We start from the raw sequence: 72,089 nt of genomic DNA on the forward strand, positions 1-72,089 counted from the left end.
AATGTCAACTTGGATGCAAGGTACAACCTCAAGAATGCCACAAGTTCTTGAACTGTTGGAAAAGCATGGGTTCAGTGGTCCAGATAAGTACAAGACTTCTAAAACAATTTGTTAGGATCCTTTGAATGTTGACTTGTTATTTAGTTTAGATTCCACTGAAGTGAGAGCATATGTGCTCACTTTAATATAACTAAAGTATGTTAAAATCCTGATTTTGGCATTGTTATCTCAACTATTGAGGTTAATATTTTATGGGTAGATTTATATTTTGCTTAAGTCTCATAGTTGATTTTGCATTGAGACATTTCATTTTGTATTAAACAAGTAGATGATGTTTAAAATGGTTATGAACAGTGTTATTATTGATGTTGTTTTGGGGTGATATTTTGAATATGTTACGTGTTGTGTTGAATTTTATTTCTCTATGAAAAAATAGGTCCAATCTTGTGCATCTATAACACGTGCTTGTGCATCCAATGTTGGATCTTATAGGATGTGCTGAAGTTTCATTTGTGCTTCTTGCAGTGATGTTCTTCTCATTTTCATGTTTCTTTGAGCTTGTGCAAATGGTCTCGACATTGCAATTGTAACTTTTTGAAGCATCCATAGCAAGACAAATACAGCAGTTGCCGTTGAATTTGCGTCAGGTATGCACTTGTGCTGATCGCCATGTATAATGTTTGGGATCTCATCGGAGGAATACCTTTTATATATATATTTTAATATAGAAATACGATAATAAAAATATGGCGCACGACAAATCAAAGATTAAAAATATGATAATTAAGTGGTTCTTACATGTTTCCATTTCAAATTAAAATGAACCAAATTAAAATATATAAATAATTAAAATGAAAAAATTAAAATATCTTTTGCAATAATTTTAACATATATGTTATTTAAAAAAATAGATATATCATTTTTTAATAATTTTTAATACATTAACTACTAAGGGTAAAGCTGGAAATTTATTTGATTCCCATTACTAATGCTGGTTGAAACAAACATTATCAATTATAATCATATCTAATTATCCATTCCGGAATTTAAACCAAACACTAATAATATAATTCTGATTCCCATTCCTATTGACCCTATAATCAATTTCATTATCATTCAGATTGATAAATTTGAATTAAACACCCTCTTAGTTAACTTGTCCTTTTAGACAAGACCGTATTTTCGCTTTTCCAATTCTATTATTCGAAATGAAATTTGCCAATGGTTAAACATGGAGGCATGCAGCCATGGAGGAATCACGCATGAGCTTGAAGGGTACGGTAGAGAAGACAAACTGAGCAAGTCACAAGCACAATTGATGGGGAACATAAGGGAGCAAGTTGGGAGGTCATTCTCCAAGAAGAGGACTCCATCTGCATTCGACGCTAACCTCACGTGCTCAATTTAACCAGCACATAGAATTTCTCTTTTCTTGTTTTTAAGAAAAGAGGAGAAGAGAAAAACTCTTTTTACCTGCAAATTTGTTTGATTCCTCAGTGATTTGACTTGCTTCTGATGACAGCAATGTGTCGGCTGCCATGCCTGCTTTGTCTCGTGTTAAAGGTATCGTCCAATTTCTGAATCACCTTCGCAATTTGATTTCCTTCCGGTGTGAAGTTTATCGACTATTTTACCTCTGGCATCAGTTTTGTTGCACGAAGGAACTGGGGTCTGAGAGAGACCATCAAAATAATGCTGATCTATACGATTTTACTCCTTTTCCTTCCTTTCTAATTCCCTCTGTTTTTTTTTCTTTTTTCTTTTTTCTTTTTCCCTTGTTAGTTATCTTTTTTTTTTTTATTTCTCGATCCTTTCAAAAATCATATCACTTGCGAGTCTCATTAGGCATTCACCATTCATTAATTACCTTCTTGGAGATAGAGCCGTGCAATAGAGTGAGCGGACCCTCCGGCTGCTACAATTAGAGTGGCCGATTTTTCCCCAGGCTGCGATATTATGATAGGATATTTAAATAATAATTTAAATATCTGAGTATAATATATTGGTAGGATTTTTTCTTTTAAATAGAATCAAATCGGTTATTTTAAAAATAATCGGTGACACCAGGATTTATCAATTTTTTTTTACCAATTAAAGTGGCCGAGCCGAGGTGATAGCAAACAAGTCCCGAGCCATATAACGATTTAAAACATAAACAATGAGGTAAAAAATATTAATAAAAACCGGAGAGTCTGCAATCTTCCTAGTCCTAGAGCATGGCGAAGAAGCAAACCATTGGGGTCCCTTTGCCTAAACTTTAGCCATTCAAGACGCAGATCTTGACTCCATTCAGTCTTCTGTTCTAGTGGTGGGTGCATGCCGGTGAGCTTCTGCATCTCTTTATTGTGATCTTCGACTTCCGTTTTGACTGTTGCTCTTGGATTCTTGGAAGACTTTAACGTTTAGATCCTTGAATATTGTAGGCTCAGCTAGGAACGCTTGGGAAGAGGTCGATCTTTGAGTCGTGTGCAGTTAGTGTGCATCAATTGAGTGAGGATTTTAGGGTTCTTAAAGTGGTTGTTTTAAGGCGGTAGATGAGATGTCTGGAGCAGCGCCGGCGCCGAAGCAGGATGAGCTAGTGCCGCATCCAGTGAAGGACCAGTTGAGTGTTGCCTACTGCATCAATAGCCCTCCTCCTTGGCGTAAGTTCTTCGTTTTTTTTCTTCCATGTTTCTTTGTTTCTAGCCACGCATTGCTTCGTTTCTTTCTTCTTCCCATCGAATAATTTCTGAGCATTCGTCGCCATCTTTTTTAGCATTTAGGACACTTGTTTTTACAGCTGATTTTTCTAATTGTATTATACTTAATTGTGATAGCTGTTCCCAGTTCCTCTTTTTAAGATTTGACTTCTCTGAATCCCCTGATTCACGGCAGCTATCATTAATTGATGTTGCATATTTTCTTGCAAGCATCGTGTATAATAATTTCTTCCCTCATTTATCTTTGCTTAAATTTTTTTACCAGTTTATCAAAATAATAATAATAATAATAATAATAATAATAATAATAATAATAATAATAATAATAATAAAGCAGATTTAATTCTGTGTATGCTTTTATCGTGTGTGTGTTTTTTTTGCAGTTCACAATTTTCCAAGTTTTTATTACTGTAAAAGTGCTTTATTGTTTCCTCGTGTGGATTTTGGACGGATGATCTCTTCTCTCCCTTTTCATCTTTTTTGTTGTGTTGAATTGATTTTTATAACTAATTGATTGAATAAAGATATGAATGATTTCTAAAGTGAATAAAAAATTAATGTATAAGATTATTCAAATTATAAGGGTTGATCTAGAATTTCTGGAACCAGCAAGCTCCACAGACGCAATACCTAAACACTAACTCGATTAAGTGTAAGTGTTAATTCTTGTGAGACAATTAGAGGATGTGAAATTGGTTGAGAATTTGGGTAAATTTCTGAAATTAGGCTGCAATTGGAGGGATGGGAATTAATTAAATAACAAAATTATTAAGAATTGATTAATTAAGCCTTTCTTAGTGCTACACAATCCAAGGCAACATAAACAATGCTATAAAAATGCTAGAAATCAATGTCAACCAATGTTGTAGTAATAGTCTAGATCTCAAATCTCATATGCATGTGGATTTGGAGGCATGCAAAATGGTGCGGTCACTTGCATTTTTTTGTCACCAAGTTGCATTTTTTTTCATTGACACAAAAAGCACATTGGTTTGTCTTGCGAGGAAACAACAATAGCAAAGAACCATATAAATGTGGCATTCCTAATGCACCTTGAATATCGCAACATTCAAATTGTGTTGAATCATCTAGAGAGGCTAGGGGGGTTGAATAAGCTTTGTTTGTAGCTCATTCTTATTCCTACAAGGCTTGAACAAAAACATTCCCGATTTCTTCAGTTGGATCAACGACTTAGGATTTGTCCCTTCCTGGGATACGACCTTCCTCTCACTCCACTCCAGTTGTTTAACTCAACTCGCTTGTCAAACATCGGGTCCTCCAGACTTGTTTGAACTTAACTGCTTAGCATCGGATCAGATGCCAGGACTTCCACTTGACTCGATATCGGGTTCTCTAGATCAATCGAGTCTACTTGCTAGATGTTAGGCCCACTTGACCCATTTGAACTTCCTGTCTGGTTTCATGATCTGCTAAGACTTCCCTTGCCTAGTATCGAGTCCAGCTGACCTACTAGGGCTTTTCGAATTGAGCAGCCTGCACACTGGATTAACTCATCAGATAATAATAAGACTTAACTTTGAACCTTTGACAACATCAAGACACAGGTTCGATTATGGTGCTCGCTGCCTCAATAATCTTCTCCTTTTTGATGTTTGATAACCCGGTTCAAAGTTAAGTTAAAAACATGATACTAAAAACATGATAGTCCACTTTCTCCCCTTGAAATAAACTTCCTTTGAAATTAACTTCTCTCCCCCTTTGATACACGTCAAAAAATGGGGTTAAGCACGAACATCAAATATTTAAGAAGTTTTTCAAAATTGGAGTTAAGTTTAAAAGTTTCTAAGGAAAAGTTTTGAAAAATAGGTTTGAAAACACTGATGTTGCTACTAAGTTTTGAAAAATATCTAACATATAGGTATTTGAAAGACAATATTAAAATTTTGAAATAAATAGATGTTGAAAGTTTTCTAAGAGATGAGATTTACTAAAAGCATTTTCCAAAAAAACATTTGAAAATAAGTATTGAAAATTTTTGCTAAAAAATTTCATAACTAAGGTTTGAATTGAAAAAATTTTCAAGTTTATCGAAATAGATTTGAATTAGAATTTGAAATTTCTAATTTTTGAAATTTCTAAATAGATTTTGAAATTTCTAAAGATAAGTAGTTTTCAAAATAGTTTTTTTTTTTAAAAAAAAATTTGAAAATCTGCAAATAAGTTTTGAGATAATAGATTTTGAAATTCCTAAGAAGTTTTGAAATTACTAATAAATTTTGAAATTTCTAAGAGGTTTTGAAATCTCCAAGGAAAAAAAATAAATTTTGAAAATTTTAGATTTTGAAATAATTTTGAAATAGGTTTTGCAAATTATCTATAAAATTCTTCCAAAACTTGAAGTTAATGCTCCTCCTTAATTTAAAATATTGTAAAGTCTAAGCATGCATAAAGGAAACATCTAGAAAAAATTCTTATTTTGAAATGTCAAACTTTAGTTTTTAGCTGTTTATCACAAGATATTAGCTTATTGGACTAAAGTTAGTCAAGTTGAGTGTTTGGATTCCAATTAGGTTTGACTAAAGCACGATCAACCAACTTGATCAATGTATGTTTTAAAGCTCGGATTTATATCGATGATAAAAACATCTGAAATCTAGGCTAAGACTTAAGCATCTCACCCCATTCTATGATTCACAATACACAAACAAGGGATTCTAGTGTGCTTGTGAGATGCTGGTTTCATAAAGCTATCGGATCATGCATTCTACGGTAGGAATTAGACTAGTTCCATTTTGTTCTTTTTGAAATCCTAAATTTAGTAAAATATGGGTATAAAAGACAAGGAAGATTTTGAAAACTATTAGTTAAAAATAACAAAAATAAATTCCTATTCTATAAAGCAAATGAGCATATACAGGGATAAAACATTAGTACCGAATACATAATGATAACTAAAGTATCTCAACATAACAACAGATATAATATCAGATATAACAATCCAAAAGTATGCTAACTAAATCATGCATTAAATGGAGGAGGCGAAGGATAGTACATAGCGCGAAAATAATCAAACATCCTATTCTGCTACGCCTCTAAAGCATCAACTCGATCAGTCATGTCCTGACGGAAATATGCAAGCCGCCCTGGATGGAAGTATACCGATCTTGAATCATGGTCTGAAGAGAGTTGAAACGACCAAAGATATCGTCTTGAAACTGGATGAAAGGATCACTAGTATGTGTTGGAGTTGCAAATGATGTCCCTTGAGCTGCATCAAAGTATGGGGTCAGGGTGAAATCCTAGGCCATTGGTGGAAATAGGGCTCCTCAACATCTATAGGTACATCCTTAATATCATTCTCTTCTCTAACGAGCCAAATGTAACATGGATGAGTGCGCTTGCATACAGACTCTGTGAACTAGCCTTGATCCCAGCCAGGGACAATTGTCGGATACCTACTAGGTCAAAGTCAGATAACTCTATCAACTCTCCTCGACCAACACCTATCCCTAAGGATACTATGAAAGGAGTCAGAATATGACAATGAATCATGTGAACCTTATTCGAGGTACTATACCCCGAATAGTAAATGATAGACTTGAAGACCCAATAACCAAAGTCCAAATCTAATTTATACTTCTATGCATACATTAGAAAAAGGTGAATTGGACGTAAGACTGCTTGATCTCTAGAGGAAAGGGGATGAATGCATGAGACGACTATTTTGTAAAGAGCATTATCTTCTGGGCTAAGAGGAACTGATGACATCTTCTTTGGGCATACACCCTGGAAGAAGTCAACATACATAATATCGAGGGTCAGATGTGAGAATAGATTTGGTAAAATATCAGGATAAGATGGATAGGGAAAGATCCGGTTACCTGAAGGTCATATACATAAGAACCGAAGGAATATGTCAAGATCAAATAACACGTCTCTTGATGCAACTTTAGTTTTAAAATGATGAACAACAATTTCACACTGATTATGATAGAATTCAACGCAAAGTGCGGAATTGTATGCATGTTTACAGTAGACTAGACTATCCAGGGAGTAGTGTTTTATGATTTCTATTGCCTTTGGACAATATGTCTGATAAAATGGAAGATCAAGACATCCAGCTCCCACAACTAGAATTTTTTTGTTGCTAAAGGATTGGTGTAAGTTTTCTATAGAGAACCTAGGATCCTAGCTGGGGTTTAAGGAGCTAGAATTCTTTGAGCCAACTTACATAACTTTTCATTACAATATAGATAAAATACTATAATTAAACTAATTTAAATGAAAGAGGGGGGTTTTGAGATTGTTACCGAGGCATGATTGCAATTTGAAAATACTTCAAAGGCTCGAAATTGAGTTTGATGATGGATTAGAGAGAGGAGGAGGTTGAGCTTGGATGACTGAAGCCTCTGCCGCCACGACAACATTTTTATAAAGTTTTATCGGTCGACTGATAAAACAGTTCGGTTGACCAATCCCTTTAATTCGTAGATTTTCGACTAATGAGAGAGAAGTGTTAGGTGTTCAGTTGACTGATAAATTAATATTTTGGTCATTTGTTCCTTAACTACTGGGCCTAATTTGAATTTTTCGATCAATCAAATAATGTGTTCGGTCGACTGATCACCTAAAACACGATAAATGTTCCGTGTGCTTTGGTTTTGGTGTTTGGTTGACTGAACGGGTAATACGGTCACCGATAAAAATCAAAACTTTTAAATTTTAACTCTTAATTTTTCTTACCATTTCTAAATTATCAAACAAGGTAACCTTATGTATTTTTAGAAATGCTTAAGGTTTTAGATTAGAGTTAACATCATTTAACTTTGAATTAATTATGTCGATCAGCTAATGAATTAGTTTATGTTTAAGTTTTAGTTTAATTTTAAGTTTAATTTATTTTGAGATTAATTAAGTTTTGTTTTACATTTAATGTTCTATTTAATTTAATTTTTAATTGAGTTTAAGTTTAATTTTTAGATTTTAGTTTAATTTTTAATTTTTATTTATTAAGTTTAATTTTAATTTAAGATTTTTTTAATTAATTAATTAATTTTAATTTTTAATTTATGTTTAATTTAAATTTAGTTTTAAGTTAATTTTAATTTAATTGAATATTTTTAATTTTAGCTTTAAATTAATTTTTATTTTGATTTAAATAGTTTAATTTTAGCTTTAAGTTAATTTTAATTTTAATTTTAGTTTTAATTTTAATTAGTTTTGATTTTAGTTTAATTTTAATTTTTAATTTTATTTTAGTTAGTTTTAAATTAATTTGAATTTTAGTTAGTTTTAAGTTAATTTTATTTTAGTTAGTTTTAAGTTAATTTTAATTTTAATTTTCATTTATTAAGTTTAATTTTAATTTTCATTTATTAAGTTTAATTTTAATTTAATTTTAGTTTAAGATTTTTTAATTTTAATTTGTAATTTTATTTTAATTTAGGTTTAATTTATTTTAATTTTAATTTTAATTTTAATTTGTTTTTAATTTTTGTAAGTTTTCAGTTAATTTTTAGTTTTAATTTTAATTTTAATTAGTTTTATGTTGATTTTCATTTTATTTGATTTTAGTTAATTTTAAAAGATAATTTTAACTGATGTTGGTTTCAGACTCAGTTTTGGGTTAATTAAGCAAGCGACGCATATGACCTTTTTGAATATCAACGGTGGAGCACTTTTTGAATATTTTCTAAAATAGTCTTGTCCAAAGAACTTAATACTAAGTCTTGGTCCAACTAATTTAGACTAGATAGGGATAGTTTCAGTTAAGTTTTACTAAGCCGATTATACCAGGTTGAACACATATGATTCTCCTAGATCTGCTTTCGACTTTGCTTCCCAGTCTCTTCTAGAACCAAGTTAAAATTTTCTCTCATATTATTAGTTCTAAATACCCAGACGGGTATGTTAAGTTATTGAGGTGACAACTAGTTTACTGCCTCCCCCTGAAATATTGATTTTATATTTTAAGTAATAAATATTATTTTTTGATACATAGTATTAGTTTGGTCCTACTTGCTTTGTTAGAAAAGCTTTTGGAATCCATGCTTGGACTAGGTTTCTAATATTTTGACTTAATAAAGACATATAAGGTTTGTTGTCTGAGTTAGCTTCATATCCAAGTCTAGATTTTTTTTACACTGCTCGTTGAGATCCAAGTATCATATTCAAATACTTGGAGCCCAAGTTGAACTTTTCCAATGTTTTCTTGAGTCCTACTTGATCAAGTTAGAGTTTTCTTCCTCAAGTTTTGCAACTTGAGTTAAAGTTCTCTTGAGAGGGATTCCAGTTAACTTGCTTCTTAAAGCGGTTGACTTCCTTAAGTAACAAATCATTCTGAACCTTAGATTTAGTTAATTTCTTAAATAAACATTTAATAATTTTGCTCATTTTAAATTTTGAAAATAAGGTTAACTCTTTTGGCCCTTCGGAAACGGATACAGATCCGTAGCTTCTTTCAAACTTGGTGTCGAATTCGTACTCGGATTCTGATTCAGACTCGGATTCAGATTCTTCGCTCTTTGCCATAAGTGCAAGATGACTTGATTGCTTCGGTTCTTCTATATCCAACTCCTCTGATAAAGATTCATCTCACATTGCCTTAAGTGCTTTCCTTTTTGTAGACTTGGTCTTCTCCTCCTTTAGGTTGGGGCACTCGTGCTTGTAGGGACCTTTTTTGTTGCATCCGAAATAGATTATCTCCGATTTTGATGTAGTTGGGATGCTTTGTACTTTCTTCGGATTCTTTCTGTTGAACTTCCTTTTAGTAAACATTCTTCTTACCATGTTTACTATTTCTTCTTCGTTGTTTGAATTCGAATCTGACTCGCTCTCAGGTTCTTGTTTTGACTTTGAATTAAACTTAGCCTCCTTGATCTTGTTTTGACTTGCATATAAAGCTATATCTTTCTCGGCTTGACTAGTGTTAGTTTGCTCATGTAATTCTAATTCGTAAAAAAGTTCATCTAATTTTATAATTGAAAGATCCTTTGAAACTTTATAGGTATCTACCATTGATGCCATGCGTTTTGAGGGAAAGAGTTTAGCGTATACCTTATTATGTCACAGTTTTCTAGATGGTGGCCGATGAGGTGGAGTCTGTTGATTATGTCTTTAGTTCGTGCGTGTAGTTGAGTTACGGTTTCACCTTGTATCATTTTAATATTAAATAATTGATTCAGAAGAAGATCCCTTTTTGTTATCTTGAAGTCGTCGATTCCTTCGTGTAGTTTGACTAGTCGATCCCATAATTTGCATTTTCAAAGGGCTCGGCGCGGTTTAGTTCTTCCTTTGTCATGCCGCACGAGGGTGTTCATGGCTTTGAAGTCGATCTAAGCCTTCTTCATGTCATGATCCCATTCTTCTAGTTCTAATAGTTCTCCATTTTTGCTAGGTGATTCATATCCCCTTTAAATGCTGAACCATATGTCAATATTGGACTTTAGAAAGCATTCCATCCTCCTCTTCTAGTAGCTAAAATCTTCTCCATTGAAGAGAGGTGGACGAATTGTGATGTAGCTTTCTTGGTGGGGGTTTGCCATTCTGGTATATGAAAAGAATAACCAAGATTTCCAAGACTTTGTCTTGAGTTTAGTAGTGCGGGATAAAGAATAATAAAGAAAAAAATTATTCTAAAGAAAAGAAAAATTGCTAGAAAGACTCTTAAGTCTTTTCAGAGTAACCTGTTCTGATACCAATTGTTGGATCATGATAGACGAGAGAAAGGGGGCGAATCTCGTTCGTTAGAAATCTTTTCTTTTTATAAAAGCATATCAAAGTAAATAGTAGCGGAAAATAAAAAACACCTTTGTTTTTTACTTGGTTCGTAGTCCCGTGACTACTACTTCAAGACATGCGATTCTTGACTGCACTCGTTGGACAATCCACTAATAATAGTTCTTTCAGAGGAAGCAAATTCGTATAAGTATGAATACAATGAATATGCAAGTATGAAAAGAATTTACCAACAATATAAGCATGAAGATTTAGCAAAGTTGTTGGAGAGCTTTTCGGAGCAGATGTATCGTCACTTGCACGAACAGTAGCAGCACACCAGAGACAGAATGAATCAGAGTGAAAAAGTTATTTTGGCTCGGAGCTCAAGATGTATATTTATAAGCAGCATTTGGTCAACTGAAAAAGCGTTTAGTCAACTGATCCTTTCGGTCGACAGATCTCCCTATCGGTCGGTTGACTGGTCATGTAGTTTTCCTTCTTTGTCGAGATCCGATCTTTGTGCCATTAATGCATTTATTGTTTGACCAATTGAAAGATTTGCTCGATCGACCGATCACTGAAAATTCCTTCTTTGCGGGGATCAAATTTTCTGTGTCATTAATGTCATTTAATGTTCTTTATCGGTCGACCGATAAGCTTGAATACCAAAAGTGTTTTGTGCGATCTGAACTCTGTGCCATGTCAGCTTGGTTTGGTCGACTGAACCTTCTGTTCGGTCGACCAATCCCTTCAGTTTTTGCAAAACAGAGTTAGTTTGATATAACAATAATATTCGTACAAAACAGAGTTAACACAGTATGAAATAATACATCAGTAAGACAAGAAGACCTGTCTTGATCTCAAGTTGGAAATCTCCTGGTTTTCTTCAGTTGGATCAGCAACTTAGGATTTGTCCCTTCCTGGGATACGACCTCCTTGTCACTCCACTCCAATTGTTTTACTCAACTCACTTGTCAAACATTGGGTCCTCCAGACTTGTTTGGATTTAACTGCTCAGCATCGGATCGACTGCAAGGACTTCCACTTGACTCGATATCAGGTTCTCCAGAGCTATCGAATCTACCTGCCAGATGTCAGGTCCACTTGATCCATCTGAACTTCTTACCTGGTTCCAGGATCTACTAAGACTTCCCTTGCCTAGTATCTTCCGAGTTGAGCATCCTACATATTGGATTAACTTATTAGATACTAATAAGACTTAACTTTGAACGTTTGACAATATTAAAACATAGATTCGATTATGGTGTTCGCTACACCAACAAGGTTACCATCAAAAGATGCATTCAATGCATTTAAAGATTAACCTCAAGCAAAGGTAAAGTTGATCGCGTAGAAAAAGATATTTTCTATGCAAGAACTGGATGCTCAAAAGGTTGGACAACGAACTATACTACGTATATACTAAAACCATTATGACAAAGGCTCTGTGGGGGTCGTTAAACAAAAACACAAAGCGCAGGAGGATGGTGACTTAAGTTGAACTATTTCAAGCAAAAAGAAAAGAGATAGGTTTCGAGGATCATCCAAATAAAGGAGATTACAATGTATCTATAAAGAAGACCAACAAAAGACTTCCAATGGAAGTGCGGACCCATTTGGACGAACTAATAACCAACAAGAAGAAAAGGAACACTTACAATGGCCTAAAACAAAAGGCCAAGGGAACTTCTATTGTGGAAAACCTAACTATACAATCAACTCAAAGAAATAGAAAGTCTCAAAAAGAAAAAGCTTAAGGTTAGGTGCACCTTACCAAGACAAACTCCCTTACAACTAAGTGTTAGATCACATGCTCATTGCAGTGGTACTCGAAATCAATTTGATTGATACCCTGAGACTAGTGGATCAGCATTAGAAATGACATATATATGCCAATAAAGTGATGTTCTCTTCCTCTACACTCTATGCTCTACACTCTACATTCTGTTCTCTAAACAAGTTGTACATGGACAACCCATCTAAATCTAAGATCGTAGGATTAGGAAGGATCATATTGAATATGTCCTTGGGAAGAGAGCTAATGCTGGTTGATGTCTTGCACGTTCCTAATATTTGAAAGAATGTGACATTGGGATTGCTGCTAATTAAGAGAGATATCACGCTAGTGTTTAAGGCCGACAAGGTTGTCTTACAAAGAATAAAGAATTTGTAGTGAAAGAATACATAAAGAGATGGATATTCAATTGAATACAACCCTTGTAAAATAAGTTCATGTAAACAAGAGGTGGAAATAAGCCTTCATCACCTTTGTCAATGATTGTATGAGATATTATTATGTGTACTTGCTAAAAAGTAAGGATTAAGTCCTTGAAATGTTTAAACATTACAAGAGTGAAGTTGAAAATTAACTTAGCAAAATCATCAAAATTATCCATAGTGATCGAGGAGAATATAGGGCATTGTTTGAGGAATTTTGCTCTGAGATGCATATCATTCACCAAATGACTGCATTCTATTCATCTCAATTTGGGGCAAGTATGGACTTTAAAGTATAAACCTTTAGCTTAATAATAAAAATAAAACTATAAATTAAAGCAAAGAGAGTTTCAAAATGATGAGTTTGAGTATTTTTAGTAATCTTTATGAGCTCTTCTTGGTACCATATTTATAGCCTTTAACTTAGCTTCACTTGAGTATGAAAATAGCTACTTTGCACGAAAGCAATTAACTCTTACTTTAATAAGTAAAGCTAGCAGCCTTTTGCACAACAAAGAATACATTAGTTGACTAAACTATTATTATATCAGGTAAGCCTTCTGACGATCACAATCTTCCTTCTTTTTTCAGATCAACTATTTTCTAGTTGACTAACTTCATTTCTATCCACTCAACATTTAACAAAAATATTCTATTCGCAAGTTGAATTAGTTTGAGTTGACTCCCTTCTTGACTCACATACTAATTGATTGAATTCATCATTTAGTTAAATTGTTGATTAGAACCAATTCAAAGGATGAGTTTTTGCTAAAGTTAAGTTCCACCTAGACCTCAAATCACAATTTCACTCGACTCTTACAACTCACCAACAGTTACCTACCGGGCGGCCTCACCTCCATAAATTCATTCTTTATAAGAAGTTTTGCCTCGGAGTACCTAATCAACCTAGCTTGACCTATCGAGACTCTTATATTATTTAATTTTTTTTAAGGATGTAGTTTTAATTTCTAAAACTCTTTAGACTTTTTTTTTTGCAAAACTACAAATTAAAAACCTACAACCTTATTTCTTCTCCTCCTTCCCCACTGTGTTTTTCCATAACCCTAATCCTTTTCCTAAAAACCACAAACAATAATCACCATTGTCCTTCCCTTCTTCTCCCATTTTCTTTTGTCCTAAACTCCTCCCCTCCTCACCTTGCCAACACCAACCATGTCATTGCTACTGCTGTTGTTGCCACGATGTGTTGCTGCCATCACCTTTTGTTGGAAATTTCCTTTAGTGAAGGGAGCAACAAGTAAAGCTCCTTAATCCGATTGTGTCATTGCCTACAATCTACCATCAAAAGATGTGTCGTATATGTAAAGGTGAACAACCCACAATATATAAGAGTGAACGACCCATATACATACATATATAGGGTGAATGATCCGAAATGCATCTTGCATAAAAATAAGGTAAACAACTCGCAATCCACCCAATGAGTAAAGCATCTTCTATAATATGGCTAACACTTAGGAATGCATGAAAAGACTCAAGAGTCCTTTTTGAATGCGAAGCAAATGCTCTATAATCACATAAGTTTATTATATTTTTAATTTAACATAAATAATCTCACAACTCTTTACACCCTTAATGGGAGATACATGGAGGAACATGTGATCCTCCACTATGAATTCTAGTTCTCTATGATTCTTGTCTGCATATCTTTTTTTGTCAGCTTTAAGCCATCAGCAATCTTTGTCAAATTATCTTCACCATCTTTGCATCTTTCCGAATGCATTATGGACCTGTTGGATCGAATGAGTGCGATAGAGGGGGGGGGGGGTGAATATCGCGCTTTTAAAACTTTTTCTTTTACTCTTTAAAAACAAAGTCGTGCATCGGAAAAATAAAGAACAGTTCGGTTATTTGGTTCGAAACCTAGGTCGACTCCTAATTCAAGGCCCGCGATCTTTGACCACACCGATGGGCAATCCACTAATACTCTTCTTTCCGAAAACCTCGGAAAGAAGCAGTGCGTACAATATGCAAGATAGTAACACCCTACTATCTTGTAAGAATTTAAGTACAATGCAAGCTTTTCTAAAATAAAATATACCGACAATAATTGACGACTAAGCTTGGTCGACACTTCTGGATGGAGCAGCTTGCGAGTCGTAGAGCAGTAGAAGCTTGCACAGAGATGATTTTCGAAGCAGAACAGAGTTATCTTCAACCTTGGACCTCGAGCCCTCTTTTATAAGAATCGTCGATGTTCGATCGACCGATCCCAGGTTTGGTCGACCGAACCAGCTCCATTCCTTCCTGGCTGAGATCTGATGCTGATTCGATCTTCAGCAATTAATGACCATTAAGGGTTCGGTCGACCGATCCCTTTGTTCGGTCGACCGAACGGGCTTCTTTCCTGTTCGTCGAGATTTGCTAGATTCGCATTTACTTTGTCTTTAATGATTGATCGTTCGGTCGACCGATCAATGTAGTTTCCTTCTTCTGATCGTTGCTGATTGAATTGGTCTGTGCTGAGTCAATCTGGTTCAGTTAACCGATCAGGACATAACTTGCAAAACAGTGTTAGATAATATAATCCTGCAAAACAGATATTAGCAAAGTTATATAAAATACATGAGTAGTAATAATAGACAGTTTAACTGTCTTGATCTCAACTTGGAAACCTTCCTGGTTTCTTCAGTTGTATTAGCGATGTTAGGTTGTTCCTTTCAGGAACACAACCTCACTGTCGCTCCTCCAGTTGCTTACCTCAACTTACCTGCCAAATATTGGTCCTCTAGACTTGTTTGAACTTTCTCTGCTCAATGTCTGATTGCCTGATCCACTAAGGCCTTTCCTGCAATACTACATTAGTCAGCAACAATAATAGTAATACAGAATGTTATGGTAAAACTAAACTTAGAATTACCAAGATCCGCTGGTCCGGTCGATAGCGCGCGGTCGACCGGAAACCTTCCGATCAACTTTGCTTGGAGTTCACTCCTCCAAGACTTCTCGCTACCTAAGGTTATCTCCCCTTAGGATTTTCTCCACCTGGCTTCATTCACTAAGATTCAGTATTCGGCTACCCAGGGATCAGGTCCTTCAGACCTATCCACCTGGCTTCCACGATCTACTGAGATTTTCGTTCCCTAGCCTATAACTAGGACTCAGTATTCGGCTACCTAGAGATCAGATCCTCCAGATCTATCGATCCACCTGGCTTCCACGATCTACCGAGATTTCCCTTGTAGTATTCGACTACCCAAGGATCAGGTCCTCCAGACTTATTGAATCCACCTGGCTTCCACGATATACTGAGATTTCCCTTGCCTAGCCATGATTAGGACTTCCCATGATCAAGCTCTATTAAACATACTTAAACATATTTGTCGGACATTAAAACCTTGGAGGTCGATTGCACCAACAGGACCAAGTAAATGACATTCGCCTACTTTATCACACAATAGGTGATCTATAATTTTGACTATATAATGCCTCAAAAGGAGTCATTTGAATAGAAAAATGAAAATTATTGTCATATGCAAACTCTACCAAATGTAAGTGGTTCTCCAACCTTGCAAGAGATCCTCTAATATCTGATTAACCATTCATTTGGGGGTGGAAACCTGAAATATAACTGCATGCCCAAAATCTTTTGTAAGTTTTGCTAAAATTTAAACGTGAAGCGAGGGTCCTAATTGGAATGATACTAAATGGAATTCCATGTACTCTCACAATCTCTGGGTTATAAAGCTTAGCTAAGCGGCTCAGTAAAATGTGTGCTGATTTAGTTAATTGGTTTACAACTATCCGAATCGCATTATGATGCTTCTTGGATCTCAGTAGTCCAATAACAAAATCCATGGTGATGTGTTCTCATTTCCACTCAGGGATACAAATCTTTTGTATGAGTCTTGTAGGCCTATGGTGTTTTTTCTTAATTTGTGGATAGACTAAACGAGGCACAAACTATACCATATTTCTTTTCATATTTTGCCACCAGTAGTCTTTCTTAAGGTCACTATACATTCTTGTCGTGCTGAGATGTACTACAAATCAGGATCAATGAGCTTCTTGTAGGAGTTGTTCCTTAAGCACATGTGATTCCGGCGAACCATGTCTCAACTCTGCAACAATGGACTGGAGATACCCATCCTATAGATGACACTCCTTAATCTGATCAACAAGTGGGGATTTTGCCATGAGAATGATTAAGATGTCTTTTTGTGTATGGCTTACCTCAACTAAATCTAACTGCGGAATTTCATGGATCAAGTCTGTGACTTGTACTCTGTAATGGGCTAATACTCCTCTAGAATTTTAGCTTAATGCATCTACTACAATATGTCTTGCCAAGATGGTAATTTATAGTGTGGTCATAATCTTTAAGAATTCCATCCATCTTCTATGATGTAGATTTAACTCCTTACTTCAGATTCTTATGATCAATGAAATTTTAAATGTAACAACATACAGATAATGACTTCATATTTTAAGAGAAAAAAACAATAGTTGCTAGCTCCAAGTCATGTACTGGATAGTTCCGCTCGTGGTCTTTCAACTATCTGGAGGCATCCACTTGATCACATTGCATTGAAACTGCCCTTAACCCTTGGTTTGACACATTTGTGTAGAGAACAAATCTGTCTTCGCTTGCAGGAGTTATTAGGATGGGAATAGTAACTAGTCTATGCTTGAGCTCTTAAAAACTATCTTCACATGCTTTATTAGTATCATGGGATGGTCTTGCACATATTTGAGACGATTTCTATTAGAATGCATTCAGTTTATTTTTCTTTTATGTTTATTGCATCGGCTGTTACTTTATGTGTTTTGGTATTTTATTACCTGACATATTTATTTGTCGTCGGACTAAGTCTAGGTTTTGTCAGTCATGTTATGTTATGAGTATAACAGAGTCATTATTTTGAATTGAACATTGTGTTAACAATTTTCTATATTATTAAATAAATTATTAAGTATTCATGTTTGTTTTAGCCTAGTGCATCCTTAGGAGTAATACTTGTGGTTTTTGATGCCGTGATGGATTAGCTATCCCTTATATAAGGATAGAAGCCTTTCCGATGTGGTAGGGGCTTTCATCTGCCAAGCATTTAGTCACTGTTGATCATTACAAGATGTGAATTTGGTTAAAAATCTAGGACACATTCCCGAAATTAGCCTGAGAATAAATTAATTAAGCCTTTCTCATTGGCACACAATCAAAGGCAACGTGAAAAGATGCTAGAATTTTGCCTCAACCAGTGTTGAGATACTAATCCAAATCTCGAATCCTATAAACATGCAGATTGGAGGCATGCAAAGCACAGTTGTCGCTTGCATTTTCTAGCACACCACGATGCATTTTTGTGCAAAAAATGTGTCAAATTGTCTTGCAAGGAAAAATAATAGTACAAAGCCGCTTGAATGTCCTAGCACACCTTAAAGAGCATGTAGTATTTCAGTGCCTGCTCTTGTTCGTGTTGTCCCAAATACTATACAAGAAAATTAACTAATTAGAGATTGCTATGCATTAAAAAGAACGTACAGTCCATTTGTTTAGCCAATCTAAATGCCTATGGAGCCAGAATAGTACTCTCAAGTATTGTGTATTTCCTTTAACTTTATTAATAATTGAATATTTATAAAAAATCTTGACTTTGACATAACTTTTGTGTCTTTTCTCTTTTATAAAAGAAAATTTTCCATTCTAAAAAGTTCTGAGGCAAGTTTGTTAGGACTTAAAATTTGAAGTGCTCTTATTTCGAAACAAAGGTCCTTATATCTTTGGAGTTGATTATTGATCAACTATAAACACTTAGGTAGGACAATATCATCTTAAAAGAAGCAAAAAGTTTTCATATCCTCACCTTGACCTTTCTCTCTCTTACTTGAAAGGGTGTGGCCAAATCCAAATGGGTGATTTGACAACTCTCTTAAGTCGGTGATCGATAGTGACAAATCCACCAAAAGTGGTATGCCTAACACCTAAAGGGGTATGTTGAAATCAAAGGGTGCGTTGAGAATTTAAAAGACAAGGTCCTTGTGGCTATACGGATTCCAACTAGCTCAAGGAGTCAACTTATTGACAAATTGGCCAATCAAAACTGAACCATGAACTAATCTTATTAATTGAGATAGAGATAGATTCCAGCACCATATCATGGTTGAGTTTTTTCTTTCTGAAGATTACAATTTACCATAAATAGTTTTTGTATTCCTTTAAAAAAATGCTTTATCGTTTCCTCATATGGAATTCTAGCAGATGATCTGTTCTCCTTTTCTTTAACACCAATCTACTGCAGAATGCTAACCAGTTCTTAGTTATGTATTTGATGCAGCTGAGGCTGTTCTTCTTGGATTCCAGCACTACCTGGTTATGCTTGGAACCACTGTTATCATCCCCACTGCGCTTGTTCCTCAAATGGGAGGAGGAAATGTGAGGACTTTGGCTCAAAAGAGTCTTTATTCAAATTAAAGAAATCTGGGTTCAAATTATAGAAATCTGGGTTCAAATTATAGTATTTGTTGAAGGTTCTGCATCTCTAATTCTGTACCTTCTTGAATTCAATTAAAAAACTGAGAATTAATGATGAATGAGTTCATATTTATATCTTGTTATATTATTACATGATTACTGAATATCCAAAGTAAATTGTTAAGATCTTGAATATACAATGTATTTAAAGTCTTGTTTATTCATATTGGTGAGTTGTAAAAGAGATAGAGATGGTTGAATCCAAATAATGAGTTTTATGTAGTACCAGTTATATTTTATTGGCCAGAAAATGATAAAATACACATTGAAAAGTTGGTGTAGCAAAGAGGAAAGTGCTAAGATGAGCATGTAGGATTACTAGAAAATATATATAAAAAAAATACTACAATCAGGTAAACTGTATTAGATGATACAGTGAGAGCAAAATAAGCTAACATGGTATGAACCTACAATAAGACAATCTGTAAATTTTATAACTAGACAAGTCGAATCTATTGGAGATGAAGCTACAAAATTTAGAGAGAGCATGAACAAACTTTATTTGATGTAACTAAAGTAACTTAAAAGATAATGATATTACTTGTGATATAATCTTGCATAAAGTTAAATGGCCAGATTAGCTTTATATGGTCAACTTAAATAGTTATGGCTCATGATTTGTATTCAAATCGAAACAATTCTCAGGGATCAATTTGCATTTAATCCTCTGTGATTTTGTACTGTAAGAGGTTTTTGCTCTCATTTTACTGTTTTAGGATGAGAAAGCAAGGGTAATCCAGACATTGTTGTTTGTGGCTGGTATTAACACACTTCTTCAAAGCTGCTTTGGAACTTGCTTGCCGGCTGTAATTGGAGGGTCATATTCATTTGTGCTTCCAACCATATCTATCATTTTGGCAAGGCGTTACAACAATATAGTGGATCCTCACGAGGTTGTTCATTAAACTATATTTAGATTGCCCTTATTATAATCATTCTTCTAGCAGTTAACACTTGAATGTTTTTCCCATGAAGAAATTCTTGCATATCATGCGTGGAACCCAAGGTGCATTAATTGTGGCATCAACGCTACAAATTGTTGTTGGTTTTAGTGGACTTTGGCGTAATATAACAAGGTTATCTTCTTATTATATTCCTCTGTTTGTTTTGGATTTTATTTGAACTTCTGAACTCTGTTCTTATTTATCATATGCAGATTTCTAAGTCCACTATCAGCAGCCCCTGTGGTAGCACTTACTGGGTTTGGACTCTATGAGCTTGGTTTTCCTGGGGTAAGGATTTTCTGTTTCTTGTTTTTGGTTGGAAATAGCAAATATTTTGTTGAAGATATTGAATATAGTCTACCAATCTGCTTTTTTATGAAGTAACTGATGCCTAGAATTCTAGTAGTCCAATACCAACCTTGATTCAGTTGAAATAGTATTTACATTGTTAGCGGTTCTGGCCATCATCCATTATTAACAGATAAAAGCAAGATAACATACATCCCTACAATAGTACATGTACAATGCTTGTACTTGTTCAGTTATTCTTTGTTGGACCATTTTATATGCATAACCAATGATGAACCGTTCCATTAAATTTCTTATCACTAAACAACTGAGAATTTTTATGGCTATGTAGGTTGCAAAGTGTGTTGAAGTAGGGCTCCCAGTCATCATTGTTTTAGTGATATTTTCACAGGTAAGTAATCTAGTCATAAAGAGTAAACGATTAATGCACATGATACCCAGATATCCATTTCAATTATTTTCACAAATTTGTTCATTTATAATGTTTTTTTACTAGTTACAGAGACATTATTGCTTATTATTTTCTATATCCTCAGTATGTCCCTCAAGCATTGCATCATAGGAAGCTGCCTGTATTTGAGAGATTCGCTGTGATATTTTCAATTTTAATTGTGTGGTTCTATGCCTACCTTCTCACAATTGGTGGGGCATATAGGCATGACCCACCAAAGACACAAGTGCATTGCCGCACTGATCGTTCTGGTCTTGTTGGTGGTGCTCCCTGGTGAGCTTCATTACTTTTGTCTATTGGTTGTCATACCAAATTCTTGTACCAATTGAATGATGGCATACCATACTGCCAATGAGGAAGAACAGTGTCCTTGTTTGTATAATTATTTTTTTTCCAACTCTTAGGATAAGAGTTCCATATCCTTTCCAATGGGGAGCTCCAAGTTTTAATGCCGGTGAAGCTTTTGCAATGATGGCAGCATCTTTGGTTGTCCTTGTAGAGGTTGGAACGTGGTTCTTTTGGCTTGGAATATTTCTTAACATGGACTTTCTTGTTGTTTTATTCTAACACATCCATCAATACACAGTCTACTGGTACTTTCATGGCTGTAGCAAGGTATGCAAGTGCAACCCCTGTGCCTCCTTCAGTTCTCAGTCGAGGTATTGGTTGGCAGGTGAGATTTAATCTGTTTCCTTGAACAAATTCTTGAACCTTTTCTTCCCAAATTGTTTAAGTTTCTGAAAATCTCAATTGCAAAATTAATGTTTTAGGGTATTGGTATCTTGTTGGATGGATTGTTTGGAACAGCAAATGGTTCAACAGTGTCAGTGTAAGAACTATTTCTCATAAGTCATGCTTTCATAAGGATTGAAAAAGTTGATGTTTTTTTGGTCTTGAGAGAAACATCATGTTTGAAAGTTCTTAACTACAACGATTCCACAGTGAAAATGCTGGTTTGCTGGCCTTGACAAATATTGGCAGTCGCAGAGTTGTGCAAATATCTGCTGGATTTATGATCTTCTTTTCCATCCTTGGTAAGCTGAATATTAAGAAGTTTTTGGTTTGAATAATATGCATACTTGGAAATCATACTAACTTTTGTTGCTTGTATACATTTTCACATTATAATATATTAGTTACCATATTATATATATATATATATATATATATATATATTAGTTAACATATTATCGGTATATATTAGTTAATATATCTGCCAATTAGGCTAATTATCAATTAGTTTAATTATAATTTCCTAGTTTGTATATAAATATGCCTCACTTTTTAATAAAGATTATCAATTTTTTTTATCTCAAATAACATGGTATCAGAGCAACTTCGAAATTAGGGATTTGAAATTAGGGTGTCTCTTCTGTCTCTTACGTACTTTCATATCTGCGATGTGTCACTACCTCACCGTGGTCCACGAGCACGCGCCTCCATCGGCCGACCACCACATCCTCGCCGACACTCTTTCCTCCTCTTTGTCCGCACACGAAGTCGGCTGCTGCTCGTTGCCGCACTGGTCACTGTTGCGCATTCCCTTCCTCAGTGCACAACGCACAGGGCTGTTCTTGTGTTGACCCATTGCTGCATGAGCGTCGACTCTCCTTCCACGATGCCATTGTCTCAGATTTCATCTACCGAGTAGCTACCGCATTGGACCTATCCCTGGCGGCCGCCCTTGCTACTCTCCAGATATGCGTTATCAGAAGCATCATTGGCGTCGCCCAATCTCGGCCTCCAACGATCCTTGCCGCTAGCCTGAACCTGTTGCCCTACTTTCCTCAATGCGAGCAACACTTAAGCACGCGTGAGTTTGTTTGTACTTGTTGGTTTGGATCTTCTTTCGGATTCTTCTCTTATTTGACTTCCTTTGGGATAAAGTCTTATGGTTGAAAATAAGTCTTTTATTGTGACGGATGTGGTGCATATGATGTCTAAACTCACGGACCATAAGCTAAATGATTCGAACTATTTGGATTGGAATAAGATTGCTCATTTTTATCTATGTAGTTTTGACAAAAATAGTCAATGACTCTCCTCAAGATGATTCGAAGTAGACATGACTTAGAGAGGATGTTTGCTTGTTCCTTCAGATTCAGAATTGTATTGATAGTGAGGTAATTGGTTTGATCAATCACTATGAATTTGTTAAAGAACTAATGGATTACATGGATTTTTTTTGTACACTAGAAAAGAAAATCTCTCCCGCATGTAAGAGGTTTTCAAAGTATTTTATCGTGTGAAAAAACAAGATCAGCCTATGATAAATCGGTCCTTATCTCTGCAGATGAATTCGCCAAGTTCTCAAAATATCAGGATCACTCAAGTCTTCATCTCCATCTGTCACTGCTATTGCTGATTTAGGTAAACAAATGCATATCTTTTTTCCTCATCCTCCAAATGGGTTATTGATTCTGGTGCCACAGATCATATGATAGGTAATTCTAGTCTCTTTTCTACTTTTCAGTCCAAAGCTAATACTCATACCATTACTTTAGCTGATTGGTCTCCATCTTGAGTTCGTGGGTCTGACACTATCAATCCTACCCCTTTGCTTTTGCTGTCCTTTGTTTTATATTTACTTAATTTATCCTTTAATTTGCTCTCTGTTTGTGGGTATTAAATCTTTCATTTATACTCAGTTTCACACGAAAAATTTGGGTGCTAAAGTATTTCTTGGGTGTTGAGTTACAAGAAGTAAAAAAGGTATATTTCTATCTCAGAAAATATGTCCTCGATCTATTAATTGAGACATAAAAATTGGGGGCAAAATCTTGTAGTGCTCTAATAACTCAGAACATGTACCTCACGGGAGATGGGGAACTATTTGAACATTCAGAGAGATATCGAAGGTTGGTTAGAAAGTTGAATTACCTTACTGACTCATTCAGATATGGCATATTCTGTTAGTGTTATCAGTCAGTTTATGCCATCTCCAACCATTCATCATTGGAAAATATTAGAGCAAATTTTATATTACTTGAAGGGAGCACCTGGACAGGGTATCCTATATGCAAACCATAGTCACACTCATATTGAGTATTTTTTAGATGAAGATTGGGCAGGTTTCAAAATGGATAGAAGATCTATTTCAGTTATTATTTGTCAAAGGAAATTTAGTCTCATAAAAGAGTAAGAAGTAAAATGTTGTGTCACGATCCAATGCAAAGTCAGAATATTGAACTATGACACAGTGTGTATGAGATAATATGGATATATCAACTCTTGAGTGAAGTAGGACTTAAAATTTCAGTACCAGTAAAATGGTTGTGTGATAATCAAGCTGCTCTTCATATTGCATTGAATCCTGTGTTTCATGAGCTAACTAAGCACATTGAAATTGATTGTTATTTTGTTCGTGAGAAATTTCAACAAAACTTGATGTCTACTGTGAAGGCCGGAAAACAAATAAGGAACATCTTCATAAAAGCTTTAAATGAGGTTCGGCTTGATTATCTTCGTAACAAGTAGGTATGATTAATATCTATGCTCCAACTTGAGGAAGAGTATTATACGTATATATTAGTTATCATATTATGTATATATATATTAGTTAATATATCTGTCAATTAGGCTAATTGTTAATTAGCCTAATTATAGTTTCTTAAGATAGATTCCTAGTTTGTATATAAATATCTCACTCTTCAATAAAGATTACCAATTCTTTTTATCTCAAATAACAAATAATATGCATACTTAGAAATTATACTATCTTTTGTTGCTTGTATATATTTTCACATTATAACATATTGAATGACCTAGTAGGTACCAACATCGGAAGTACCAATATATTATATATATTTGTATTAACTAGTACATTCTTTGTCCTTTCAAAATTATATAAGCTAAAAACTATAAGGTCAAATAAAGTAGAAAATTGATCTGTCATCAAAAAACTTATTTGAGTTGATATGAAAAGTGCGAATGGGGTTCATTTGTGCATTAACAATATTGCAGTAACAACAAAAGAAATGTGTGACATTCTCAACATAAAATTTTTCTTAGCCTGTAAGTTTACTGCTTTATAGCTCATTAAATGAGTTAGGGTGGCTTGCATAGCAGTATGCCAACCATAAACTCAACCAAGTATGACAACTCCAATATACCAATTCATGCTAGTCAACAACATGGTATATATGTTGACCAATTGCTGATGAATCAATTCACTTTCTGACTTTGGCATTCATGATATATACTGGTTGGCCCTGTGGGAACAAAAACCATGTGGAAGAACTGGGTACTGATGGAGATTAACAAAAGGGCTTTATATGTGTAAACACAATACTTGATCTGAAAGTACAATTGAATCATGGCAATCCTGCTTTTTATTTCCTATCCATTCACATTCTTTGTTTGTGGGTTTATCATCACAAGAATCAGATATTCACTTCTGAATTTAAAGGATGATATATTGAACAGTGAACATTGAGATGGTAAGTAGACAGACATCATATTAATGACATAATTTTCTGTCTTAAGCTTTTGTGAATGTTAATGTCTGATGTTGACATATTATTAGAGCTTCTAAAATGGGGTTGGAGCAGATTTTTTCTAAGTCTTCTGAGCTTGGAGGTCTTGAAGAGATGGAGGTCTGACCTAAATTAATGACCCAGAAGGAGATTGATACATTGCAGAAATACTCGCTTGGTCATGGTGGCATTCCACCAGAAAAACTCTCCTTATTCTTTTTCATAAGGTCCTAGTTATAGCCTTGGGATTTGTTTTGTGGTTGGAGGTTGACATGTCCTGAATTGTTGATATTAATTGCTTTGCCTTTTGTCTTAGTGTTGGCGGGACACTAGGATAGAGAACAACAATAGGAGTAGGTGTGTGGGAAGGAAGAATTTTTAGTTAAAGGTTAAGGTGGTGCCTCAAAATGGTGGTGGGATATGTAGGGGCACCTTATTACTCAAACTGAAGTGGTGCGGTTCACCTTCCTATGGACTCTTGAGTGATGTCCCTTTTCCCCTACTTTTCTCATCTTTGCAAGCCATTGGTGGTTGTAAAGGGCCTTTGCTATGGTGGGTAAAGACTTCTATCTCCCTTGTGATTATTGTTTGTTTGTGTTTTCTTCCCTGCTTGCATTGATTCGCAACCATATCCAAGATTGGTAAATTCTCTAGTTGTTGATTTTCTTTCTTATGTTGTAAGGTGTTTAGATTGCTTTTGTCATGGAATTAAATTTTGTACTATGCTAGTCGGCACAGGTTGAATTTTTTGTTGTGTCGACCGACATCGCAAGGCTACCACGACGTGACCACGCGGCGACCTATGTGGGGTCGCGGTAGCAATGCAATTTTTTATTTTTAAAAAATTTTAGGTTAAATGTTTTATTGTTTAACAGATAATTCCTTTCCCTTATTAATTTTTCCATCTTCTTAATTTTTTATTTATTTAATCTATTAACTTTTTTACTCTTTCATTCATTAATTTTTTTCCCTTTATCCATACAAAAAGGTATACAAAGAGAAAAAATAATGAATTTTTTATCTGGATGGTTATTTTTTTTCTTGTTATCTCTTCATTAGGTAAATAGAGGGAAAAAAAATAACATCTTAATCTTAAAATTATTATCCTTTTTTCCTTCTTTATTCGTCTACAAGATAAACATAGAGAGAAAAAAACTTTTAAAGAGGTAGAAATAGATTATTAAGAAAGATAAAAAAATTAAATATAATAAAGTTTTTAACTTTATAAAATATATTACATAAACTAAATTATTTTGTATATAAATTTAATTTAATTTTAAATTGATCAAAATAAATCTAAATTAAATCTTGTTTAAACCTACTTGATCCTGCCATGTTTAATTGGTGGATTTCAGTTAATTGGTGGATTTCAGTTAATTTAAGTTGACTTTACTCAATAAACATTAAACATTTCACAAGATAATAACCAAACATAAACTCAACGTTCAATATCTTAAACATAACTCATTAATAAACAGCTTTAGCGATCAAATATTAATAAAAATATTTTTAATTAATATATTTAAAAAAGTATTGAAACAATATCGGCACGGGATGATATTGTACCAAAGTCATATCATTCCGGTCATAAACCAAAAATCCGGTGTGGCTCGAAATTTTAAATCTTGCTTTTAGTCGCTCTAAATTTTCTATCTATGTCATTCCCCTTGTTTCTCTTTCTAATGGGACTAGAACCAACTGAAGTCTAGCTTGACCATGAGATTGAGGTGATGATACAACAACATTATTGGGAGTAACTCTACGTGCTCCCTTCCACCATGACCTTTTAAAAACTCATCAAGCTTAAACTGAGATATGGGGTATTAACTTCCTCTGCTTGGTATCCTAAAAAAGTGATTTATCAGCTACTCAGCATGATATTAACTTTCTATTCCTACTTCTTGTTCGTTCCATTCCTAGTCAGGCTCTCGCCATTCTTACACCTTTCATTTAGGTAAATCACTTTGAATTCTTGAAGGCATTTGATGATTTTTTTTATTAGGGCATGTTGGATCAAGATCAAGTTAACTCTTCCATGAGGTGTATAAGATCAGCTTTGGCAAGGGGGTTTATTAATATAGCCCTTTAGCCAAATAAAAGCCTCCTAATTTCCCTTCTTCTATTAAAGGTTAGAAGAGACACTTTTCTACGTTGCGTACCTGAGATCTCCAATGTTGATTAATTGATCTTACTCTCTACTGGATTCCCAACCTTCTTTGACGTTCAAGGGAATTGAAGAGGAGTAAACCAATTACCATTATAGAATTCTATCTTATTGAAAATTTGTACAAGGAAACTATAGTAAATGTAGGCTTCCGAGGTCCTATAGGCGCATCCCGCTTACCTTATAATGATTCTTAGGTTTTTGACATTGTAATATTTGTTGAATGAATTTCCCCCGCTCAAATTGACATATTTGATACCACTTGACTTCCTCTGTTTTTTTCTACTTGGTTTCCTACAAATATAGCCGAGCTTGTCAACCCCTAAGCGGGATGTTGACCTTTTGCTTTGACTTCTTATTGGTTGGCCTTCTATACTTGTTCCCCATCATAGGTCTAGCTCTTGCATTCTTATGCATGATAGTTGGGCATTTCATTCCAAACTCTTCAAGGCATTTGATGGTATTTGTTGGATCATAAAGACGCTAGAGGGGGAGGGGGCGGTGAATAGCGATCGTCAAAAATTGCGATTAATAATAAGTTACGTAGTGAAAATAAAAATAAGGAGAAGGAAAGGAGAAAGAAAAACCAAGTGCTAACATAAGTAGTTTTTACTTGGTTCAGAACTTTTGACGACTTCTACTCTAAGACTTGCACTCGTCGAGTGCTTTTGTTGGACAATCCATTTATAGTTCGAATGATTACAAAATTTAAATATAAGAACTATTAGAAAATGTTACTAACAATAGGGAAAATAAATATATCTTGATTGCCGGTTGTTGAAGGAGTGTTACAGCTTCATAGGAGCTTTTTCGGAGCAGCGCGTAGGAATGAAAGTCCTAGAAAAAGTTGTTCTGAAGCTCCTGGTAAAAGGCCTTTATATAAGTCCATTCCTGGTGTCTGGAACCCCTCTGGGCACCTAGACCATTGCTGACGTGGCGATCTCTCGTCGAAATTTAATTCGTCAAGTTTATCCACTTCCAAACGCCCAAACCCCCTCCGGGCGCCTAAATCGTTGACATGAGTTCGGCCAATCGTCGCACTCTAACTCAGCTTCGGGATGATTTTTCTAGTCCGGGTGCTTGGACCAGCCCCGTGCGCCCGGACCGCCCTAGTGCTTGGCAGGCCACCTGGGCAAAGCTAGTCCGGGTGCCCAGAACCACCCTTTTTCTAGCCATTTTTTTCTTCAAAAAAAGAGTTAGTCCAAGCAAATAAAAATATGTTTATCTTGTAAAACAAAGTTAGCACAATAAGATAGTAGTAGTAATTAGATCCTGTATCCTCGAGATTAGGATCTAGTCAAGGTCTCAACTTAGGTTTTTCAAATTGACCTAGTTGGACCGACACCTACTGTCCCCTCAACCGGGACACGTCCTCACTGAGTCACTCTCCTCTAGTGACTTATCTTCACTTACTTGTCAAACATCTGGTCCTTCAGACTTGCTTGGGCCTTCTCTGGCCTTGCTTAGTATCTGACCAAGCTGATCTATTAAGACTTGCTTGCAACACTGAGTTAACACAATTGATATAAAATGATAAAGAAAAATAGTGTTAGCATTATTAATAATTCGCTAGTCCGGTCGATTGTGTGGTTGATCGGAAACCAATCGATCACATATTATTTAGGGTTATCTCCCCCTAGGGTTGCCCAGCTTCACTCACTAGGATTTCTATTGCCTGGCTTCACTCACAAGACTTCCACCATCTAGTTTCACTCACTAGGGTCTGACTTCACACACCAGGACTTTCACTATCTAACTTCACTCACTAGGGCCCGACTTCACTCACCAGGACTTCCATTTCCTACCTTTACTTACTAGGTTCTGGCTTCACACACTAGGACTTCTCCTTGCCTAATCTCCAGTTAGGACTAGTCACTCGGTAGACTTCTCACCTGCTTATCCTTCGGTTAGGATTTACCTTTACTAGTCATCTAGTACTGGCTAGACTTCTCTCTTCTAAATATCAAGTCTTGTTTGGATCAACCCTTTGTCAAACTGACCAGACTTAGGTATATTATCAAATATCGAAACCCCAGAGGTCGATTGCACCAACAGTATTTTTTTTTTATTGAGGCATGTTAAGCGAGGATCGAGTTGATTGAGTGGCTCTTTCATGAGGTGTGCAAGACTAGTTTCGGTGAGGGGTTATCATATATCCATCGAGCTAGACAAAATCCATCTAATATCCCTTGTTCCACTAAGGGATGGTTGCCTACTTAGGGTCTTAAATTCCAACCCAATAGTCCTAGTCAATAAACTATTGGATTTTTGTTAAGATTATTATAGAGGAAGGTAGCACACTAGTTTTTAGCACTAGTTTTCCTTTCAATGGTAGAATCAAACCAAAAATTTAAAGCAAAGAAATGACAAAGCAATTTCATCATATTTTGTGGAGATGCATTAGCCATTAGGCAACACATCCTCGACTTTATCCATGCAGCAATGACATAGCATGGAGGTGTTATTTTTGTTGTAGCAAGGAAGGAGTAGATGGTTAGTGTTGGATCTCAAAGCGATAACATGCTAGGTTGTCAGTAGCAGGCTAGGTTTTATCATGTATGATGTTCTTTTGATCTCACCTTAAGCCTTTTAGATTTATTCCTAGCCATTGGATATAATTTATTAAGAAACATTGTCAACTTACTACTAATTAGTTATTTTAATTAGAAAAAGGACTAATTACGCACTTATCGGATTAAAGTTCAACTAATTTTGATTAAGAAAAATATAAAAAGTTTCTAAATCTTTTAAAATTTTATAACCTTTTTTAAAAAATATTTTAAAATTATGTTTCACTCCAAATTAATTTCTACAATATTTGCAAAATTAATTTATTAAATTTTGTATAAGTTTTGTAAAATTAATTTGAGTGAAAATAAAATTTAAATTAATTAATTCTTAATTAATTTCAAATTTGATCTCTAAAATTTATAGAACAAATTAACTATTAATTTTGTAATTAGTCTATTTTTATTTGATTATACAAATTGACACTTAATTTATCTAAATTAAATTTTGGTTAATCCACATAATTAAATTTACCAAAATAACTGATATTTAATCATTTTATTCTTTCTCAAGGTGACAAAAGGCGATCCGTTCGCCTCCAGCTCCTCTGTCAGCCCGTCCCCGGACCGACATAGAAGAGGTAAATCACGAGTGGCTACTAGCCTTGATTAGTTGAATAATGTATGTGGGAAGGCAGACACTCGACTACTAGCAGGGATTTGACCTCCAAATCTCGTGGTGGCAACACCACCATGTGATAGCCAACTGTCCATCTGGAGGGGACTATCTTGTTCTTCCTCAGGCTCTTGGACATAGTTACAGTGTACTTAAATGATTAAACTCTTTGATCCTACATATGCAAACTCTTTATTGGTTTAAGTATACAAGACTTGATTTAGAAGTTGTGGTTTCTACAAAGCCTTTTCTAGCACAACTAGTATTCAATATATTCCTCTTATCATCTTCATATTATTACATGTCATTGAGACTTAGAATATTGTTTGTCATATTATGGCACATCTAATAATTTGATACAGCTAGAAAAAAATATTAATTTGAGAATCTCAATTGAGTTCCACTATGCATAGGTTTAATCCAAGTGGTCACTTATCAAAGGAATCATATGATATAATTGATAAGTTCTGTGTTAATTACTCTCTAATCTACGTGAGATTTGCAACATACAAAACAAGCACACATGTAACCCTTTCAAGGGATCAAATAATAAATACTAGTTATCTTGTAAAATAAGTGGTAACTTCAAATCTAAAGGCCAACTGCACTTGATTGTATGAGACCCTATAGGGGTTATCACAGTGAGGCATGATCAATTCACAACATGCCTATACACATGCTTGTCTAGACATCACATGTCTATAAGTGTGAGATTGCATGCTGCTATCTAATAACAGAAATATAATATGCACCGATCTTACCTTGAAGTTGGTATTAAGGTTCTTAAAATCATTATGACCAAGGACAATATTCAACAAGATTGATACACATATTAGAATGGTCTCATATATCTCATTTCTATTACTAAAGCAATGATATTAGGATCTTTTATTACTAGTTTCATAGGCTTAACAAGATTGATAAAAAAAAAGGGAAGTCTGATGCACGAAGCTCCTGCCCATGTGGGTCCGGGGAGGTCTATTGTATGCATCCTTCACCAGCTTTGCAAGAGATTGTTTCTAATACTCAAATTTGTGACGTCTAGGTTACACGACAACAACTTTATTATTGTGTCGAGACTCCCCTTCAGCTTAACAAGATTGATAATATAAAAAATAATAATTTCATTAATAACAAAAATATAATGACATTATAGCAATTCTTTTTTATAATCTAATTGTCTCTTGAGCAATATCCTAAACAATTTCTTACTTGCACTAGAGCCAATTATTAAATGTATTCATATTGAGTGATTAAACATGACAATTATGTTTCAGTTGGGCAGTGTTTGTTAGTGGATCAACAATGTTGTCGCTAGTTGACACTCTTTCCATAGTGATGTCCCTATGTTTCATACTCTTTGATAAGTGGAATCACTGGAGCTTATGCTTGGATTTGCTAGTGAGATCGTGGTTCCTTAGTGTACGCAATGGTTTTGTCTTTGTCACAATATGCTGTAATTAGTTTAACAACTCTTGTCACATAGTTAATACCTTGTGGATTAAACTCAAACTTCCTCTAATAGTTGTTTCTACTTCTTTCAGTCTGTAGAAGCTGGGGACTTTGCTAGACTAGCAAAGAGTTGGAGCGGTTAATTTGAGAGCCAAATCATAGGTTAAATTATAGAGAACAGAGTATTTCATCCAAGATGAGTATTGGAATTAGGCATTTTCTTGATATGTTAAATAAATGAATGGACAAGAATGTATTTTAGGAAACGTGTCACAATTGAGATAGCTTCTGCTATGGGTGGATTCGCAGCGGTCGCAGCTAGGAATTATCCGGTTAGGTGTTTTCACATGCTAAGTGAGATGATAAAATGACTGGATGTTAAGTCTGATAATTTAGTAACTAAAAAACTTTTGGGTTGGATTGTGTTCTTGTATGTGTATGGAATTTTGCTAGCGAACTAGTTGGCTTGATTCATATCGGACAGTGCAGCCCATACAATTCATTGTGCATATTGAACATGACGATGCCTAGACTTAACAGTGTGTGGGGCAGTGCTACAACAGTCTTAATAGGTTGTCTGCCTACAATTTCGGTCCAAATAGCTACACAATTTGCATGCAGAAACAAATGAAGATCAACAAATTATTTAGGTTTTTTTTTCTTGTTTTCTTTATTGTGTTATAGAGTAGTTTATGGGGATCGTTTTTGTACAGAACATGGACAACACTTTTTTTAGATTATTTTTGTACCTTGTATCATATAAAGCCTGGTTTACCTTCATGGATGAGGGGAAGCAACGTTCATCATTCTGTTTTTTTTTTTTCTTGTATTGTGTTTATCATCGTCTTGCCATATTGGAGGAGGTTGTTCTTAGTTGCATGTAATATGTTGTGTGTTCACTTAGTCACTCTAGGGATAATATTTCCATCACATAGCTTAGTAGTGGGGTGACCTTGTATCGCTTTAGGGTTTGTCATGGTTGATCTACTAGGGTAGCTTGAGGCGGTCAACTAGGGCATTTACATTGTACATGTGGGCACAGTTCTTCCACATGGCTTTTGTTAGAGTAGACAACAAATGTCCATGTGCTGCAGAAGTAAAATGGTCCTAAAGAGGACCTTTGATTACAAAAGAAAAACTTAGGATATACACAACAAAGCTGCTCAAGATTCTATTCAACATATAACAATAATGATGGAATTTGATGACAAAATGCATGGGAATGCCATTAATTTGATCAGGTGAATTGGAGGGCATACTGTAGGAATATAGTTCTGTTTTTTTTCTGTCTGATCACTTCCCCTCAAATCAACTAATGTATTTTATCTGTGACAGGGAAATTTGGAGCAGTTTTTGCTTCCATTCCTGCACCAATCTTCGCAGCCCTTTACTGTGTTTTGTTTGCATATGTTGGTAGGCACAACATAAATTCTTGCACTTCTGAATTTTCTTTTTGATGATTAATAGATTATTCGTACAATAATGTATGTGCAGGTTCTGCGGGCCTCAGTTTCCTTCAGTTTTGTAATCTCAACAGCTTCCGCACCAAGTTCATCCTAGGATTCTCTGTTTTCATGGGTTTGTCCGTTCCCCAGTACTTCAATGAATACACTTCTGTTGCTGGTCATGGCCCAGTCCACACCGGGGCGAGATGGGTACGTTGGCTTCCTTGCTACTTTCATTTATATAGTTGAGCACCTAGTATACTGATGGGGATTTTTCTTTAGTTCAACGATATCGTCAATGTGATATTCTCTTCAAAACCATTTGTTGCGGGGCTTGTGGCTTATTTCTTGGACAATACCCTCCATAGGCACGACAGCAATGTGAGGAAAGACAGGGGTTACCATTGGTGGCACAAATTCCGTTCCTACAAGGGCGATACAAGAACTGACGAATTCTACAAATTGCCATTTAATCTCAATAAGTTCTTTCCATCAGTGTGAGCTCAATCCTTATGCACAGTGTGTCAACTTGTCTCTTCAGCTAATTCTTGGATCATGTATTGCATCACCTTCTTCGCTTAGTGGCCCATGAGAAACACTTAGTGTTTCTGTATCGCAAGATCTCTCTGGTTTTCATTTAAATACATGTTTAATCTGCATATTTCATAGTTGATATGGTTGTGTGTGGAACATATTCTATCTTAATTAGCTTAATCTGCTTCACTATCTACTGCTGCTGTATCGAATCAGGATTAGCCTGAGGTAGAATTCAATATTTAGACTACAATCCAACCACTATATTGTTGTAAAATAATGAATAAAAAAACGTGGTATTTCCACGTTAGAAGTCCCCTGAGAGAGAGTTCAGCAGGATCTAAATCGGTAAGGGCATGGATAGAGGTTTATAGAGGTGAGAAAATCTCGAGTTTTGACATCTAAGCATTAGGCCATTATCTCATGCATTTATCAACTGAGCCAGAATGACAATTTGTGGTGGCTTTTTAGTTCTCAATTTGATAATTTATTGCTTATGTCAATTTTATGGAATCCAGATCTTTTGGTTCGTAATTCCTGTTATCCTCTTGGTCTCTTTTGTAATTTGTATATCGGATTGTGGTTAGAATTTGGTTAAAATTGATTGTGGTCTCTCTTAGGTTCACTTTCTCACCTAGATTATAGTTTTAGGTTGACTTAGACGGCCAAAGGCCGTCGGCCGTGGACGGATAGTATGGTACTAAGCAAGGGGTGACCCACCCATAGTCGGTAGGCTTTGGCTATCTAGTTCAATCCAAAACTCTAACTTAGATGGGAAGACGAATTCAGATAAGATCGTAATTAATTTTAGTTGGATTTCGATCGTGATTCGATGTACAAATTATAAAAGGGATGAAGAAAAAATCAGGAATTGTGGACTAAGGATGTGAGCTTAATTTTATAAGACTTATTCTGCATGGATTCTTTTATCTTTTCATCTTAATTTTTTTATTACTATTTTTTGTCTTATAACAATTTAGTAATATGAAACTGGGGCAAGGTCACGATTTAGAGACGGTAAGTATTAGTTCTGTGTCTTTTCTTATGTTTTTAGCTAATTAATTACCTTGCTAATGCTTGTGATTATATCTTATATAAGTTTATTTTTTCTTTCTTTGCATGTTAGTTTGATACTAAAATTCATGAGTGATAATAAAACATTTTCCATGTCTTGAGTATGCTCATACAGCAGTAATAATATTGAGAGAGAGAGTTTAAGAAATATTCTAAACTGATTTGTTTGCTGCTGAAAAAATAAGTTAATAAAAAATCATGAATTCAGTTCTACTAGTACTATTTCATTTCTTGAAGTGGATGTGAGATGATGTGATAGAAATTTACCGTCGTACTAAAGCTTTTTCTCACAATGTGATGGATCTACATAGATTATAATGCGTTAAAGGGCGCTGAAGTTATTCCAGCAAAGTTCCTTAGGTAATTTAGTACTACGTAGATTTTTAAATTTTTTGAAAGGCATATGCTATTTGATATTAATCTTTTAGTACCTTTTCTACTATATTTCTTATTTTATCCTCCTATTTCATATGCCATCTCTCTCTCTTCTATTTCCTCTCTTCTATACATGTAACCAATTTTATTTTTCCATCCCTTTCTTCTATGTTCTCATTTTTTTTTTGTATGCATGTATAATGTATGTTTAATATATAAATCATATCAGACCCACGATATAATTAATAAACAATATATTTGAACTCTTTACAAAATTGATTTATTATTTATTTTAGTTTCTACATAGGTGTAAAATGTAATAAAGATGAATCGGTAAAAGTTTTCATGTGTAAAATGTAATAAGAATGATTCCATATCAAACTCAACATGAGCCTCATACGATTCATATTAGACCCGCGTGTGGTAGTTTAGGATATTATGGTGTTAAAGGGATTAATACATTTATGGTATCAATAGGTTAATTAGATTTAATTAACCTAATAAAATAATCTAACTAATCTAATTAATCAAACTAACTTAATTAATCTAACTATTCTAATTAAGTCAATTTGATTAATCTAAATAATTTAACTAATCTAATTTAACTCATTGAGGCAATTAATCTAATTTTCCAAATTAATCTAACTAATCTAATTAATTTAATTTATTTAATCTAATTAATTGAATTAAACTAACTAATATAATCCATATAATTACCTTAACTAACCTAATTAATCTAATTAATTCAATATAATTAATCTAATTAACCAACTTAACATAACTAATCTAATTAACGAAATTAACCTAACCAATCTAACTATTCTAATTAATTTAATTCAATTATTCTAATTAACCAAATTAAACTTATTATTTTAACCTATCTAATAATCTAATTAATTGAATTAAACTAACTAATCTAATTAATTCTATTTAATTAATATAATTACTAAATTAGCTGAATTAAATTAATTAGTTGATTTAGATTAGTTAAATTGAATAATTATATTAGTTAAATTGAACCCTAAACTTATACTCTATATCCTATACACTCTATTTCATATCATGTCTATGTTGGGTCTGATATGATTCATATCATGCTCAACGTAGAAGTTTTTGTCGATTCTTCCTTATTACATTTTAATACCTATGAGAAGCCGAAATAAATAATGGATAATATATTTGAATTACTTGCAACATTAAAAATCTACAAGAGCTGAAATTGATATAATTAGAGCTCTCTAGGTTCATTAGTATATTTCAATTAAAATCCACTTATAGACCTAGAGAATTTCGACTGCACTCATTTTAGTTTTTCTGAATTTTTGAGATTGCAAGGAGTTCAAATGTGCTATATATTGTTTATTTTGGCTTCTAGAAGATGTTAACATGTAATAAGAAAGAATTGACAAAAACTTCTATGTTGGGCATGATATGATTCCATATTAGGTCCAATGTAGGCATGATATAAAATAGAGTGTATAGGGTATAGAGTATAGGTTTAGGGTTCAATTTAACTAATCTAATTAATTCAATTTAACTAATATAAGTTAACTAATTAATTTAATTCAACTAATATAATAATTATATTAATTAAATAGAATTAATTAGATTATTTAGATTAGTTAGTTTAATCCAATTAATTAGATTAGTTAGGTTAATTTGGTTAATTAGATAGGTTAAAATAATAAGTTTAATTTGGTTAATTAGAATAATTGAATTAAAATAATTAGAATAGTTAGATTGATTAGGTTAATTAGATTAGTTATGTTAAGTTAGTTAATTAGATTAATTATATTGAATTAATTAGATTAATTAGGTTAGTTAAGATAATTATATGGATTTGATTAGATTTGTTTAATTCGATTAATTAGATTAAATAAATTAAATTAAATAGATTAGTTAGCTTAATTTGGATAATTAGATTAATTATATCAAATTAATGAGTTAAATTAGATTAGTTAGATTATTTATATTAATTAAATTGAATTAATTAGAATAGTTAGATTAATTAGGTTAGTTTGGTTTATTAGATTAGTTAGATTATTTTATAAGATTAATTAAACTGAATTAACCTCTTAATAACAGAATTCCATTAATCCCCTTAATACTTTAATATCTTAAACTACCACACGTGGGTCTGATATGAATCATATCAGACTCATGTTGGATATGATATGGAATCATATGAGGTCCAACATGGAGATTTTTTTTTTTTTTATCAATTCTTTCTTATTATATTTTAACACCTATGAGAAGTCAAAAATAAATAATGCATAGTATATTTGAACTTCTTACAACATCAGAAATCCACAGGAACTAAAATAGATGCAATCGAAGCTTTATAGGTCGAAATCCACTAATGGACTTATAGAGTTCTGATTGTATCCATTTCAGTTCCTGTAGATTTTTGATGTTGCAAAGAGTTCAAATATGCTATCCATTATTTATTTCAGTTTTTTGAAGATATTAAAATATAATAAGAAAGAATCGACAAAAAAAATCTCTACGTTGGGTATGATATGAATCATTTCAAGTCCAATGTGGGCCTGATATGATTCCATATCAGGCCCAATATGAGCCTAATATGATTCATATCAAGCTCATGCATGATGATTTTTGCTGATTCATCCTTATTATAGTTTTACACCTCTGTAGAAGTCGAAATAAATAATGGATTAGTTTTTGTCGATTTCTGAGGTTGCAAAGAATTTTAATATGCTATCTATTAATTATTTTAACTTCTCTAAATGTATTAAAATATTATCATAATCTCAACTAAACTCTAAACATCGTGGACTTAATATGATTTGGATATCAAGCCTATGTTATACATGTATGCATGCATGAAAAAAAGAGAGGAAAAAGAAGAGAGGATGGGAAAAATAAGATTGGTTGCATGCATAGGAGAGATGAAATAGAAGAGAGGGAGAAAAATGACAAATAAAAGGGAAAAGTTAGATTTGTCTAGAGGATAAAACAGGAAATGTACTTGAAAAGATGCATCCTTTGGTAAATACCAAAGTGGCATGTGCCTTTTGATAAATTTAGAAATCCACGTGCACCCTTTGATAAATTACCGAAGTTTAAAATATCGCGATAAAAAATCCTAATCTAGAAAATCTTTCGCTCTGTTTAGTTGCGAGATCGCCTCCCTTTGAAAGCCTACATAAGTGTCTTCGTGAGTCCCTCAGGCGGCATTAAGGGTTTCCAACGAAAATCCACACTGATTTGTATCTATGCAGTGAAGTTTTTGTTGGACCCCGTGGTGTTTTGATGTGATCAACCAAGTTGGTTAGGTCCTGTTGTGTGTTTCATCCTTGTGTCTGAGCGTGTAGGAGCTTAGGAGCGCAGGAAGTCGTGCGGAAGACGCAGCTAGCGAGAAGGACGACACGTGAAGGGAGCCGACGGGCTCGGTGCGTCCGAAGGACGAGAGAGTTGCGGAAGAGTACACCGGTGGGCAAGAAGAATGTGCACGGCGTTCAAGGGACGTTAAGCTGGGGAGGAAGACTGCTCGAGGAGAAGGCCGGGAATTGGGTTTGGGTGAGCTCTATTTCGATTGGCAGAAATCACTCAATCGCATGGAGCTACGGAAGTCAAAGCAAGACGAAAGGATGCTGGAAATAGAACTTAAGCCACCTCAAGCCAGACTGGAGGCGCCTCAATCTGCCTTGGAGGCACCTCAAGCTTGAAGGCGCCTTTAGACTTGATGAAGGCACCTTCAACTGGTCAAAAGTGACCGTTTGCGCTGCGGATAAAGTTTTATCCGCTGACCGAGCTGGAGGCGCCTTGAAGCTTGTTGGAGGCGCCTTAGACCCTCGGGATAGACTTTTCAGGAACTATATAAAGGCCCCTGGAGCTAGGAAATATTCAACAACTCAAGCAATCAACTGTGTAGTCTTTCCTAGCAATAGTTCTAAGCTTCCAAAGTGTAAAAGGCTTCTTCGCCTTCAGAGAAGGAGATTTTTCTAGTGCGCGCTTCTCATCGCCCTGGATTAACAACCTTCTTGGTTGTAACCAGGTTAACTCCCGGTCCTCTCTGTCCTTCTGTTTAGCTTTATTGTTTTAGTTATTTTATTTACTATTGCTTTTATTTTGAGTCGAAAACTCCGAGGAGGGTATACTTTATTTTTTTAGAAGTAATTTAACCCCCCTCTTGCCGGCCTCTGCTACACCTACAATTGGTATCAGAGCCAGACCGCCTCAGAAGGACTAACCGCCGACTGAAGCACAAGGATCAAGACGATGGCCGGAGCAAATATTCATCTTCCGATGTTCGATGGAGACTTCACGACGTGGAAACGCCGGATGGAGGTATTTTTCAAAATAGAATTTGACATTTGCTTAATTATGAAATATGACTATGCAGTTCCAAAAGATAAAGAAGAAAACACGTGGAGCAAGAAGGAGCAAGCCAACGGAAAGGCAGAATTCCACCTGCTTAGCGTGCTGCCACCACAAGAGGTAAGTCGAATCGGAAGTTACGACTCTGCGAAAGACATCTGGGAAAAATTCCTGGAGCTTCACAAAGGTACCTCGGAAGCTAAGCTAGTGAGACGCGACATCCTCCGGACCCAGTTAACGAACCTTCAGATGAACCAAGGCGAGAAGGTAGCGCAACTCCAAGCAAGGATCAAAGAGCTGATCACGCAACTAACCAATCTTGGAGAAGAAGTAACGAACCGGGACTCTATCCGGTACGCGCTCAACGCCTTCCCCAGAACTTCAGAGTGGGCCTCCTTAGTAGATGCGCACTACATCTCTAAGGACTTCGAGGTAAGTACTTTAGAAAATTTATTTTCTACATTTGAACTTCACGAATCTCGGATTGCAGAGCCCATTAAAGTGGAGAAAGCAAGTCAGAACATTGCCTTGAAGGCAAGAACAAACGATTTTGATTCCGAAGCCTCGATCGACGAATCCGAAATTGCATTAATGGTAAGACGATTTAATAAGTTTTTTAAATTTAACAAATTTAGATCATAGAAGCATGAGCGAAAAAGGAGAACGGTTCATTGCTACAACTGCAACGAAGAAGGGCACATCAAGGATGACTGCCTGAAATTAAAGAGCAAGCAGAAAGAAAAGAAAAGGTCAAGTACAAGAAGCCAGAATCCTCTAAGTACAAGAACCTGAAGGCCACTTGGTCAGATTCATCGTCTTCCGAATCAGACATCGAAGCCTTCTTGGGGTTAGCGCTAATGGCTAACCATTAGATAGAAGAAGAGTCAAGCTCAGAGATGAGCATAGATAAAGGGGGAGGAACATCAGAAGAGGAAAGCTGTAGTGAAGGGGGAGCCTCACCAAGTCAGGTAAGTAAGGTACGTAATCTAACCCCGACTCAGTCTTTTTGCTTTATTAAGTCTCTTTCTAAAGACTTATTCAAATTAGAAAAAGAAAATGCTGAATTGAAATTGAACCTAGCAAAAACATGTCCATTAGAAATGTATGATAATCTAAAATTAGAAAATAAAAAATTAAAAGTTGAAATTGAGAAATTGAAAGATAATGCATGATTAAATAAATTTCCAAAATCAAAATTAAGAATTTATGAAAAATTGAACTGGTATATAAGAAAACATCAGGGCCAACTTAAAAGAATACTTAAAGGATATATCCCCCCTAAGTTTTTGACCAACCCTGTAGGAAAGAACCTTTATTGGGTTTCAAAATCTTTGCTAGTTTAAATTTCTCTTTTAGTTAAAAACTTACAGTGAGAAAATTGAACATTGAGTTTCTTTATGGAAGATTTGTCTAAGGAAGTGGTTGTTGCTCCAATAACCAAGAAGGTCTAGTATCTCGCCACGACTTGGAAGCCGAAATATCGAAATAAAAATGTTTAATTAACTTTCTGATAAAATCATTAAAATTAGAATTAACTAATGCTTTGAAAAGTTTTTAAACATTTCCTTAGAAATTCTTTAAAAATGTCTCTTGAAAGTTTTGACATAGACATTATTTTGAAAAAAAAATTCTAAAAATTCATTTTGACTTAGAAATTATTTTGAAAATTCAAAAAATTATTTTTTTTGAGTTATTTGACTTAGAAATTATTTTGAAAAATTCTAAAAATTCATTTTGACTTAGAAATTACGTTGAAAAATTCTAAAAAATTTAGTTTTGCTTAGATATTTTTTTTAAAAAAAAATCATCTTGCTCAGAATTTTTTCTAACTTCAATTTGCTAAATATTTTTTAAATCATTTTTTTCTCTTATTATTATCCCGTTTTTGCTGTGATCAAAGGGGGAGAGAGAAGTACAAGTTTAGGGGGAGAAAATTTTTTAAAAATTAAAAATATTTTTTGAAAAATACTGGTTAACTCTTAATTTAGTAATTGCAATTTTATTTATTGCAAACTGATGCTTAACATGTTAGGTTAGTAATTCTCTTTTAAAATTACTGTTTATCTATTTTTAACCCTAACTTGAACTTGTGTTGATGTACATCAAAAAGGGGGAGATTGTTGGATCCCGTGGTATTTTGATGTGATCAACCAAGTTGGTTACATCCTGCTGTGTGTTTGATCCCTGTGTCTGAGTGTGCAGGAGCTTAGGAACGCAGGAAGTCGAGCGGAAGACGAAGCTAGCGAGAAGGACGACACGGGAAGGGAGCTGACGGGCTCGGTGCGTCCGAAGGACGAGAGAGCTGCGGAAGAGTACACCGGTGGACGAGAAGAATGTGCGCGGCGTTCGAGGGACGTTAAGCCAGGGAGGAAGACTGCTCGAGGAGAAGGCCGGGAATTGGGTTCGGGTGAGCTCTATTTCGGTTGGCCGAAATCACCCAATCGTATGGAGCTACGGAAGTCAAAGCAAGGCGAAAGGATGCTGGAAATCCACCTTGGAGGCACCTCAATCTACCTTGGAGGCGCCTCAAGCTTGAAGGCGCCTTCAGACTTGATGAAGGCGCCTTCAACTGGTCAAAAGTGACCGTTTGCGCTGCGGATAAAGTTTTATCTGCTGATCGAGCTGGAGACGCCTTGAACCTTGTTGGAGGCGCCTTAGACCCTCGGGATAGACTTTGCAGGAGCTATATAAAGGCCCCTGGAGGTAGGAAATATTCAACAACTCAAACAATCAACTGTGTAGTCTTTCCTAGCAATAGTTCTAAGCTTCCAAAATTTAAAAGGCTTCTCCGCCTTCAGAGAAGGAGATTTTTCTAGTGTGCGCTTCTCATCGCCCTGGATTAACAACCTTCTTGGTTGTAACCAAGTTAACTCCCGATCCTCTCTGTCCTTCTGTTTAGCTTTATTGTTTTAGTTATTTTATTTACTATTGTTTTTATTTTGAGTCAAAAACTCCGAGGAGGGTATACTTTATTTTTTCAGAAGCAATTCACCCCCCTCTTGCCGGCCTCCGCTGCACCTACAGGTTTAGGGTTTCTGTCAATACTCTCATTTCATAATGGTACAAGGAAGTGGGATGGGTGTTTCATCCCCTGTTGTTCAATTATCCGCAAAGGTATTACCTTCGAAACTATCGGATTTGTAAAGGTTCAACCAGTTTGGACAACAACTGTATTGGAATAGTGTGTTAGATCACTTTAACAGATTTTTTGAAGCATCTACAAAGAAAGGAAGGTATCATGGATTTGTTATTTTTCATGATCGACACATAGCAATGATCAAACAGTCCCCCTTTAGTATTTTCTTGGACATACAAGATATATTACCACCTTGGACATACAAGATATGCAGCATATCCATGGTATATTGGTTAATATATTTCAAAATTAGGATTCAACTTCTCAAACCTTTAGATTCTTAGGTAAAACTTATAATTGTGAATTTTAAGCATGAAGTAGTAGTGTATTAAAATAAAATAGTTTGAAAATATTAATATTTATTCATTTTGGCCATTGGGGGTATTAGGATATCATGGCAAATGAGGGCCTGAATGATCCCATATCAGGTCCAACGTTAGGCCTGATATGGGATCATATTAGGCCCATGTTGGGCTTGATATGCTGGGCATGATATTATCCTATATAATATTTATCTTGTCATAGAAGATAACTAATCATTTATGTTTTTCAGATGTACCGGTTGCCTTCACTAGAAGAGATGTTTCTTGTGTAGGACCGTTGCGGCCGACTAGAAGGGGGGGGGGTTGGATAGCCTTGTAAATAAAAACAAAAATCAACCCTTCTCGAACTCTTAAGCTAACACTTGTATAAATAGATAAACAGAAAATAACTCAGAAAAGTAAAAGGCACACCGAGATTTACTTGGTTACAACCGGGGAGGTTGTTAATCCAAGGAAAGCGTACCACTAGTATCTCCTTCAGGCGGAGAAGCCTTTTACAGCAATGAAGCGCACAACAGAAGCTAAACTATAGAAAAAGCTCACAAGTGTAGAAAGAATGCTTGAGTTTTGAATTGATGAAAAGCTTCTGGACCAAGGCTATATTTATAGCCTTGGTCGGAGCGCCTCAAAGGGTTCCAGGCGCCCTAGGGGGGATAAATTTTATCCCCCAACGTTCAGATTGAGTCAAAACTCGATCTGGTCAAAAGTCAACTTCGGGCGCCCCGGTAGGTCCGAGCACCCCGAGCGAGAAAGTCAACCTCGTTGACTTTTTTCATCCCGAGTCTTCTGCTCTGGTTCCGTTCGCCTCAGACCGAGTCTTTCGCTCGCTTGGGTGATCTCTACCATCCGGAATACGGCTCACCCGAACCCAACTTCCAGTCTTCTCAAGCAGGCTTCCACTTCGGCTTCTCGTCCCTCGGAATCACCGCGTGCTTCCTTCTCGTCCACCAGCGTACTTATCCGCAGTCTTCGTCCCTCGGTCGCACCCTATGCTGACCTTCTCGCTAGCTGTGTCTCTTGCTCCTCGAGCAGTTTTCTGCTCCGGCTTCTCGTCTCTCGGAACCACCACACGCTTCCTTCTCGTCCGCCAACGTACTCTTCTGCAGCGCCTCATCCCTCAGATGCACCGCGTGCCGTTCTTCTCGCTAGCTGCGTTTTCCGCTCGACTACCTATGCTCCTAAGCTCTTGCACACTTAGACACAAGGTTAGAAAAACACAGGACCTAACTTAACTTGTTGATCACACCAAAATAACCTTGGGGTTCCAACATCTTGATTGCTTGGTATTGTAGATCGAGGTGCTTTGGTTCCAATTAATTCAACTAAAGCATTAGGGGATCTCTTTCTAACTTACTTCTCAAATAAAAAAGAAGCTATCAGATCAAGAATTAAGGAGTTACTTAAATTTTATACCAATCACGTTGAAGTAGATGATGATGTTTTATTATTTGACAAATTCTATATTTTATAAACATCACCAAAAAAATATTGTCAAAACTATGTAGTACCAAAATAATAGCACATCTCAATTGTAAAAAAAGCAAGCAAACAATAACAACAACAAAATCTAATAGATTCACCATATTCATAGAGTCAATGACTAGCTAGCTCTATGGAAGGCTCAATTCTTTTTGATAGTAAATGGGGTAGGTAGTATGCATTATACATTATAGAATTTTCAATAAGATTTTTTTTTATCATTATGACACATTAACTTAGTCAAACCTTGATCACTATGGCTAGACCTTTATGTTAGTTAGAGCCCTAGAGCCAATCATTTGATGATTGTTGTATGGACTCGTTGTATCATATTCTTATGTATATATAAAGACATTTTTTTATGGTTATTATGCTTACTTGTATTGGTGCCAAATAACTAAGTATAATAGCGTCCTTGAGTAGAAGGTTCTTACCTATATCAATTGATTGGTTGAATCGATAGTGAGATGATATAGGGAACACTACTCTTAATCATTCTTAGTCAAGTATTAACATTCAGGGACAATGTTAATGCAACGAGACTAGTATGTAGGTCAACTCGATGACTTGATCTCACAAGTCATGGATATGGAGATATCAAGTTGACACATGGGTATGCATTGGAGAATGTATACTGAATGATCCGCCATGAGAAAGTATCATGGATCGTTATATGAGTGTCATATACTTTCTCATGTGGCTATTAGTATGACTATTAGTCCTTGGACCTGAAGTCACCATGGTTCCCTACATAAGGAGTTACATACTTTGACTTCGTCAAACGTCACCCGTAACTGGGTGGACTATAAAGGCAATTACTGGGTATGTAACAAATTATACGGAGGGATGTGAGTGATGTAGATGGGATCTATCTCTCCTATATGACGGGAGTGACATCATTATTCTTGATAGAGTGAGACCACTAAGTGCATGGCCATGCCCAAATGAGTCAATATGAGATGTTAAGCTCATTTGATTGAGTGAGTCTACTTGGGATTCAAGATTTAGATTGATTAGAGGATGACATGGTCTATGCCTCATATTGATCAATCTAGATGTCAAGGATAGAAGGACACTTGTCATATATTGTGAAGCGTCACAACTAGTAGTCACAAGGTGATGTTGGATCTCAACATTCTTGTAACTTGGGTAGTAATGATGTGTTGCTAGATACCCCTCATTACTTATGCTTCTAAATGGGTTTAGGAGCATTGCCAACGTTACAAGAACCTATAGGGTCACATACAAAGGGCAATTAGATGGAGATTAGGTTCATATGATGAACCAAGAGGATTAGGTTCATGTGATGAACCAAATTGGATTAAGAGTAATCCAATGTAAACTAATTGAGTTGGACTCAATTTGGTTCATGTGTTAAATGAGTCTAATTTGGACTTAGACTCATTGAGCCAATTTAATTCAATGAATAGAGATTCATTAAATTAAAAATTGACTTGAACCAATGGTTAGATTTGATCAACCATGGGAGAGAAGTGGTTAAGTTTGACTTGACTTGAGAGGAAGATGAAAGGTCAAGTTTGACTTGACCATTGCCACCTCATTTGTGAGTTGGCATTAAGTGGACTAATGATGATGTGCCACATCATCAAGGCTAGCACATGTATGTGCCACCTCATGAGGGAGATCAAGAGCCTTGACTTTTGATATCCCATGGAGGTTTAAAAGCTTTTTGAAGTGGCCAGCCATTTTAACTCTTGTGTGAGTTTCATTTTGGTTTTGTAACTATTGGTTGGTCCTAGGAAGATCGTACTGGTTCCAATGTACAAAAATTTTGTACAAGTGTCGAACCTTTCCTAAACAACCTATTGTGTTCTTTAGAAGTTAAATTAGGAATCATAAACAGAAGTTAACATTATTGATTCCAAATTTAACTTATCTGTTCTTAATAGTTTAGACTTGGATTGCAAGCGGAACTTAACACTATTGATCCAAATCCACCTATGTTATAAATTTAATTAAATATTAATTTTCAAAATTGACTTCCAGGTTAAACATGGTAAGGCACTAGACCTTCTTGGATATGGGAGCAACCACCACTTCTTAGACAAAGCCTTTTAAGGAAAGTTAATATTTAATTTCCTTATATAACTCTAGGTTTAACAAAAAAGAACAATCGAATCACAAATTCAAAAAATAAAACAAAAGAAACACAAATTCAAAATAAATCCGAAAACTCTAGAATCATATGCCTCTTGTGTTTGGTATTTTCAAAAATAACTATACAAAGAAAACTAGTATGATGCGGAAAACAATTACTAGTTATACCTTTCTTTGTAAGAAAATAACCTCTTGATCTTCTACCGTATTCCTCTTCTTATCCTGGACGTTGTGTGGGAAACGATCTACCGAGATGAGAACCACCAAAACTCCTTCTCCTTGCAAGATTCGGCCACCACAAGTACTCTAAGAATTGATGTGGTTCGTCCACCACCACCAAACTCCAAGGGATGCTTCCTTTCTCTCCTTCTTCTCCAAGTTAGAATCCGACCACCTTCAAGCTCCATGAGATTATAAGGTCCGACCAATGAAGAAGAAAGAAAAGGAAGAAGGAAAAAACAATAGAGCCGGCCACCACCAAGGAGGAAAAGAGAGGAAGAAAAATAGAATAGAGTCGTTCCTTTGAAGGCACCTCTACCCTCTCTTTTATAATCCTTGGCCTTGGCAAATAAGGAAAGTTTAATAAAACTTTCTTATTTTCTTTGCCATGAAAAATAAATAATTAATTGATAAAATCAATTTTCTTTTCTCTTATTAATGTGGCCGGCCACAAAAGATTTTCCATCAAGGAAAGTTTTTATTCACAAGATCTGCAACTCGACTCAATCCAACAATTAGATCGCTTTGAGTCTAACTCAATGAGTCAAATTTGGATTACACTTAATCCAATGATTCATCACATGAACCTATCTCCATATCAACTTATTCTTTGTGTGTGACCCTATAGGTTCTCATAACATTGGCAATGTACCCAAATCACCATTTAGATACATAAGCAATAAGTGACATCTAACAAGGCATCATTGCTACCCAAGTGAGTCGAGATCTGACCTAACCTGTCCGTGGCTACTATCTTGTATGACTTGGTCCCTCTATCCTTGATATCTAGATTGATTAACGAGGTATAGATTGTGTCATCCTCTTATCAATCTTTATGTTTCTTGATCTCCAAGTAGACACACTCAAACAAATGAGCTAAATATCTCATATTGACTTGTTTACACATGACCTTGCTTTCTTGTGTCCTACTAATTATCAAGGGGCCCACAAATATTGCTTCCATCATATGGAAGAGATAAATCTCATCTACATCACTCACATCTCTCAGCATAATTTATTGCATACCCGGTGATCGACTTTATAGTCCACCCTGTTACGGGTATGTTTGACAATACCAAAGTATACAACTCCTTATGTAAGGAACCATAGTGACTTCAGGTCTAAGGACTATTCATACCAATAGTCACGTGAGAATGTTTATGACACTCATATAATAATCCATGAAACATTCTCATGGCGGGTCATTCAGTATATATTCTCTAATATATACCCATGTGTCAACCTGATATCTCATATCTATGACTTGTGAGATCAAGTCATCCGTTGACCTACATGCTAGTCTCAACGCATTAATATTGTCCTTGCATATTAATGCTCAACTAGGAACAGTTAAAAGTAGTGTTCTCTACAATATCTCACTATCAATTCAACCAATTGATATACTGTAGATAAGAACCTAGTATCCAAGGACATTATTATACTTATTCAATCGGCACTGAACTGAAATAAATATAATAACCAACTTTGCCTTTTATTAGTAATAATATATGATACAAAATGAGCCCTTTACAATCATCTCATAATTGGTATTAGGGCTAATATTAACAGATATGTAGGCTCAATTTTGACTCAATTTCTACTTTTATTTGGGTTGTAATAATGTCTTAAGCTTAAAATGGCTAAGTAGTCTATATAGGCCTTTACTAAATGGGCTTTCTTTTGGTTTTTTAGGGGTTTTTGGTCATCCTATAGCTATAAATAAAGGGGGTGACGACCACACATGTATCTTTTGACATATTTTCAATCTAAAGCACGGTGAGGCTCTCACTTGTTGGTTCTTCATTGAACTAGAACTCATCAAGGCATTCTCTTGTGGCGTTCAAAGACTTATCAACCTCCATCCCAAGGTTGTTGCGTCTTCCATCTTCTATACCAAGGTTCGTGCTTTTCTAAGCATTGGGTCGAACTTCTTTTCATCAATCTTATCAATTTAGATCTTTCTTTCTTTCTTCTTCAATTCATTGTGAGTTCATGAGATATCTTTCTGATTGGGTTCACATCATTTCCGCACATCGTTTCAATAGGTGGGCCAAGGAAGAGCACTCCATAAATCTTTTGGAGAAGCACATGTGCGGGATAAGCGCAAGGGAAAGGTCGTAGCCAGTGATTACTTCCCGAAGCGGATCGGCACCCCATTTTCTCAATGGGTGTTAGACGATCCATTGCTAAAACATTATCAGAATATGAACATAGGAGAATATTCAGGGACAATCGACCCGAAAGATCATCTCCTCAAATTTGAGAATGCTGCTCTCCTTTAACAATTTACTAATGGTATTAAATGTTGGATGTTCCTCATCACATTCGATGGAGCAGCGCAATGATGGTTTAAATGGATGCTAGATAACTCTATTGGCCATTTCAAGGACTTCCATAAGGTATTTCTCACCACTTCTCTAGCAATAGGCGGTATCACAAAACCCCTTGGAGCCTTTTCTCACATAAACAACGACCCAAAGAAACCATCCGAGTCTATATCAAGAGGTTCAATCAGGTAGCTATGGATGTTCCAATGGCTACCATAGAGATTTTAGTAAGTAACTTTTCTCAAGGACTCACTAATAATAATTTATTTCTAGATTTGGTTAGAAAACTACCAGTTAACTTTAATTTGCTGATTGAGCGAGCAACTGAATTTATTAATGTGGAAAAAGCCCAAGCTGCCCAAAAGAAGAAGGGTGCCACACCCACTCCTGCTCCGGTTAGTGAGCACCTAGCACTACCTGCCCCTCCACCCAAAGGGCCTTGGGTGTGTCCTCAATATCATCATCAAGAATCGTGGCCTCAAGTCATATAACATGTGGATGCCCCTTGGGAAGGTCCACAAAAGTGGTACACATATTATCGAACAACCACTCACAATACGGAAGATTTTTGCACTCTGTAGAATTAGCGAAATGACAACCCCAGATATCATCGACGTTCTCTAGCCCCAAATTGATAATCGTATACACAATAAAATAGTCCACTCAAGATTGAGTACCGGACGACCGAGCCGCAGCAGGGAACCCTATAGCTCTAGGCCAAGCAAACTCAAGTGCCCTCCCAAGTGCAACAAGAATAGCTTTCTGCTTGGCAAGAAGAAAATCACAGTAATGCCGCTTGGGGTAATATTAACATGATAGCTGGAGGCCAACTGATGGTGACTCTAACTGAGCAAGGAAGTCACACATTTGACGTCTCGTCATTCATGAGGTCAGATGTAGTACAGAGAAGGCGACTGTGCCCGAAATCAGCTTCAAGCCTAGAGATCTAGAGGGAGTAGAAATACCCCATGATGATGCATTAATAATTAAGGTTTTTATAGTCAATTATAATATTTCTTGTACTTTTATTGATACAGGCAGCTCCATTAATATTATCTTCAACCAAGCATTTGACCAGTTGCAAATCGACCCAAGTGAACTTCAGCCAATGACAACTCCTCTATATGAGTTCACGGGTAATGAAGTTAAGCCACTTAGTCAAATAAAGCTGGTTATATCCTTAGGAGAGGAGCCCCTGATGAGGATGTGTTGATCAATTTTTATAGTTGTAGATACGCCCTCCACTTATAATGTTATCTTGGGTCAACCGGCCCTAAATAAATTTCAGACGGTCATTTCAACCTTCTGCCAAAAGATAAAGTTCCCTATGGATGACCAAGTGGGGGAAGTCAAAGGTGATCAACTAATAGCTCATAAGTGCTACTTGGAGATAGTGAAGACGGAGGCCAATGTTGCTCGGAAAATGCACTGGATGGAGGTTAATGCTATTCAAGAAAAGCTGCCCATCCTGATATGAAGACAAAAAAGAGGTACTAATTTAAGTTGGCTGGCCAGAGGCCACTACACAGATAGCGGCTGACCTAGGCTCCTGATCCTAAGGCTAAGCTGGTGGAGTGTGTGACCTGCAATGATGATGTATTTGCCTGGACACCCAAAGAAGTAACGAACGTATCTCCAATAGTCATGGAGCATGTACTCCATGTTTATCCTGATGCTTGTCCTGTCAAACGAAGAAAGCGAGATTTTGGGGCTGGCCAGAATAAAATCATTAAAGAAGAGGTGGACAAGACAGGTTACATTTGAGAGGTTCAATTCCCTAGTTGGCTGGCCAATATTGTCCTAGTATCTAAATTAGGAAACAAATGGTGGGTTTTCATTGATTTCAGGGATTTTAACAAGGTTTGCCTAAAGGATTATTATCCTTTACCTCGTATTGATCAAGTAATAGATTCTACTTTTGGTTGTGAATTCATCTGCATATTGGATGCTTATCAAGAATATCACCAAATTTCACTCACCTCGGAGGATCAGGAAAAGATTAGCTTTATAATTGCTAAAGGTACTTATTGCTATAATATTATGTCATTCAGACTAAAGAATGTAGGGGCCACCTATCAAAGGCTCATGAACCAGGTCTTCAAAAAATAAATCAAGAAAAATATGGAGGCTTATGTGAATGATATCCTCATCAAATCCCTCAGATCCATGGACTTATGTGTAGACGTAGAAGAAACCTGTAGAACCTTGAGATAGTATAGGCTTAAGCTTAACCCTTGCAAATATCTATCTGGGGTTAGAAGTGGAAAGTTTCTGGGTTATGTAGTTACTGAGCATGGAATTGAAGCTAATCTTGGCAAGGTACACGCTGTATAGAATATGGCTCCTCCTCACAATTTGAAGGAGGCATAAAGATTGATCGACCGAATCACTGCACTATCTCATTTTATCTCTCAGTCAGCTGATCGAAGTTTACCCTTCTTCAAGATACTTCACGAGCGACTAAATTTCATTGGGATGCTGATTATGATAAGACATTTGAAGAGATAAAGAATTATTTTTCCTCTTTACCTGTATTAGCCAAACTAATATCAGGGGAGGCTTTGTGGGTTTATCTGTTAGCTAATGAGCCAGCTGTGGGTGTCGTACTAATAAGGTAGGAGGAGAAAGAACAACAGTCAGTGTATTTCTTTAGTCATCTATTAAAAAGAGCTGAGTGCCATTAAACCACACTCAAAAAATTAGCCTACGTATTGGTTTTAATTGCTCGAAGATTGCATCTGTACTTTTTATCTCATTCGATAATTGTATATTAACTAATAGTACTTTGGGTCGGGTACTTATCAACCCTGAGGCTTCAAGAAAGTTGATCAAGTGGACCACGGAGCTGAGTGCATATGATATACAATATCAACCTCGAGCAGCCATCAAGGCTCATGCCCTAGTAGATTTTATAATAAAAATACAAGGCCCGAAAATGGAAGAAACTTGGTAGATATATGTTGATGGATCCTCTACCCGGCAAGGTAGTGGGATAGGTATTCCTGTTATATTGCCTGGAGAAGATTGAATGCAGTTATTTATTTGGTTAAATTATTGGGAAACTAATAATGAAGCGGAGTACGAGGCCTTAATAGTGGGATTACAGGCCGCACGACATATAGGAGCCGCTTGGGTCTTAATCTACTCAGATTCTCAACTAGCAACCCAACAACTATCTAGCAATTTTGAAATCAATAATGACCGACTCAAGTTATATGCAGAAGAATTTGACAAATTAAAAACTAAATTCCAAGAAGTGATCATACAAAAGATTTCTTATTGAAATAACCAAATGACGGATGAGCTAGCTAAATTAGCCTTGGCCATAGTTCCCTGGAATTTGGATAGACCTGTTGAATAGACATTGTTTGTGGCTTGCATTGAATGATAAGCTGATCTAGAAATACGAAGTGATTGGAGGATGTCGATCATCTTATTCTTACAGTAGGGCATTCTACCCACTGAGGGGGAGCAAGCACGTATACTCAAGAAAAGGGTTGGCTAGTTTACTATGATTGGAGATCACCTTTATAAGAGAGCCTTCTCTTGTCTGTTACTCAAATGTATTGGGTTGGATGATGTTCATTATATTATATAGAAAGTACACTAGGGTTCGTGTGGAAGTCATGCAGAAGGTCGGTCTCTCATAGGAAAGTGTTATTGGCTAGGTATTTTTGGCCTATCTTGTTAGAAATACCAAATTATACCACATCACCCCATGGAACTGTTCAAAACCTCTATTATTTCTTGTCCATTTGATCAATAAAGTATGGATATAGTAAGACCATTTCCCTTGGTATCTGTCCAAAGGAGATTCTTACTAGTAGCAGTGGATTATTTCTCAAAATGGGTGGAGGCCAAACCTTTAGTTAAAATAATTGAGCACATGTTTATTAAATTCTTATGCTAATATATTATCTATAGGTTCATCATTCCACATCAATTGGTCTCTGATAATGGAAGATAATTCTAAGATAGAAGGATCTGAGAATGGTGTTTGGGATACGGTATCACACAGGCCTTCACCTCTGTGGCTTATCCATAGAGCAATGGACAAGCTGAAGTAACAAATAGAGAAATTATCATAGGACTTAATACTAAATTAGATCACGTTGGGGGTAGTTGGGTTGATGAATTACTCAGTGTGTTATGGGCTTATCATATGACTCCTTGAGAATCGACAGGTATAACCCCTTTCCATTTGGTTTATGGTGGTGAAGCAATGATCCCGATCGAGATAGGGATAGAATTCGATCGTAGACATTTATATAATGAAGATAATGTTGATCGATGTCTTATGGAGATTGAACTGATAGAAGAAGTTTGGGATAAGATAATAGCTCACCTCATGTCGTATCATCAAAGGATGAGACAGAATTATAACAGAAGGGTTATTCCTAGATTTTTTCAGGTGGGTGATTTGGTCTGGAAGCGCATCAAGCCAATTGGGAATGTTAATAAACTGTAGCCGCAATAGGGAGGACCATTCAAGGACAAAATCTTGCCTCTGGTTCTTATTATCTTAAAGATGCTGAGGATCAGAAGTGGGGCAGACCTTGGAGTGCTAATCATCTACAACCTTATAGAGTTTAACAAGTACACCTATAACTTACTATGGTATTTTTTTCAACTTTTATACATTCAATAAAAAAAGATGGTGGATTTATCTCAATCGAACTTGATTTTAAACTCTATACAGTTGACAGTTGAACTGCGACTTTGAACTCTATACAGTCGACAGTTGAATTGTGATTTTAAATTCTACACAGTTGACAGTTGAATTGCAACTTTAAACTCTATGCAGTATACAGTTGAACTGGAACTTTAAAATCTACATAGTCGAACTCGACTTTAAACTCTATACAGTCGAACTTGACTTTAAGCTCTACATAATCAACAGTTGAACTATGACTTTAAATTTTACATAGTTGAATGACAACTTTAAATTCTATACAGTCGAACTGTGATTTTAAACTCAGGAGATAAAAACAAGTATTCATTACGAACGGATTCTAATATCAAGGGATTTTAAATATCCGGCATGTTTATTCTGCTCAGCGCTCTCTTGACATAGTGATTTGCTCAGTCTATTATTCAGTTCAAGAATCCATTATGGAAATTGATTATATATGTCTAGCCTATTTAGTTTGCTTGACATAGAGATTCACTCAGCCTATTATTCAGTTTGAGAATTCATTATGAAAATTAATTATATATGTTTGGCCTATTTAGTTTGCTCAACATAATGGTTCGTTCGGCTTATTATTTGGTCTAAAAATTTATTATAAAATATGCCCATATATATCCAGCCTATTTATTTTTCTTGGCCTTACATTCTTGTTTAGCTTATTTTTCAGTCTGAGAAGTCCTTATGAAAATTATATGTTAATATCCGGAATGTTTATTCCACTCGGCATTATGTTCCCGCCTAGCTCACAAATTGGTCTGGAAATTTATTATGAAAGCTACCTATATATATCTGGTCTATTTATTCCGCTCGGTATTATGTTCCCACTTAGCTCACAATTCAATCCAGAGATTCATTATGAAGATTGTTGATATATATCTGACCTATTTATTTCACTCAACATTATATTCTTTCCTAGCTTATTACTCAGCCCGAGAATTCATTATAAATATGTTTATAAAATTATGATCTATTTCACTCGGCATTGTGTATGACTGACTCATGAGTCTGTTCAAAAACTCATTATGAAGACTACTTGACAATATATGGAAGTTGTGTCATTCTACCCGGTGTTATTACCTCGCATGGCATTTGATGCAGACTAAGGTATCGGGCAAAAAGAACACACATGGGTTATGATTTTATCGGCAATATTGGTGGTTCTAAAGATACACAAGGAAAGCAAGTGATACCCAATATTAGTGAAGATACAACTCAACATTTAATTGTGGTTTTCTTTTTATAAAATCATATAGTTACATATTAGAAAATACAAATGTATCATTCAAAATCATCTAGGAGATCTTCTAGAAGTTTATTAAGAAGTTGTTGCTGGTCTATACAATGTAGAGAAAGTTCTATGGATAGGTATCCTCCTTTTCGTAGTTGTCGAACTACTCCCCTAATCGCATGATTGAGCATCCTTGCAAACCTCTTGGCCAACTTTTCTTTAAACTCAAGAGAATTTAAATAGGCTTTCCTCCCGGGTTTGAGACGGTCAGTCTCCTTATCCTTATAAACGGATAACTCAGTTTGAGCAGCATTTGCTTTAACTTTCATTGCATTTAGCTCAGCCCACAGAAGTTCTAGCTGAACTTCTTAGTAATTCAATTCATCCTGTTGCTTTAACAGTGAGAAGTTCTTAGTAGCTAGTTCTTGTATTAATTCAGGGGATCTAGATGCATGGGGAACTCTCAGCTCCTCTAGTAAAATGGTTTTATGCGTTAAATCAGAAAGGGCTTTATCTTTCATTACCTTTTCTAGCTGGAGCTTAGATTCGCTATTTTACAGCTATAGCTCTAGATTCTGCTTGTCCGTTTATTGAGATATCAATAGGTGATGGCAATCTTGTAAGGTCTTCTCCATATTGGAAATGAGCCCGGCTTCTTCTACTATTTTTCCTTGTAATCGGGTTGTTTCGTCACCAGAAGTAGTGGGGGTAGCCTGTAGCTCTCCCACATGATCTTTTAAGACTTTATTGCCTTTTTCTAGATCCACAACCAATTGACCCAATTGTATGCTTGAAGTATAGAATTGGATAGAATAACCATAAAGTTATAGTTCATAAAAGTAATTTAATAAAACTTAATCACAAACTTACTGCAGTAGCATTCTGATTATGCTCTTCAGCACATTTTGAAATTGCAGTCCTTTGTGCTTGTTGGAGTGCTTGCACCCAAGACTTAGCTAATGATCCCTTCAACTTAAGAATTCCATAGGGTAAAGGAGAAATGATGTCCATCCCCTGTTGGGATGGTATCCGAAGGGATTGCTTATTAAAAAGGCATGAAAAGCTAGTTGAATGTGCAGACCCTAGAGGAAGCTCGGGTGATTGTGAATGATAAGAGTTGGGGGCACAGGTAAAGGTGTCGAGGTTTGTTCAGATGAACCAAGAGTATGTTCATATGTTAGTCCTTAAGATCCCCTCCAGTCGATTGCCTACTGAAAGTTCGCTTCGAATGGGGAACGGTTGAAGGAATGATTATGGGCGGTGATGAGATTGGTTGAGTAGATGTAGGAGTTGGCACTGTCTCGAAAAGTTGGATGACTAGGGGAATTGCACAAGACATAGGTACAAGATGGTATGATCTCATCATAGCAATTGCAAAATGAGAATGAATATGTTTTTGAGACCCGAGTTCTTTACCTCGGGAAAAAGAAATTTCGGCCAGAGTGAGGGAAGGTTGATAGGAGAAGTCATGTTCAAATATATCTGCAAACATATCTAGGCCTAAAGCCTCCTCTCAGGACCTCTTGTGATGGATGACTAGGGGCGTATCTGATTCTGAGGAATTTGAAGATGCCTCTTGGCGGGGTTCAGCTGGAGGAAGCAGACCAACAGATGTAGAAGGTTGTTTAAATTGACACTCTTTTAGTAATTCTCCCCCTAGCCTATTTAGGATCACTCTTGTCAATCGAGTGTTCTTGTATAGGAAGGCTAGGAGAATACAAAGATAAGTGAGGGTTAGAAGCTGTTATAACAAATGAGAAGAAAATAAATGATTAATGATAAGGAAGATAGTGATCTTTGCTCACCAAAGGTGGCACTCAGCTCCAAGTTAATTAGCGTGAGCCAAAAAATATATAATAGGCCCTCTATGGTTAGGGCAGGTAAGTTGAACTTTACACCCTTCAATTTTTCTAAAGCCTCACAAAAAGTGGGATATATAGAAATGTTACCTAAATTAGAAAGAGGGGGAAGATTCTGTTGCTAAACCACAGGATATGGGGGAGAAGGTGGAAGGAGTATGAAGAAAAATTTGTCTCTCCATTCCTCTTGGGCTAGAACTCAATTAAACATAATAGCCTTGGCTCGAGCCTAGAACTTAAAGTGAGCATTCGCTACTTGGCGGGGGCAAAAATAATAATAGAATATGTGAGGGGATAAGGGGCATTAAGCAAAAGAAAGACAATAACAATACCACTCAGAATGTTAAGGGATTGGGGGATAAATTGATGTAGAGGGATGTTGAAATACCGACTAACATCGACAAAGAAAGGATGTAAGGGAAAGCAGAGTCCTGATACGACTTGCTTCCTAAAGATTGCAATGCTCTCTGAAGGGGGATGATGAGGATGATCTTCCGGAGTAGGAATGACTATATAAGAAGGAATGCCATAGTTATTCTGAAGGTCGTAGGCATAGTCGAGGGTAAAAATGGAGGAACATTGTACATACCACTCATTACTCTCAGCTATTTTTGAAAAAGAGCATAGTATAGGAGCTAAGGAAGAAAAAGAACAAGTAGCCGAAAGAGAAACAAGGAAGACAAATATTAGAGGAAAGCCTTAGGGTTTTTTCTTAGAATGTTTATAAGGATTCTATAAAAATATATTCTAACTAGGGTTGTTAGATCATAATATCAAAAAATGCGGGATTAATTGTGAACCATGGGATGGTAAAGGTAAGGCAGTGGAGAAAGAAAAGTTGGTACGCCTATGATGACGTACACACACATATCACCAATAAAAGGTCCATAGTGGTAACTGATTCGACAAGCAGTCATCTCAAGATAGTGATGCTTTTATCAAGAAAAAGCATGGTTTTCTATGTAACTCTTTATCCATAGACTTGAACGGGTTTAACTGTAATTGATCCTAAATATCTTTTAAGTAATAGTGTGTCACGTTCTAAGGAGGTTGATATAAATTAACTCTAAGGACTGAACGACATAATTCACTCGGTCTTAAGGGTTGGACGCCCTAATCTACTTGGCCTATAAATAATCCTTAATTTGTTTGGTCTATTAACTAGATGGGTTCTATTGTGTGCGCTAAAAGGGGAACATCAGTTATTAATCAGGGCTAGTTTAGAATAAAGGTGTTTGCTAAAGTTAATAAAAACCCAAAGATCAGCACATGGTGAATATCAAAACCATCAATACCCAAGTCATTAAATTCACAAACTAATAGAAAATACATGCAAATTATAAGAAGTTAGGAAACAAATTAGGAGGAGCATTCTGAGTTATCCAATCGTAATCCAAGGAGCTAGCGGGAGGATCAGAAGTTAGGAAGCCGCCTTCTTTTAGTTGTTCCATTGCACCTTTTGCTCCAATTATAAGAGCTCTGACTATGGAATAAGCGATTAGTGTGTTAAACTCAAGAGTTTGAAAAAGTTCATCCTTCTTCACTTTAAATCGTTCATCTTCCTCGACTTGATAAGTTTTTAACTCGACCTGGATTTTTGTCACCTCCGTCTAGGCAGTTGTTAGCTCCAACATTAGGGAGTCCTGCTTAGCCTTTTGGTTTGCTAGTTCAGACTCTGTAGCAGTTAACTCAACAATGTGTGTGACTCTTTGTGTCTATAATTAGGCGGACAATTGCGCATTCTAGGCAATTTGCTCGACCAATTTTATTTGTATTTTGCCTAGAAATTGATTTTTAATTATAACCGAGCTTCAAAGGAGTTTGCCTTTTCACTCTCAGTTTCATCTTGTTGTTGAGCTTTTTTAAAGTTGAGTTTCTAGCTCCTTTATCTAGTCAGAGGCATCTAGGGAAGTGGTTTTGGGCTTGCTGCCTTAGCAATTCATTTTCTTGAGCCAGTTCATGTAGTTGTAGGGAGATGTTCATACCAATGACCCAGCTCTAAAAAATAAACATGGTTATGTGCAGCTAAGATAATCAATTAAAAATATGATACCTTGGTCTATTCATACGAGAATGTGTTTGTCAATTCCTTGTAGGAGAGTTTGCTAAGTTGATTCCAAGCTTCCATCCAAGTGTCTATTAAGTGACCATCCAACAAAATTGAGAGAGTGGAGGGAAGAAGTGACTTTGGAGAAAGTGGAGTTTAAGCAGAGGGTAAAGAAAAAAGGAAAGATGGTTGGTTAGGCTCCTCCTGTACAGTTGTAGTTGTTGGTTGCTATACCTGGAGACCGCTCTAGTTCCCCTATATAAAAATTTTGTACAAGCATAGAACTTTCCTAGCTACCCTTGTGCTCTACTGAAGTTCAACTTGGATTGCAAACAGAACTTAACATTATTAATCCAAGTTGTCCTTTAGAAGTTAAATTTGGATTGGGAACGATGCTTAACATTCTTACTCCAAATTTAACCGATGTGTTCATCTTAAGTTAAGCCATATTACAGAAGTTGATCAAATATCCATTTCAAGGATCGACTTCCAGGTCAAACGTGGTGAGGCACATGACCTTCTTGGGTATGGGAGCATCCACCACAACTTAGACAAAGCCTTTCAAAGAAATCAGATATTTAAACTTCTTAAGTAACCTAGGTTTAACTACGAAGACCTCAATAGAAGCACAATATCGAAACAAGAAATCGAAATGAAAAATTGATTACAAAAATGATAACTAAAAACCGATAGCCTCTTGTGTTTGATTTTTCAAGATCTATACAAAAGGATGCACTAGTTATGATGCGGAAACTTATAACTAGTTATACCTTTCGTAGCTTATAGACCTCTTGATCTTCTATTGTATTCCTCTTCTTATCTCGAACGTTGTGTGGGCGACGATCTACCAAGATGAGAATCCTCCCAAGCCTTCTTCTTCCTTTCAAGTTTCGGCCACCAACTTTCTCCAAGAGATGATGAAGTTCAACCACCAACTTTCCTCCAAGGGATGCTAGACAAGAGAACCTCCTTCTCTTCTTCTTCTCCTTCAAGCAACCAGCCATCAATGGATCTCCACACCAATATGCCGCCGGCCACCAAGAGGGAAAACAAAGGAGAGGAGAGAAAGAGTAAGGGTCGGCCACCACCAAGGAAGAGAGAAGAGAAATAGAAGATATATTGTTTTGTGGTGAGGCACCTCTACCATCTCTTTTATATTCCTTGGTCTTAGAAAATAAGAAAAATTTTAAACATAATTAAAACTTCCTTATATTCCTTGCCAATGACTAAAAAGGAAAGTTTTAAAACAAAAAATTAAAACTTTTCTTCTTGTGATGGTCGGCCACATGCTTGTTCTCCAAGCAAGGAAAAATTTTAAACAAAATTAAGATCTCTCTTTTAAAAATCCCTTTTGTAGATAGTTCTAAAAGGAATGTTTTATAAATTAAAATCCCTCTCTTTTAAATCCTTTTAGGGATATTTATAAAAGATAAGATTTAAAATAAAACATGGTTTCAAGAAAGGAAAGTTTTATCAAAAAATTAAAATCTTTCTTTCACATTATAGATAACTACAAATAAGGAAAGATTTCAAATCTCTCTTTTATTCCTTTGTAGAAAACTATAAAAGGAAAGATTTTAAAAATTTAAAACTCTCTTTTAAAACCAACATCAAAGGAAAGTTTTCAACAAAATATAAACTTCCTTTTATTTCCTTTTATAACCGATCTAAAAAAGGAAAGTTTTATATTAAAATCATCCTTTTAAATCCTTTTAATGGATCTCTATAAAAGGAAAAATTTTATAAAATAAAACATCCTTTTGAATTCAATGTGGTCGACCACCCTTGCTTGGGCTCCAAGCTAGGGTCGGCCACAACTTGAACCCATCTAGCCTTGGTTTGACCAGCCCTATCTTGGGCTCCAAGATTGGCTTGGTTGGCCACCTTAAGGTGGGTAAGAAGTTGGGGTTGGGTGGATATAAGACTTTATAAATAAAATGCTACAATAGGGACCGAGAGGAGGAATTGGTTTTGGTTTCTCGATGAGCTTGGGCTTCCCGTGTTCGCCCCAAACACCCAACTCAAGTTCATCAATAATATCTCATTCCACTAAAGAGTTATTATTGCACTACCGCACCAATCCCATATTACTATATGAGCTCCTTATCATGAGTGTGTTAGTCTCCCTGTATTTAAGATATTGAATGTCCACTAATTAAATAAGTTACTGACAACTCACTTAATTAATATCTAGCTCCAAGAGTAGTATCACTCAATCTTATCGTCATGTTGGACTAAATCCACCTATAGGGTTTACATGACAATCCTTGTGAGCTCCTCAAGGGTGTTGGTTGGTCCTAGGAAGATCGTGTCGGTTCCATTGTACAAAAATTTTGTACAAGTGTTGAACCTTACCTAAACAACCTATTGTGTTCTTTAAAAATTAAATTAGGAATTGCAAACAGAACTTAACATTATTGATTCCAAATTTAACTTATCTGTTCTTAATGGTTTAGACTTGGATCGCAAGCGGAACTTAACACTATCAATCCAAATCCACCTATGTTATAAATTCAATTAAATATAAATTTCTAAAATTGGCTTCCAGGACTGTATGGCGAGGCACTAGTCCTTTTTGGGTATGGGATCATCCACCACCGCCTAGACAAAGCCTTTTAAGGAAATTTAATATTTAATTTCCTTATATAACTCTAGGTTTAACCAGAAAGAACAATCGAATCACAAATTCGAAAAACAAAAAAACACAAACTCGAATCACAAATTCAAAACTCTAGAATCATATGCCTCTTGTATTTGGAATTCATAGAAAGAAGAACTAGCATGATGCGGAAAATAATTACTAGTTATACCTCTTCTTTGTATGCTAATAACCTCGAGATCTTCTGCCAGATTCCTCACCTCCTCTTGGACGTCGTGTGGGAGACGATCCTCCAAGATGAACACCACGCAAAACTCCTCCTCCTTCTCTAATATTCGGCCACCACCACCACCAAGGAACAAAAGAGAGCAAGGGGAAAGGGAAGGGAGAGAGGGTCGGCCACAAGAGAGAGCACCAACAAGAGAATAAGAATTGATGTCTCATGAGCCCTCTCCTCCCCTTCTTTTATAATACTTGCCCAAGGCAAATAAGGAATGATTTTTACAAAAATTAAAATCTTCCTCTTGTTTTTCCTTTCCTCCTTTTTAATTCTTTTTTTTTCCTCTTGTTTGAATCAATTGATTGAATGCTTTTAATGGCCGACCCCTTGCTTGGACACCAAGCAAGGGTGGTGAGCCACATCATCATGAAGATAAAATTTTTTTATAAAATTTTATAAAAGAAGAAATCCTCTTATAAAATTTTACAAGCTCTCTTTCCTTTTGTGAATGTTAAAAGGAAAGTTTTAAAAATTAAAACCAAGTTTTAAAATTTAAAACTTCTCTTCTAAAATTTCCTTTTTTAACATAGTTACAAAAAAAGGAAAGTTTTAAATTTAAAACTCTCTTTTTAAAAACCATGTGGTTGGTTAAAAAATGAAAGTTTTAAAACTTTCTTTTAAACCATGTGACCTAATTCAAATAAGGAAAGTTTTATAATTTTAAAATCTCTCTTTTATAACTTGTAAATATTTACAAAGAGAAGATTTTAAAAATTCAAAACACCGCTCCTAATTTGAATTATGGTGGTCGGCCCCTTCTTGCTTGGGCACCAAGCAAAGGGCCGACCCCTTTGAGAATGAAGTGGCCGACCCCTATAGCTTGGTCACCAAGCCATGGGTCGGCCCCCTCTTGGACACCAAGATGAGCTTTTCATGAGTGGATTTGAGGCTTCATTGAGGCTACGACAGGGACCTAGAGGAGAAATTGGCTTTGACCTCTCGACGAGCTCGAGTATCCCGTGTTCACCCCGAACACACAACTCAAGTTCATCAATAACAACTCATTTCACTAGAGAGTTATTATTATACTACCACACCAATCCCAAATTACATTATGGGCTCCTTCTTATCATGAGTATGTTAGTCTCCCTGTATTTAAGATATCGAATGTCCATTAATTTAATGACTTACTGACAACTCATTTAATTAACATCTAGTCCAAGAGTAGTACCACTCAACCTCATCATCATGTCGGATTAAGTCCACCTGCAGGGTTTAACATGACAATCCTTATGAGGTCCTCTTAGGGAAATTCTCAACCTAGATTACTATGACACAGTTTCCTTCTATAATCAACAACACACACTATAAGTAATATCATTTCCCAACTTATCGGGCCTATTGATTTATCGAGCTAAATCTTACCCTTTGATAAGTCAAAGAAATAAATACTAAATATATGTGCTTGTTATTATATTAGGATTAAGAGCACACACTTCCATAATAACTAAGGTCTAGTTCTTTTATTAAGTCAGTATAAAAAGAACTTACCTTAAATGATCTTACTCAATACACTTAGAGTGTACTAGTGTAATTTATTAGTCAAGATAAACTAATACCTAATTACACTATGACTATTCCAATGGTTTGTTCCTTTCCATCTTAGTCATGAGCAACTGTTTATAATTTATAATGATCTGATAATATAATCTTCTGTGTGTGACATCACACACCATGTTATCTACAATATAAATTAATTAAACAACTACAAATGTAGATATTTTTGACCAATGTGATTCTTTATTTTAAAATAAATGTTTACAAAAGATAGACTTTTAGTATACTCTCTAACAATCTCCCACTTATACTAAAAGACTAAGCTGTCATATCTGCTGTCATACATCTGATTCCCATCCCCTCCACATGCTGATCAAAAGCTGTCGCCGGAAGGGCCTTAGTGAAAGGATCTGTCAGGTTATCTGCTGATGCAATCTTGGCGACAACAACTTCTCCTCGCTTGACAATGTCTCGTATCAGGTGGTACTTGGGCTCTATATGTTTACTCGCCTTATGGGCTCGTGGTTCCTTCGAGTTTGCAACTGCACCGCTATTATCACAATAAATTGTGATGATTTTGGGCAAACCAGGAATCACATCTAAGTCCATTAGGAAGTTCCTAAGTCATACAACTTCTTTGGCTGCCTCAGAGGCTGCCACATACTCAGCTTCCATGGTTGAGTCTGAAACGTATTTCTGCTTAACACTCCTCCATGCAATGGCTCCACCTCCTAAAGTAAACACATAGCCTAATGTAGATTTACTATTGTCCCTATCTGATTGGAAGTGTAAATCCGTGTAACTCACAGGGAGCAAATCAGCTGCTTAGTAAACTAACATATAATCTTTAGTCCTTCTCAGGTACTTCAATATATGTTTTACAGCAGTCCAATGTCCTTGTCCAGGGTTACTTTGATATCTGCTAACCATACCTACGGCAAAACAGATATCTTGTCTCGTACAAAGCATTGCATATATTAGGCTTCCCACAGCCGAAGCATAAGGAACTTCCTTCATGTCTTCTATCTCCTTTGATATCTTCGGAGACATCTCTTTAGATAAAACTGCTTCATGCCTAAAAGGTAAGAAACCTTTCTTGGAGTTTTGCATGCTAAAATGAGCAAGGATTGTATCTATATATGAAGCTTGAGATAGACACAACATCCTTTTCTTGTGATCTCTTATAACTTTGATCCCAAGGATATGTGAGCATTCTCCTAAGTCCTTCATATTGAATTATTTAGACAACCATACCCTTACGTCTGATAACACTTTGACATTGTTGCCAATTAACAAAATATCATCTACGTATAATACAAGAAATACCACCACGTTTCCATTACAATTCTTGCATACACAAGACTCATCCGGACACTGAATAAACCCATATGACTGGATTACTTCATTAAACCGGATGCTCCAAGATCTTGAAGTTTGCTTCAGTCCATAAATACACCGATTGAGCTTGCACACTAGATGCTCTTTGCCTTTTTCAATGAACCCCTCTAGTTTCTTCATATGGATGTTTTCTTCAAGACTTTCGTTAAGGAAAGCTGTCTTGACATCCATTTGCCAAACCTCATAATCCATATGAGCAGCAACGGATAAGAGTATCCGAATAGACTTAAGCATAGCTACCGGTGAAAAGGTCTCCTCATACTCGATTCCCTCTTTCTGAATGTACCCTTTCGCAACAAGCCTTGCTTTGAAGGTGTCTACCTTCCCATCTGTCCCTATTTTCCTTTTGTAGATCCACTTGCATACAACGGCTTTTACACCATTTGGTGGTTCTACAAGCTCCCAGAACTTATTAGAATACATAGATTACCTTTTGCCAAGATACTGCATCTTTATCTTGAAGTACTTCATCATATGTCCGGGGATCAGGTTCATGTTTTCCCGGGATCAAGTCTGAAGACTCTCCCAAAAACATGAATCTCTCAGGTTGCCTAACAACCCTCCCACTATGATGAGGCACTGTCTGTAACTGTGCATCATTTGTAACACATGTTGTAGTTTCTTGTGGTACTTCATCTTGTACTGTTGGTACTAAAGGAGACATGTCCTCTCTTATTTCTTCTAGAACAATTTTACTTCTGGGCTTGTGGTCCATAATATAGTCTTCTTCTAAAAACTGGGCATTGGTGCTAACAATGACCTTCTGGTCTTTAGGACTATAAAATAAACCACCTTTCATTCCTCTAGGATAACCCACAAACACGCGAACTTCTATACGAGATTCTAACTTATCAACATCTGCTTTCAGCACATGTGCTGGACTCCTCCAAATCCGAATATGTCTTAGACTGATCTTTCACCCATTCCACAATTCTGTGGGAGTAGAGGATACTGATTTAGAAGGTACCAAGTTCAGAATGTGTGCTGCTTTTTCCAGAGCATATCCCCAAAATGAATTTGGTAATTCTGAATAACTCATCATCGATCTAACCATCTCCATAAGAGTTATATTCCTTCGTTCTGCCACACCATTTTGTTGGGGTGTACCAGATGTGGACAACTAGGATTGAATCCTGACTTCTGATAAGTAATTCCTAAACTCTCCTAAGAGGTATTCGCCACGACGATCAGACCATGGTGTCTTGATACTTTTACCAAGACAATTCTTCACATCAGCCTTGTACTCTTGGAACTTATCAAAGCACTCAGAATTACGGCACATCAAGTAAATATATCCGTATCTCGAATAGTCGTCTATAAAGAAGATAAAGTATTCGAAACCACCTCTTGCCTGGATAGACATAGGACCACATAAATCAGAATGAACCAGTTCTAACACATCTTTGGCTCTATACCCCTTGGCCTTAAAAGGTCTCTTGGTCATTTTACCTTCTAAGCAAGATTCACAAGTTGAAAAGTTTTCCAACACTAATGAACCCAAGAGTCCATCGGCTATCAGCCTTTAAATCCTACTTAAATTAAATGTCCAAGCCTTAGATGCCAAAGATATGTCTGGTTTATTTCCGAAGGTTCCTTTCTCTTATTAGAGTTAGAAGATGTGTTTCCATATTTTGTATTGTGAGAGAAATTGGATTTAAAGTATATAAATTGTCAACTAATGCACCAGAACAGATAATAACCCTTTTTCTCTTTATAACCACATTGTCATTAAAAGAAACAAAATATTCATCCAAATACAGTTTAGAAACTAAAATTAAATTCTTTCTAAAACTGGGTACATAAAGACAATTTCTTAAAACCAAAATTCTATTCTTATCAAAAAATAAGTAGACGTCTCCCACTGCAACAGCCGCCACCTTAGTAGCATTGCCCATGTAGACGGTTATTTCTCCTTCAAATAGTCGTCGGGTTTCCTGGAATCCCTGCAAAGAGTTGCAGACATGATCAGTGGCTCTCATATCTACACACCAGGTGCTGATAGATAACACCGCTAAACATGTTTCAACTACTAGAGCATGAGATATACCTTTATTGTTCTCTTTCCTACAAGGACAGTCCGCCTTCCAATGTCCAGTCTGCTTGCAGATGAAGCACTTTCCCTTCGGCTTCTTCATTCCATCTTTTTGTCCTGTACCTTGAGGTTTATTCACCTTCTTTGCTAAAATAGCCTATTTCTTCTTCTTCTTGCCTTTCGACTTAGAAGTAGAACCATTTTCAGCATAGTAAATCTGAGAATTATGAAAAAATATCCCTTCTGCTGCCTGAAGTTCTGTCAGTAGTTCCGCCAATGAATACATCCTTTTATTCATATTATAGTTCAGGCGGAAATGCTCAAAACTTCTGGGTAGCATTTGGATAATCATATCGATCTGGGTTTCCCCATCAATTTCTCCTCCAAGGATTTTTATTTCATTTAAATAAGCCATCATCTTTAGGATATGATCCCTTAGGGAGTCCCCTCTATCATGGTGGCTGTCATTAACTTTCTCATAGCTTCTTGCCTAGCGGCCCGATCCTGGTGACCAAAGAGATCCTTGAGATTGTTCATTATATCATAAGCTATTGGTAAATCCTGATGCTAATGTTGCAGCACATTTGACATTGAAGTCAAAATGTAACACCGCGCCATCTCATCTACCTTAACCCATTTCCTATGATTCTCAATCTCCTCTTGGGTAGACTCACCATTAGGCGCATTAGGGCACTCCTCTGACAGTACAAACTTATAGCCCTCAGCAGTTAGGATAATGTCCAAGTTCTTTTCCAATCTATATAATTGGGACTAGTAAGTTTGTTCTCTTTCAGTATGATGGCTAGTGGGTTGAAAGTCATCCTAAGAATCACAAAATAAACTTTGGTCAAGACTCTAAATTTAAAATAATATTGATTCCTCAAACAATACTATTTAAATTAACCAACACCTCAAAAACCGTGAATTTTGCATGCCACGATAGTGTGAACATATACAAAATTGAGCATTTGTAATAGGAGGGTTTTACCCATTAATTATCTTGTCAACCTATGACAAATAATTAATAGTTGGTTTTCCTTCGGTCACACAAATAATAGCAGTGACTCCGATAGGGAGGATACTATTAGACGTGCCTAAGTGTATACCATTACTTGACACTTAGTCCATTAAATAAGATTGTGCCCCTTTCGATGGGGGAAGATCACACGCTCCTAATTAATTTCCTATAGTCATCCAAAAATGGAAGTTTGATCTAGTGCCCACAAACAAACTCATCCGATATGGAGGAAGGCACTCAGAGCCAACGCGCAAGTTTGTTTGCATCACTTACAAACCAGTAACGGAGACCGTGGAATTTTAAAAATAAAATCTCTCTCCCACTTAGTTATTTATGGTGAGGAATTTTAACCTAGTAAGCACACATCACACACATAACAGTAAAAAAAGCAATAAATATGGAAATTAATTTTTCAACTATTATGGCTTCTTCCATCACTGTCCTTCGCGTGTTGTCATCCCAAGGGATCATGTCGTCTGGTCCATCGAGCTTCCTTTTCCGCTGCGCCTCTGGTCCTCCAATAGCACCACGCCTCGCAAGGATATAATCCATGACAAAAATAGAATTTTACATATATCGATCCTATATTTCATAAAGGAATGTACATGTAATCTAGATCGAAACAAAAATGTAAAATCCTAATAACTAATACAACTCCTGTTGTATTTAATATTACAATCATGCACACACAATAAAATGCCCTTGACATGTCCAAGTGTCCAATCACACACAATATCTATATGCCATAATAGTTGGAGCATGCAACCACAAAGTTAGCACATCCTACTATTATCCTGCCTAAATTATGTATGACATGTGCATAATCTAGCTGAATTCTAAACACACAGAGGCAAACCCTAGCTCTGATATCAATTGTTGGTTGGTCCTAGGAAGATCGTGCCGGTTTCACTATATAAAAATTTTGTACAAGTGTCGAACCTTTCCTAAACAACCTATTGTGTTCTTTAAAAATTAAATTAGGAATCACAAACGGAACTTAACATTATTGATTCCAAATTTAACTTATCGGTTCTTAATGATTTAGACTTGGATCGCAAGCGAAACTTAACACAATTGATCCAAATCCACCTATGTTATAAATTCAATTAAATATTAATTTCCAAAATTGGCTTCCAGGACTGCATGGCGAGGCACTAGTCCTTCTTGGGTATGGGATCATCCACCACCGCCTAGACAAAGCCTTTTAAGGAAATTTAATATTTAATTTCCTTATATAACTCTAGGTTTAACCAGAAAGAACAATCGAATCACAAATTCGAAAAACAAAAAAACACAAACTCGAATCACAAATTCGAAACTCTAGAATCATATGCCTCTTGTGTTTGGAATTCATAAAAAGAAGAACTAGCATGATGCGAAAAATAATTACTAGTTATACCTTTTTTTTGTATGCTAATAACCTCGAGACCTTCTGTCGTATTCCTCGCCTCCTCTTAGACATCGTGTGGGTGACGATCCTCCAAGATGAATACCACGAAAAACTACTCCTCCTTCTCTAATATTCACCCACCACCACCGCCAAGGAACAAAAGAGAGCAAGGGGAAAGGGATGGGAGAGAGGGCTGATCACAAGAGAGAGCACCAACAAGAGAATAAGAATTGATGTCTCATGAGGCCTCTCCTCCCCTTCTTTTATAATACTTGCCCAAGGCAAATAAGGAATGATTTTCACAAAAATTAAAATCTTCCTCTTGTTTTTCCTTTCCTCCTTTTTAATTTCTTTTTTTTTTCTCCTCTTGATTGAATCAATTGATTGAATGCTTTTAATGGCCGGCCCCTTGCTTGGACACCAAGCAAGGGTGGCTAGCCACATCATCATGAAGAGAAATTTTTTTTATAAAATTTCATAAAAGAAGAAATCCTCTTATAAAATTTTATAAGCTCTCTTTCCTTTTATGGATGTTAAAAAATGAAAGTTTTAAATTTAAAACTCTCTTTTTAAAACCATGTGGATGGTTAAAAAGGAAAGTTTTAAAACTTTTAAAACTTTCTTTTAAACCATGTGGCCTAATTCAAATAAGGAAAGCTTTATAATTTTAAAATCTCTCTTTTATAACTTGTAGATATTTACAAAGAGAAGATTTTAAAAATTCAAAACACCCCTCCTAATTTGAATTATGGTGGCCGACCCCTTCTTACTTGGGCGCCAAGCAAAGCATCGACCCCTTTGAGAAGGAAGTGGCTGACCCCTATGGCTTGGTCACCAAGTCATGGGTCGGCCCCCTCTTGGACACAAAAATGAGATTTTCATTGAGGCTACGACAGGGACCTAGAGGAGAAATTGGTTTTGGCCTCCCAACGAGCTCGAGTATCCCGTGTCCGCCCCAAACACACAACTCAAGTTCATCAATAACAACTCATTCCACTAGAAATTAATTATTACACTGTCGCACCAATCCCAAATTAACATCTAGTCCAAGAGTAGTACCACTCAACCTCATCATCATGTCGGACTAAGTCGACCTGCAGGGTTTAACATGACAATCCTTATGAGTTCCTCTTGGGGACATTCTCAACCTAGATTACAGGGCACAATTTCCTTCTATAATCAATAACACACACTATAAGTAATATCATTTCCCAACTTATCGAGCCTATTGATTTATCAAGCTAAATCTCACCCTTTGATAATCAAAGAAATAAATACTAAATATTGTGCTTGTTATTATATTAGGATTAAGAGCACACACTTCCATAATAACTAAGGTCTAGTTCTTTTATTAAGTCAGTATAAAAAGAACTTACCTTAAATGGTCTTACTCAATACACTTAGAGTGTACTAGTGTAATTTATTAGTCAAGATAAACTAATACCTAATTACACTATGACTATTCCAACGGTTTGTTCCTTTCCATCTTAGTCGTGAGCAACTGTTTATAATTTATAATGATCTGATAACATAATTTTCTGTGTGTGACATCACACACCATGTTATCTACAATATAAATTAATTAAACAACTACAAATGTAGATATTTTTGACCAATGTGATTCTTTATTTCAAAATAAATGTTTACAAAAGCTAGGCTTTTAATATACACTCTAACAAAGGGGACATCATCAACCTAGATTACTAGGACACAGTTTCATTCTATAATCAACAACACACCATATAAATAATATCATTTCCTAACTTATCGGACCTATTGATTTAACGAGCTAAATCACTCCCTTTGATAAATTAAAGAAATAAATATTAAGTATACGTGCTTATTATTATATCATGATTAAGAGTACACACTTCCATAATAATAGATGTATTGTTCTTTTATATAGTCAATATAAAAAGATACTACCTCAAATGATCCTGCTCAATACACTCATAGTGTACTAGTGTAATTTAATAGTCAAGACAAACTAATACTTAATTACACTACAAGCACTCCAATGGTTTGTCCCATTCCATGTTGGTTGTGAACAACTATTTATAATTTATAAGGAACTGATAATATGAACTTCTGTGTGTCTCCTCACACCATGTTATCTTCAATATAAATTTAATGGACAACTATATTTTGCATAAATATAGACATTTGACCAATGTGATTCTTAAATGTTTATACAAAAGCTAGATTTTTAGTATACACTCTAACAATCTCCCACTTATACTAAAAAACTATGCTGCCATATACCCTGCCATACATCTGATTTTCAACCCTTTAACATGACCATCAAAAGCTCTTACCTTAAGGGCCTTAGTGAAAGGATCTCCCAGGTTATCATCTGATGCAATCTAGGCAGCAACAACTTCTCCTCGTTATACGATGTCTCATATTGGGTGGTACTTGCACTCTATGTGTTTACTTGCCTTATGGGCTCGTGGTTCCTTCGAGTTTGCACTACTTATTATTACAATACACTATAATAATTTTTAGGCAAACTAGGAATCACATCTAAGTCCATCATGAAGTTTCTGAGCCATACAGCTTCTATGCTGCCTCAGAGGCTGACACATACTCAGCTTCCATGGTGGAGTCCAAAAA

The 72,089-nt window shown here is 35.8% G+C and overlaps 1 protein-coding gene across 1 annotated transcript; it reads left to right on the top strand.

The window, feature by feature from the left end:
• The first annotated feature begins 2,162 nt into the window (after positions 1-2,162).
• Positions 2,163-34,187, top strand: LOC121980453 (nucleobase-ascorbate transporter 6-like). The gene is made up of 15 exons (XM_042532488.1): positions 2,163-2,322; positions 2,424-2,642; positions 18,893-18,990; positions 19,806-19,982; positions 20,065-20,165; positions 20,246-20,321; positions 20,674-20,733; positions 20,879-21,066; positions 21,198-21,294; positions 21,380-21,466; positions 21,564-21,622; positions 21,736-21,827; positions 33,403-33,480; positions 33,562-33,722; positions 33,795-34,187. Exons 2-15 carry the CDS (start codon positions 2,540-2,542, stop codon positions 34,011-34,013), a joined length of 1,596 nt encoding a protein of 531 aa, XP_042388422.1. The 5' UTR covers positions 2,163-2,322; positions 2,424-2,539; the 3' UTR covers positions 34,014-34,187.
• The last annotated feature ends 37,902 nt before the right edge of the window (positions 34,188-72,089 follow it).

Source organism: Zingiber officinale, chromosome 5A, assembly GCF_018446385.1.
Source record: "Zingiber officinale cultivar Zhangliang chromosome 5A, Zo_v1.1, whole genome shotgun sequence".
In the NCBI taxonomy this organism is placed as follows: Eukaryota; Viridiplantae; Streptophyta; class Magnoliopsida; order Zingiberales; family Zingiberaceae; genus Zingiber; species Zingiber officinale.

Bases quoted from the DNA above. Each gene is read 5' to 3' on its own strand.
- LOC121980453 (XM_042532488.1), top strand. From the start codon at position 2,540: ATGTCTGGAGCAGCGCCGGCGCCGAAGCAGGATGAGCTAGTGCCGCAT. The intron at 20,322-20,673 runs GTAAGGATTTTC...ATGGCTATGTAG, and splicing joins ATGAGCTTGGTTTTCCTGGG to GTTGCAAAGTGTGTTGAAGT. The intron at 33,481-33,561 runs GTAGGCACAACA...ATGTATGTGCAG, and splicing joins TGTTTTGTTTGCATATGTTG to GTTCTGCGGGCCTCAGTTTC.